Source organism: Marmota monax, unplaced genomic scaffold, assembly GCF_021218885.2.
Source record: "Marmota monax isolate L192 unplaced genomic scaffold, Marmota_monax_Labrador192_F-V1.1 WCK01_AAM20220418_F8-fsc00252, whole genome shotgun sequence".
Lineage (NCBI taxonomy): Eukaryota > Metazoa > Chordata > Mammalia > Rodentia > Sciuridae > Marmota > Marmota monax.
In genome coordinates this window covers 109,762-170,709 of record NW_026692478.1, presented here as the reverse complement: position 1 = coordinate 170,709, position 60,948 = coordinate 109,762, and the positions used below count along the sequence as shown (strand labels likewise).

The window sequence follows — 60,948 nt, the reverse complement described above, 5'->3', positions numbered from 1 at the left end:
ACTGAATGAGTGTATGGTTATGCAAAAATTCATTGATTTGTATATTTAAGATTTGTAAACTTTCCTCAATGTATGTTATACTTGAGTAATCATAATGATAAAAAGTCTCAGATAACCCCCTTTCTAAATCCTCAAAGAGAATTCTCCAAAACTCCTTAGCCCCCAAATATCTGGCACAATAAAATCCATGTTGTTGCACAAGGCCAGTAGTCACAGAACTCAGTGTATTCTGTGCACTGGGTGCCCCCTGGAGCACAAACAGATCCACATCTCACAGTGTAATTGGAATGGAATTTCTCAGCCTCTTATCTCAATCATCATGTGAGTAAGGGAAATCTGGTCCAATTAGTGGATTAGGAACAAGATAAAGTGAGATTGAAATTCCCATACAGACAAATAGAAATTCTCATGCAAGATCAGAGCTGGCTTCATAAGCAATTGTAAATTCCCTGAGGATGGAGGATCACCATCCTATTTATTATTTTATCTTTGAGACTTTTTCACTGTGACTTCAACAAATAGAGTAGAAAATCAGAATGAATAAATGGGTAGATGGATGGATGGATGGATGGATGGATGGAACTTTATGTCCTTCGTAAAACAAAGTTTAATCATTCCTAAATACATGCTTTCTTTGTGGCAAGTTCCTCCTTAGTGCTTCATGATTAGAACAAGCCTCCTTGATATCTTCCCCTCCGATTCTATTGTGTCTTTGATGAAATATAATTATTTCAATTTTCTCAGTGTTCTTCCTTGGTAAAATACATCCTGTTCTCGTAATTTGTGTCCTATGGTGAAATTTTCTAGTGATAAGAAATGACTTTCTCACATTTGCTTTTCATGGGAATTGGCAATTATAACAGAGTCAAGTTAGTTTAAAATACATAGAATATGTAGATATTGGGTTTTGTCATTGAAGTTTTAATGTAAAAATCAGACAATCATTTCAACTTAAGGACTGAGACTTTCTCGTTGAAAGTCAGTCACCCCAGCCTGAGATCAGGGCAAGTCAAGGTCCTTCCACCCAGGGAAGGGGTGTGAATTAACTATTTTTTCCCAGGCTGGTGGAGGCTCAGCCTAGTACTCTGATAAATTTTTGCTGGGTCTCTAAAGTTTGTTAGAACAGAAGTGTTTTTAAAGACAACTGTACCTCCGCTGAAATACTGCTGATGTCCTTAGGTTACAGGCTGAGGAAGGAAGGCCCATAGGTGCGTTCTCTTTGCCACTCCTTAAAACATTTAGGATATTCTTCCTTTTTTACCCTATCTCTATCCTTAACTGTCCAAAGAATTGAACTCCTTCTGTATGCTGGGTTAGAACCAGGATTTCTCAACCTTAGCACTATTGATATTTGGGCCAAATAATCCTTTTATTGTGGGGCTTCTGTAATGCTCTCTAGGATGTTTAGTAGCTTCCCTAGTGTCTCCTCCTGGATGCCAGTAGCACACTTTGTCCCAGTTGTGGCAACCAGAATGTCTCCAGACATTGACAAATATTCCCTGTTGAGAAGCACTGGGTTAGGTTGATGAGATAGATATGAGGGCCAACTCAAAGCCTAGGAACCCAGCTCCCACTTGTCTCTGTTTTATATGCTTCCCACACTGCAGTGTTGATAAGCCACAGGGCAGGGAGCAGTAAAACATGAACTCCATAACTCCATAATAGCCATTGGGTGGGGTGGAGGTAAAGGTCACCAGGTATAGGAAGAGAAGGTGACAAAATGAAAATTTTATGACAATATTTTAGCATCCAAGATATTTTCTGTCTGGAGGCAGATCACAAAGCACTCACATGGGATTGCAAAGTTGGTGAGATCAAGGAGTATGTTTAACAAAACCTTCTGAACCAAATCTAAGAGTTATGGCATCTCCTTTAGAAATCCCTCTAGTATAGAAATAAGGGAACCTGGGTTTCCCCAATTTTTCCATAATTCAATTCTTGGATTTCAAAGACTACCTAATGTTTCCAAATTCCTGAGTTGCCAAAGAACCATAGTGGGAACTAAAGCAGCAATGAGCAGGTACACACAGGCAAGGAAATGTTCCTTACTGTGTATCTACTACACGTGTCCTTGATCCATAACGGCACGCTCTCCACAGCTGCTTCATGACAGAATGACTGTGTGTTGACTGTTCATTTTGTATGATGCCAGATTCTTTCCCTTTCTCATAAAGGACCCTGCCTAGTTCCTTAGCTACAAAGGTGGGCACAGGACCCAGATTGGATTTATCAAAATTCCTAACCCTTGGCCACAGTCAATAGCAGCCAAAATTATTTTTGAATGTTTTTCAAAGTTGGGAGAGAGAAAATCTTCCCTTTCTGTTCAGGAAGAATACCTGACAAGAATAATTTAAAGGAATAAAAGTTTATCTTAGTTCACAGTTTTGGAGGTTTAGTCCATGGTTGCCGACTCCATTGCTCTGAGCCCAAGGTGAGGCAGAACATCATGGAGGAAGAAGGTGATGGAGAGAAGCTGCCTCATGGCACTAGGAAGCAGAGAGAGAAAGGGAAAGTGGCCGTAGGCACGATGAACCTTCCTAGTGCAGCCCCAGTGACCCAACTCCGCCAGCCAGGCCCCACCTGCACACAGTTACCATCCAGTTAATCTATCAAACTAAGATATACTGGTTTGCTTTCAGATCTCATAATCCAATTATTTCACCTCTGAATACTTCCACATTAATGCAGGAGGTTTTGGGGACACTTCGTATCCAAACCATAGCATCAAGCATAGGAACATTACAGGGTTTATGCTCTGGCAAACAAACCAATACAGAAACAAATAAAAATCTTTTGTGTCAGAACTACATACTGACAATGGCTACTCAGATAAGAAAGTATTCAGAGAGTTCTCAGCAGTTGCAAATGGAAAAAAGGGAACATTTTGAATTCCCCTATTATTATGCTTTATTGCTTCTTCAACCAAAGTCCATTTTCTGTAACATTCTGGGGAAAATTAGTATAATTTAAGAAGCATCCAAAAACTTACCCACACTTCCACTGTTTAAAACCTGATGGTGAATTTAGTTTATTTTGGTTCTTAGCTCAAGAAAGATTTCAGTTGTTTTAAGAAAAAAAAAACAAACAGCTCTGGGTAAGATGATTGTTCTCTAAGATGGAGTACTGAGTTAGTACATGAGGAATGTGTAGATATGGGAACTGGACAAAAGGAAAATTCAAGGTAGGAAAATGAAGACACAAAGAGTAGATGAAAGAAATCCCTTCACAGCTCAAGTCAGGAGATTTCCATTTCAAAGTGCATTTCTCTCTTGTCCCTCATTAAGTTCTTAATAAGGAGTTTTAAAAACTGAATCTGCACATATTTCCTTAATAATTTAGCTTGAAAATCCCATAGTCCAGGATGGCTACAATTTTAAAACGATTTTTTAAAGACAGGAAATAAAAAGTGTTGGTGAGGACATGGAAAAACTGGAACCCTTGTGCACTGCTGTTGGAAATGTAAAATGGGAAGTCTCTGTGGCAAACCTGTATAGCGTTCCTTTAAAAAAATTGAAAATAGAAATATCATATGATAAGGGCCAGCAATTCCATTTCTGGGTTTAGAAAATAATCAAAAGCAGGGACTCAAAGAGATATTTATACACTCGTGTTTATAGCAACATTACTCACAATATCCAAGTGTTTGTTGATGGGTGAATGAATAAACAAAATGTGGTCTCTCCTTAAACCTTATTGCAGATTGAACTATTGATCCCATCCCAGGCCTCTTGTTTAACCTTAAAAAGGAAGGAAATTCTCCAGACACATCCTAAACATGGATAAACCTTGAGAACAGTGTGCTAAATGAAATAAGACAGTCACAAAAACAAAAGCTGTGTATGATTACACTCACAGGACATACCCCGAGTACTCCAATCATGGAAAATAGAAAGGGTTTACCAGGTCTAGGGAAGGAGAAATAGGAAATTATTGTTTAATGGGTACAGAGTTTCAGTTTTGCAAGATGTGAAAAGAGATTTGGGGGTGGATGTTGGAGAAAGTTGAGTAACAGTGTAAATATACTTAATACCACTGAACTGCACATGTAAACAGGATTAGGGGGTGTGGATTTAATGTTTGTGTTTATTTTGCTACAAGTTTTTTTAAGAAAAACCCCATAGGCCACAGGACAGGTTCCTTTCCTGGAGTCCAGTGTCTCACCCTGCCAGATTCCCATGCGTCACCCTGGAATGCAGTGAGTAACACCTGGGACCTTATTGCAGATTGAACTATTGATTTCATCCCAGGCCTCCTGAATCAGAAATTCTGAGCCCAGGAATTAGTTTTAACAAACTGCTGTAGTTTAGATGTTGAATGTTCCCCAAAGGCTCAGGTGTTAAAGGCTTGACTGCCGCCCCCAGATAGTATCATTGGATGTGGAACTTTAAGGAGGTGGGGCCTAGTGAGAGGTGCTTAGGTGGTTGGGGAGCTGGGGGTTTGCCCTGTAGTGATATTATGGAACCCCAGACTCTTTCTCTTTTGATTTCTTCTTCTCTCTTTGCTCCCTGGCTCATGATGTAAGTAGTTTTGCTCTGCACTCCTGTCATGATGGGCTGTCTTACCACTGGCCCAAAGCTATGGGGCCAGACAGTCATGGACTGCAATCTCCAAAATTGTAAGCTGAAATAAATCTTTCCTTCTTATAAGTTGATTATCTCTAGTATTTTATCATAGTACCAGAAAGCAGACTAACATACAAGCTCACCAGGTGATTCTGATGCCTCTCAAGTCAGAAAATCATTGTCCTACGGTAATAGAAGTAGGACAATAGGCAGAAATATGTTTCAAGATTCAGTATATGTATTGAAGACAGAATATGGCATGGTACTGGATTGATGGCAAGGTGGGCAATGAGAGGAATCAATAGGTAGAGATTGAATAGATACGTGTTAAATAAGTGAATGTGTTTTTTAAATGTTCTCCTGATAGTTTTTTTTATTTTACTCTCAAGTCAGAAAAAAAAGGCAAAGCATCAAGTTGGAGAACAGGAAACAAATAGGCTAGAGTTGTTATATAATCTTTAGGAATCCAATGCAAGGTAGGTTTTAATGAAGTGTATACTTGAAAGACCAGCAAATAAATAGTAGGTAAATGGTGGAGTTATAGATTTGCTTCCCAACAGGACTAGTGAAGTCACACAGAAAACCCACACACATAAACAAATCCCCACACAGAGAATTTTGAGCATAACTCTTCTTGCTTTTGGTACAAATGTTATCAGGGAAATGATACATAGAATGTGATTGGAGACTGAGTGATTTCCTGGGAAGAGGATTTTCTGTTTGAAAATTGGGACTGTTCTAGGCAAAAATAGTTGGTCATCCTGTTATAACACAGACTTGCAGAATTTTCAAACCCAAATAGAGCTTATCTGTACTGTGGTTCACCACTGTGGTTGCAGATTAGGATTCCTAGAGGAACTTCTAAAATAATCCAATTTCTGGGCCTTACACAGCACCAATTAAGTCCACATATCTTGGTACAAGACTCAGACATCAACAGTTTTTAAAAGCTCCCCAAGGGATTCTAATGAGCAGCTGGGATTGAGAACAACCAATCTAATCCAGCTACTCTGCTGAATTAATGAGAAATCTGATATCACCAAAAGTTATTTGTCCAAGGTCATACAACTATCACGGGGTCAAAGTCTGGGCTTCTGACTCTTGGGACAGTGTTCTTTCCATAACATCTAATCCTTTCATAGACAATAATTACTAATTATTTACCTGCCACCCCCTGTCCAGTCCTATTAATCAGGGCAACTCACCCACACATCACGAGTCCAGCCATCAACAAAATGACCTTTGGGCTTCCAGCTATGTGTCCTCAATGTTGAAGTCCAGGGCATTTTCCCTTGCTCCCTCCTGACCCTCCTCCCTACCACCTTTTCTAAGTTCTCCTAATCTCCAAGCTAGTTTCTTAGGTTCAGCCCCCATTTCTTGCTCATGGCTCCCCTATGCTTCCATTTCCAGATTTGGCCTTATGGTTTGACCCCATCACTTTCTCACTTTAGTCTTGGACACCCAGGGAAGCCTATCTGGGGCCAGGAGGCCACCCTCTGCAGCAGCCTGTTTGGCCAGCACCACCATCAGAAGGGTTCAGACAAAGCTTCTTTAATCCCCTGGTTTATTTTGTTGAAAACACCAAATCTCAGGCCTGACAAACCTGCCCCTACCTGACCAGGAAAAATACTGAGGAATGATGGGGGTGATGACGACAGGAGCAAAGGACACTTGTGCTCTTCAAACAGAATGAAGCAAAAAGCCTCAGAAAAGAAATGGAAAGAACACAGGTTCAGAGTGAAAGGCAAACAGTGAGAAACCCTCTCTACCTTGGGTGGCCACGCTCCATCGCCCCATCGTCCTGAGGGCACTGAAGTCTTCCTACGACTGTAGCTGGAGGGCCTTCTACAGCCTAGGTCCTTGTGGCCAAGAGGGCACCCGCCTGGCCCCTTCCTTCTTTGTGGTGGTTTGATGTGGTTTGGCTGGGCTGTCAACCGCTGTTTTCTCCTGTGGTTTAACTTGGAAGCAGATGTCAGTTAGCGGTCAGTGGTCTGTAACCTGGCTTCTCTTCACAAGCACATGGGCCCCATTCCAGACCCACTAAGTCAGAATTCCTGGGAACAGATCCAGGAAAGTTTATTTCTCAAAGCTCCCCAGATAAGTGGGCAGCAGAGGTAGTCGTGGAAAACATTGCTGTCCATTATAGAGACTGTTTCCTGTTTGTACCCTTCTTCCCATGATACCCCCCAGGTTCCTGGGGCCTTGGCTGGGTGCTTCAGTTCTATGACTTGCTGGGCATCAACACATCCACCTTCATGATTTCTCCAGGCCTCAGAGCTGCAGCTCCTCTAGGTTCCCACAGGCTTAAGAGTTGTGTGGAGGAGGGTAAGGGGAGAGCCCTTTGACTCCTTCCACAGACAATCCATTATCTGTTGGTGGTTATGGGGGGGTCTTGATTTAATATCTGAGCACCATCTTGAATGTTAACTGCCATTTTATGAGATAAATTTGGCTTTCCTGTACTTCCTCTTCCCCAAACTCCCCCCACTCCCATTAGTGACCTACCCCATGGTACCATAACCCTAAGCCAATCCTAGAAGGACATGACCCCTTGACTCTGGAAAGCCCCATGGTGCCATTGATCTAAACCAATCCCATGCTATTCCCCGCCCGCCTAGCTCTGACACAAGCACCCCCTAGCCTATCCCCTAGCACCACAGCTACAATTCCAAACCCCTACCCGACAAAAGCTGAGCACCCAAACATCTCGGGTGCCTCTCTCCACTCTATAGAGAGATGGTCTTTATTTGTTTGGATCTCTACCTGGTCTCTGTCCTTCATTTCTCACTTGCCCATCTCTTGTTTTCTCACTTTCCTTTCAGTGGTATTTTTTTAAATTTAGGTAGGTTATTATATTTGTTATTTAAAAGTTAAGGAACAAGCTGGACATGGTATCATAGGCTTTTAATCCCAGGCTCTCAGGAAGCTGAGCAACTTAGCAAGACCCTGTCTCAAAAACCAAAAATTAAAATTAAGGAACAAATAATATGTGAATCAGACATACTTTTAAAATTGGTCAAATTCTGTTATGTGCAAGTATGACTATGCAGCATGGAACCCGATATTCTGTGTAATTATTATGCCTCCCCTCAAAAAAGGAGTGTATGTGAATCTGCAGTGTGATCTATAGTCCACCAGGGGGCACCCAAGTCCTATACCTCATAGTCTTTTTTTTTTTTCCCCCCAAGTCTTTGTAATGCCAAACCCAGGGAAAGAGCAAAACCTTTTTCCAGGAGACCTGGGCTTTCATGGTTTGCTTTCAAAAAAGAATTTGACACTTGTTTAAAAACCATAATGTTCCAAACTCCATAAACAATAAGAACAGTGATTATTGAAAGGTTGTCAGATTGTGAATAGTGCAGGGAAAGAAGTCAATAAGAGGAACCCAAGTTACCCAGAAGGGGTAGAACTTTGTGACCCTTTTCACAGACCAGATTCTGAAACTCTAGGAGATAAGGATAATTCCTTCTAACCATAAACTATTTAACAATGTCTGGTTAAGAATCCAATTAGAACCGGCCAGCATGGGTCAAAGTGACCTAGAGTTGTCATGGCAATGGGTACTTGAAAGTCTGATGTCATCTTGCTATGAGTCAAAAGCCAAGAGGTGGACTTAGGCAGGACTCTCTGGAAACTTCTCTGAAATTCTCAGTAAAACTGGAGTGCAGGAGAGGCACACTGTCCCTCTTTTCTCTGAGAGAACCCTCTCTCCCTTAATAGTGTCCCCTTTTCCTATCACTTCAATAAACTCATGCCTGTTATTCAGAGTGACATGTCTGAAATATTTCTGACTTGGTCACAAGAACTGGAGTTTGAAGGAGGAACTTTGTACTGCCTCAGTTTCTTGGAAGGCTCTAACCCTCTAACACTTGTAGCATCAGGACCATGCCCCACTGGCACACCCTGGGAAACTGCAGTAGTCTTCAGAAAGCTCAGAGAGGAAGGAGCTGATCACCACCAAGGCTTCTGGTCTTGGCAGAATGCTGGGCATCAGACTGGGCAAAGGGTAGCAGAACTGCTGATTTCAAAAGATCATGTTGGCTGGCCACTGTGGAGATACTGAGACCATGAAAGCCTTTCAGATTCTTTTGCCTCCCCAGGGGAAGTGATGGAGGCCTGTTGATGACTGAGATTGGATTTCTTGCCTCAGGAGAATGGCAAGTTCCTTTTATTTGATTTATCAAAAAGAAAGGTGATGCTTCCTGCATACCTGGTTGAGGGATGGCTAATATAATCCTAGTCAATTATAAATTCATAAAAGAATTGCAACACAATTCAGATGAATAGGAAAAATCAATGCATAATTCTTTCCTCTTTCCCTTTGTCCAAGGATATACTGAAACACCTGCATGTGACAGGCACTGGAGACACAGTGGAGACATCAGGAGGAAAGAACTCAGGCCTCCATTAGGAGCTCATGGTCTAGGGGGAAGGGCAGGCAGGGAAGAGTTTGGAGCAGGAGGGGCTGGCATACAAAGTGGTGGGGTCAGAAGAAGGACAGTAGATTCAGGTCTCCTGGTTCTTAGGCCAGAATTCTTTTCACTACATGATAATTCTATGATGCACCATCTGGATGCCCAAAAGTTGGCAATGGTACACTGCTCTATTTGGATCTTTAATGTCTCCCAAAGGTCCATGTGTTAAAGGTTTGCTCAGCAAGGTAGCGCTCTTGGAGGTGGTAGGAACTTTGAGAGGTGGGGCTTAATAGCAGGTGTTGGGAGCATGCGTTTGAAAGGGATAGTGGGACCCCTTCTTCTCTTTCTTTCTTTTGAGCCCTGGCCCTGAGGTCAGAGGGCTCTCTGAGACAGGAGTATGGAGAGGTAGAACCTAAGGAAAGCTGGGAGACTCAAGAGCTCAAGTCTCCCAGTTCCAAGGCAGGGCTTTTTTCGTATGGTTCCCTGCAGAGCACCTTCTGGATGTCTGGAAGCTGGCAATGACACACGACAAGACTGCACCCTCCCACCATGATGTATTGCCTCAACACAGGCCCAAAGCCATGGGACTAACTGATCAACAACTAGGGACTCCAAAATCATGAGTCAAAATAACCTTTTTTCTTTATAAGTTCATTATCTCAGCTATTTGTTTTAGTGACAGAAAGCTGACTAACATACATAATGGAGGTTTAATGAGACATCACAGAGAAATTTTAAAATTGGACTAAATCAGCCTCTCTAAATTGAATTCATGTGTGCCCTGGAGAATGTTGCCCTGGGAGTCTGTCCCCATTTGGGTAACTCTTTGCTGTCACCTGGCTGTCTTGTCTTTGTAGCCCTAACTTTACACTTGTCCATTCATTAGATTTGCATTTATTAAGGGCCCTCTAGGGGTGTACAGTACTGAACGAGATGACATCTGATCAACTGTGAAGAAGGTGAAACAAAGAAAGGATGGCATTATCAGTCTCATAAGTGAACACAAGTCCAAATTCCTACCATAGTTTCTTCTGTAGCTAGGATGAGATGGTCTGGTGGGTTGAGGGGAAACTCCGAGAATGTTCTAATGTTAAAATACAGCCTCCATTAGACAAGGGAGGCTGCCAGATATATCCATTATCTGTAAGCTCCAAGTCCAAAATGAAAAGACACTAGAGGAATAATAAGTATAGGAAACTTCTCACTAACTTGCATGTTATAAAGTTGCATTTTGGAGGTTATAAAATGCAGATTTTTTTTTTTTGCTTTTACACAGATCTTCCAACCATAAAAAAGAAAATCATGGAGCATCCCAAAGTTGCCTAGCTTGGTCCTTTTTCTATCACTCTGCATCTTTCTGCAAGAGAATAAATTAATAAGTCAGGAGTTAGGACCCAGAGATATGTTTTAGACTTACAGGACCTGACAGCTCACTGGAAATCAATGAAATGCACTTTAGGAAACATCACGCTAAAGCGATATGGTTGGAGACTATTTTAATCTCACTGCAGGTGGTTACTATCCCCTTGGGTTCTATCTTGACTTTGAACCACTGTGTTTTCTTTACAAAACCTCCTTTTGCAATGGAAATGCTCTGTGTTTAAGGAGGAAGAAATTATCTTTCCCAAACAGACATCATGATGCTAACAGATTTTGTGCCTGTACCTTTCATCCTCAGCATCACTCTCTCAGGTAAGCTCAAGTTAAACTAAATTAAACTGTGATTGTAGAATTATTTAAGCAAAGAAAGCAAAACTACAGTGTTGCTCGTGTTGAAATTGCAAACGGGCACACGTCTCTAGGATAATCTTTAGAATGTGGCTTGAATGGATAATTCTATGTAATCTGAATATTGCTAAATAAGTCACAACTATAAATTCCATAAGGTTTATGTTCTGGCTATTTATTGTATATTACTCCTTTTGAATCATTGTGAGCATGGTAGGAAGTATTAAAAGCAGGGCAAATATTACTGAATGCAGATGGCTACTCAGAGGATTGTTAAAATATTTGCCATAGAAATTTTTATATCAACATTTTTGTATCATATCAATTAGGAATTACTAGGTCTGTGTGTTGATATTTAATTTTGTCCAGTAGGTCCTGTAGACGTCTATAAATATTTTCATACCTTTGTGTACATGGGAATATTTGGTCTATTTGTATATCACAATTGAACAAAAAAATATCAAATGTTTCTCAACATGTGTGTATTACCATAACTGTTATTCATCTGAAAATAGAGGAATTTTTGATAAGGAAAGAGGACAAATAAAAGATAAGAGAGAAAGGCCAAAAGAGCAAAGAGAGAATAAAGGGAGAAATGTAGGAGAAAAGGAAAGAAGGAAAGACTGAAAAGCACAGGAGACAGTGGTCATTTTATGTAAACTTGAGAATAGAAAACTGTTCTCATGGAAATCAGAAACCATCTAAAGCCAAGAAGCCGAGGGTGAGAAAAGTGATGTTCCATTAGCAATCTGTATTTATTTCTCAGCACTAGTTTCACCACATTTCGTTATTGCAATGTTCGGATGGAGAATTGGAGGTAGTAGGATAAATTTGCCTAAGTTGAGAAATAAATCCTAGACTTAAAAGTCATAGGGCTATGAGGCACACCTGGACATTATCTTATCTTCAAGAAGTCTTAATCTGCCAATACTAAAAACATCAATCAACTTCTGTTTTCACGTATAATGAAGGTACAAGAGTCTGGTGTTTTTCTGCCTTAATTTATCAGAGCATTCATTTATTGGGGGAAAAAATTGATTCTGACCTTGCTTTTCCTGGAGAAATCATCTCACTGGTTAGCAAGGGTAATTAGCATAAACTCTCTAGGATCAACTCTATATCATCTTCTATGCACAATAAGAATTCCATAAAAATTTGGAATTGGAGGGAAACCTTGTTCTCCATGGAGAAAGTTTTAAGAGTTTGGGAATGAAACCTGACCTGTACTAGTCTCTCATAGATCTGTAATAAACCTAACACCCTGTAAGCATATCTCATATTTGTGACTATTTCTAGATCCTCTGGAGTCTATTTATAATTTTAGATGTGTATCATTTCTCTTAAAATACTTTTAACCTTACCACTCATTGTAAAGACACTATTTTAATCACACAAAACTACTTTTTTCAAGTTGTAGGGGAAAATCCTCAACTTTTCATATGTCTAGCTTTGGTAAAAAAAGAGTGACATCTCTTATGTTGCTGATTCATAGTTTGTGTGTTTGTGTCTGTTCCCAGAAAGCAGGAACTATATTTATTTATCCTCTCACCATTCTTATGACTGTTTATTCATCCAGTAAACATTCATTGGGCATCTACTATATCCTACGATAGTTCCAGGATGCAGGAATATAAGAAAGAATAAAAGAAAGTCATTCTAATAAGTTCACATGTCAGCAAGAATCCACTAAATATTTACTATTTGACTTCATCCTGAGGGCTCACTCCATGTATTGTCACAAGAGCCTGCCTGATTGATGGTATGCTTTTTTTTTTTTTTAAGAAGGTAATTATGGAAGGCAAAACCAAGATATACCAAGATGTATGTCAAAACAAAAATTATGTGTCTCTCAGTCAATCACACTTGCTGGGGTTTGAAATTCTTCAGTTATTTCTTTTCTTCTCTGACTGAAGAGAAACAATGATGTTAATTTCAATGAAACTACCATCATGGGAAGTTCCACCTAGTTCCTTTTCAGTTATTTATACTTTGGCGTGGGTGAGTTGGTCAAAATTTGGCCGACAGTGGATGTTGGTTTGGGGGTGATAAGAGGGCAGAGGACACTGAGAGCATGAAGAAAGGAAAGTTCACCAGGAATAAAGAGACCAGAAGCTCAAGCCTTAGGTTCCAAAGGAGAAGTTCTTTGTCTCAAGCTGGCATTGGTCGGCTCACTCCAATCCCTCATGATCCTACTCACTTGGCTTTAGAGAGTGAGTCCCCTCTAATCCCTCCATAGCTTTAGTTACCCCCCTGGATGCTCTTTCTGTTCTGATAAACAGCAGCCATAGTGAAGGGCTATTCCCCAATGAATGGCATATCTTAAACCATGGCTCTCTTTTGTATCTTCAAAGCAGCAAAAATCCAGGCATTAATGGACCACACTCTGGCTGTTGCATGGACACAAAGATCCTGAAAGTACAGGACAAATGAACTGCTGGCAATCATCCACTCCCCATTTTTATGGAGAGAGATCGATGCTTTGCTTAAGATTACATAGCTTGGAATCAGGACCAGAACTCGTGTCTCTAACTCTGGGTCTAGTGCCTCTCAATGTTAAATAAATATTTGTCAGATTCTTGATGTAACAAGTGACGAGCTTGGCAAGGAACTCAGCATTCAGAGCCAAGAGCAGCGTGCTCTCCTGAAGCCCTTTCCCAGCCTGCATTCCATGTGGAGGAAATAAATAGCATTAGGCAAAGTGCTTTCCATCTCTGTCCCCATTGATCGCATGCATTCTCTGGCCCTCTCTGGTCCTCCTTCTTCTTGCCCTCTGCCCATGGAGTCGCCTGTCTGGTCTCAAAGGAAATATTTTGGCCAAGAAAAATGAGGTAAAGATTAAGCAGGGAGGAGAGGAAGGAGAAGCGAAGAACAGGGATTGATAAGGGCAACAGAATTCTTCTTTACCAAAAGAGATGGTGAAAAGCTCTATTATGGAGCAAACAGCATCTACAGATGCTGCATTGGACCAAATGTGTATTAGGGAGGAGGGCGTGAAGGGGTGAAGAACAGGACTCAAAGCAAGGAAATGTGGGGAGACCATGGTTTAATTTGAAGCAGAAACACTCCCTCCTTGTAAGCACTGTATGTTCTTCTCCAAGGAAAGGAATCACAGTGTGGTGTCCCCAACAAAGAGGCTCCCAGGAAAAGTGCTCTGTGTCAGACATCAGCCACAGCACAAGGAGATTTGAGTAGGATTACAAAAAACCATCAACCAACGATGTTATTTGTGAGTTGGTTTTAGAATAGCACTCTTCCTGGTAGCTGGCTTTAAACAATAGTGGGTTGATTGGTTTCCTGCCATTATTACAAAATGCCTGAAATAATCAACTTGTAAAGATAAAATGTTTATTTTGGCTCAAATTTGGGAGGTTCCACTCCATGAGAGAGTGGCCCTGTTACTTGGGGCCCATGTTGGGACAGCACATGACAGAAGGAATGTGATGGGGGAAAGCCCCTTACATTATGAACCAGTGAACAAAAGGGAAGAGTAAGGGAACAGAATCTCATACCACTTCAAGGGCATGGCCCCAGTGACCTAGAACCTTCCATGTCTTAAAGGTTCTCCACTTCCCAATAATACCACCTTGAGAACCAAACCATTAACATATGAGCCTTTGGGGGGAAACTAAGAATCCAAACTATAGCAAACAGTAAAACATTTTGGAAAATAAAATGTTAATGACAAAACAAAAAATTGGCAATACATGTTCCTAGAATTAAACATGGAATATTCTTGAAAAAAATTCTTGAGGTAATTTTATGTGGTAGAGACCATAGTGGAGGTAACAGCCAGTTGTTCCCCTCAACGTTCAAAAAAATTATGGGCAGGTAGAAATATTATTGACCTTGTAGACAGAAGACCACACCTGCCCTCACTAGTGGGGTGACCTTGGGTAAGTCACTTTCCCTCTGAGTACCACCATATCTACACTTATAAAATGAGGGACTTGGATGATCTTAGAAGTCCTTTCCAGGTTGTCTTCACTTCTTTATCATTTTTCTTTTTCTTCCTCTTCACTGTCACTGAAATTGTGAAATCCAATCTTCCCAAATGGATACATCCCCGGGAAGGGCCACTCCTCTTCTAAGATCAGTTTTGGGTTCCTCAGTAGATCACTGAGATACATTTTAGAACATTGGTCTTATCCAATTAATTTAAAAGATGAGTCAATTTGTGAAAATTTCATCAACACGACTTGTCAAGAATCCATTTAATCCTTAAAACAATAATTTTCCTGGAAATCCTGAGCACATCTGTGATTTTACATTCCCTGGAGAAGTGAACCAGGATCACTGCCTCCTCCCCCCATGTCACAGAACACATCCTTTCTGACCTTAGTTGATTCGTTGTTTGTTCATGAAACATCATCAAATATTTGTTGAGGCCCTGGTTTCAGAATCAACTGTGAGAAGCCCTTGCCCTTTCTCATAATATTCTATTTTACAAGAAAGACAAACATAAACACGTCTAGGCCTACCTTCTATATCTACTGCAGCTATTTTTGAAAAGGTTCAGAAACTTTGAAGATACTAGGGATAAAGCATTAAAAACTTTGACAGTGTGTGGGGGTGATCTGTTGTTTGGGTCAGAATAGATATTTCTTAGCTATTAACGGATTTGGTATATTTGGATAGGAAGTGTTCCTCCCAAAGCTCTTGTGTTAATTCAGGAATGTTTGAAGGTGAAATGATTAGATTTTGAGAGCTCTAACCTTATTAGTCCATCCTAGTTTGAATGCTCCAGGTGGTAACTGTGGGCAGATAGGGCATGGCTGGAGGAGGTGAATCTCTGGGACATACCCTGGGAGGGTTCTTCTTCCCTACAGCCCTTCCCCTCCTCTCCGTCTGTATGTCCTGGCCACCATGAGGCAGCTGCTTTCCTCCACTGCACCCTTCAGCTGTGATGTTCTGCCTCACCCTAGGCTCAGGGGAATGGAGTTGACCCATCATGGACTGAACCTTAGAACCATAAACCTGATTAAACTTCCCCTCCTTTAAGTTGCTCTTGTCAGGTATTTTGGTTACAGTAATGAAAATATGACTAGCACATCAGCCTAGGCTTCCATAAAAGAATACCATTAACTAGCTAGCTAAATAGTAGGCATTTATTTATTTATTTATTTATTCCAGAACTGTAATTCTGGAAGTTGGGAGTTCATGGCCAAGATGCCAGCAAGTTCAGTTTCTGGTGAAGACCTTTTTTTGGTTTGATAGCTGACTTCTTGCTAGGTCTCACAAGGCCTTTCCTCTGTACCACCTTAGAGGTCCTTTCTCCAACTAACGTCACATCAGGGACTTCAGCATATGATTTTTGGGGGACACAAATATTTAGTCACTAACAGTCAGTACAGGTTTATGTGCTTCAGATAGAAGCCTCACCATCTGACATGGAGAAGAGCAGAACCACTCATTTTCCTTCAGATCCTGGTTAAAAAAAAAAAAAAGCAGGACTCAAAAGTTTTCATCCAGGGTATAGCTGTGGGATGGCAAATATGGGGGATGTCAAGATCATGATTTTAGATTTTCCCTCCCAACATGCAACTCCATGACTGTGCAATTTTCCTGCCAAGAAGGGAAGTTCTTGGGCCCTTGCTCATCTCCAATCCCCCAAATTCAGGGCTTAGGGTTGTCTTAACTGAGAAACCTGTGGTATATGATTATTCAGTAGTTCTCAGCGTCTCTGGAGTTTCTCCATCCATTATAAGAGGATGTCCTTAGAAAATTGTACTAATTGGGCTAAACTGGGATGCAGGGACTCCCAAGGAAATCTAGTATTTAGGGACCCCAGGAACCACTCAAGTGGTGCCTGAGGCAGGGCAGCAGTCAGATGCACATGCACACTTACCAAATAGGGAATTGTTTTTCTCACATACCAGGGAATAGGGAGATAAGAAATCCTAGACTATTAGAGATGAAGCTTCTGTCTGACTTTCTAATCTGCCATCCTGCACGTGTAGCTTTAGTTAAGCTTGCAATATACTTGGATATCAACTCTCTAGGCATCATGTCTCATTTCCTGAGAGGAAGAAAGAGGGGCACATCAAGTTGAATCCATCCTCTTTAACAATCTTCCCTGTAAACCCCACCTTATAGCTTCCATTTGTGTCTTAATTGGCCACATGTGATTCATAGGCCATTCCTACCTGTAAGGGATGCTGGGAGATGAACATTTTAAGTGGCACCATGCAACCCTGATTAAATTCAGCATCTGTTACCAAGGGAAAAGGGAGATGGCTGCTGGACAGAGAACTAGAGTGTCCCCTGAAGTTCACGTGTTGGAAAATTAATTCCCAATGTGGCAGAGTATTAGGAGACGGAGGCTAATGGGGGGCATTTGGGTCATGAGGCACCTTCAAGCATGAATTAATGCCATTATCAAGGGAGTAAATTCCTTACAAAAGAACACGTTTGGTCACGTCTTGTTCCCTCTCTTTCTCTCTCATTGTCTTTCCATTCTTGGATGATGCAGCCTGAAGACTCTTGTCAAATGGTAGCCCTTTGATCTTAGGCTTTCCAGCTTTCAGAACCATTAACCTATAAATTTCTGTCCATTATAAATGACCCAGTCTCTGGAAGTCTGTTATAGCAATACAAAAAGACTAAGATGAGTGTTTTCCAAAAGATATTCTCTACCTTCAAGCAAGTGGGCTCCCTGCTGCAGGGTAAAGCTCAGATAAGGAAGACAGCTATGTCCTCTCTGCTTCTCTCTTCTCCTGAGCAATTCAACTCTAGCCCTGACTCCCCAAATACCACCCAGCAAAACTGAAGCCAAGAAGCTAACTGCATTGTTCAAGTATTTGTTCATTCAATAACAGTTTTCTCAGCAACTACTATGTGCCCAGCAATTGTTCTATGAGCTGGGAAAAGAGTGGTGTGGAAAAGAAGTCCCTAACATTCTGCAACTGATATTATGTATTGTGACAGATAAAAATCCAAGTAAACGAGCAGCAGAATTATGTGCTCTAATGGAAGATAAAATGCCATCAGGGGAGAAAATGGAGAGGGATTATTGGACAGCATAACCTGGAAGGACCTCTGTAAGGAGATGATTTGAGCAAAGACTAGACAAAGTGAAAGAAGGACCACGAGGCTCTCTAGGGAAGAGCCTTCCCAGAGCCCAGGCATCCAGGCTTGTTCTGAAAAGAGGACATAGGTCTGGGGGACTAGGGAGCAGGGATGAGGGCAGAGTGGGAGAAGATAGGGAGTACCTAGGCAGGGCCACAGCATGTGGGAGACCATGGTAAGGTAAACAGGGACATGGACAATAGGCCTCAGTGAACTTCCCTTATCTACAACTGTTCCCCTCCCCGCCCTCCTGCCCTGCCCTAAATGATCCTGCCACCAAAATTCCTATGACCTGGCCCTGCCCCCCAAAAGGGTTCTCCAAAAGTAACTATTTCCTCCATGACCTGGCTCTGCTAAGGCCTTATAAAACCCAGACCCTCAAGGTAGCCTGCTGCCATTTTCCCCCCGAAGATGTGCCCCTCTGGTCCATTGAGGTCTGCCTCCATTTTCTTTATTTTATTTTATATTTTTGTAGTTGTAGATGGACAGCATGCCTCTTTTCTTCCTTCCTTCCTTCCTTCCTTCCTTCCTTCCTTCCTTCCTTCCTTTCTTTTTTGTGGTGCTGAGGATCAAACCCAGTGCCTCACACTTGTTAGGCAAGTGCTTTGCCACTGAGCTACAGCCCAGTCCCTCCCTTTTCTTTTTGTATTTTCTTTCACGTGATTTCAGTAGGGACTTGCGATATTTCTCCTGCATTTGATGAGAAACTATTTACCAGAGAATGAACTCTTCGGTTTTTTAAAAGCTCACTCTAGCTGCTGTGAAAAATGAACTATCAAGAGAGAGAACACAGAAACAATTAGGAAACAGCCCAGAAGATTTGTGAATAGGGCGGTGCCACTGAAGATAACAGGAAATAATAAGAGTTGGAATCTATTTTGAAGGACGTTAAAACTGAATGTGGGGAAGAAGAAAGCAAGAGGTGCCAAGGGTCATGTCAAGAATTTCTGCCTGAGCAAGTGAACACCTCTTCCCTCAGAAAGCTTCTGGGAATTTCCATTTCTCCCCTCTCCTTACAAGTTCCAGGAAGATTTTAGGGCTTTCAGTGATTGATGTGCTGGCAGCTGCCCAACTGTGCTGCTCCTTAATGTAGCCCTGGTTACTATTAACAGTCCAAGTATGGAAGTTTGAGGAGGGTTAACTTTTTAAATATAAGCATAGCTCTCCTGTTTGCATTTTAATATGCTTTCCTGAGTGAAAGAGAAAGGGGCTGGGGACAGCTCATCCATCTTATCTCTGCCTGTGGAGCAATCTTTGGCTGCACCTAGAACTGTTACTGTCTTAGCAACGTGCTTGTGGAAGACTCGTGCACCTAGGGATTGTGTGCTCTTTTGCTTTTCATCCAACTGACAATCTGGATTTTTCTTGGGTAGATCTTGTGGGGAGCTGGGGCATGTCTTATATTGCTATCCTCACCCATCATCTGTGTCTCTCACTGGGAAAAAGTGACTTTCTTTGGTAAAGCATATGGTACAGAATGAGTTGCTTTAGGATATTAACAGGTGTTGAATAGACAACGAGGCTATATTTACAAAACAACAATCAGATACAGCCTTGTTTTCAATTTGGTGGAACAGCATTGAAAAGAAACCAAACTCATCTCTATACTGCATTCCCAAGACATCCCTTTACTTGAGAGTTCCAATCTGAAATCAGGATGTTTTTTAGGCTCTCACATAGTTGGGAGCTGAGAAAAGCATGAGAACCTGGTTGCTAATCAAGGAGGGATTTCATAATGGAGGACTTCCTGAGGAAAAAAAGCAAGAAAACAGGGAGAGAGCCAAGGCAAAGTGTCCAATGAAAATATGCAAGTGCATGGAGAAAGGCCCCCACAGTCTTGCTTCACTGGTTCATTGATTCCTTGTATATTAAATGAGCACCTGCTGTGGGCCAGGCACTGTTCTAGATGCTGGGTAAATGAATATGTGGAACCTGTGCCAGTCTTCATGGAGCTCCAGGGGAAGACACTGACAACATACATAAACATATGATAACATACACATGTTCATCTACAACATACACACAATGACAACATACATACAGTAGATTTTGTTTAAGCATATGAAAGAAAAAAAACAAGCTGTCCACCCTATTAGGGGAAAATCTGTTAGCAAGAACATCTCTGGGTAAAGTACAAGTTCTGGTTTCAGTTGTGTGTATTTGGAGGGAGGTGGGGGTGGACACAGGGAAATGGGTTAAGAAAAGCCTCTCTTGTTTAAGTGGCCTCTGTGGAATCAGGCTGCTTAGAAAGGACAGGTGAAGGTTCAGGTTAGACCAGCCATTCTGCCCCTGAGGTTAATTCAGTTTCCCTCATGATTCTTCCAGCCGCTGCAGGATTCAGTTCAATAGCTGAAAATGAAGATGCCCTCCTCAGACATTTATTCCAAGGTTATCAGAAATGGGTTCGCCCTGTCTTAAATTCTAATGACACCATAAAAGTATACTTTGGATTGAAAATATCTCAGCTTGTAGACGTGGTGAGTAATCCTTGGCACTAATCTAAACAAACAAACAAAAAATGCATTCCTTATAACCTGTTTTTTGAGTCTAAGACTCTTTTCTTTCCCTTGTCTGACATTTCAACTTTAAAAATAATTTATGAAGAAAAGAAAATCTGCCCCCATGGAGCCAGTGAAATGACCCGAAGAAAGAATGTGAAGTCGTCATAGAGTGAATTTTCACTGTGACACTATTACTGTGGGACTTTAAGGCTGAGAGGTGGATGTGGTTGCTAGCTCAGGCCTTGCTCCTAGCAGCGTGGGAAGCTGGACACAAAGGAAGGCAAAACCCAAGGATGATTCAGTGTGACCACAGCTCCTCTCTTTGTGCTCTGGGATGGCAGGGTGCTTGTACCTGCAGGGAGACAGGGCAGTGGTGACTCTACATGGAACAAGGACCATCTCTCTCCCTGGGAAACCCCTTATCTTTCCCTCCACTCTCTGCTCATTTCCCTGTTGAACTCATACTTCTGCCATGATTATGTTCTAGAAAAATCAATGAGCTTAAAACCCAAATGCAGCAGAATCATCCTGATCTGGTTCCCAAAGACTCAAAATAATCCTCCCATGTGGCACAAGTTCCCCCCTCCCCTATCTCACCCACTACAGCTGGCCTCATTCTTTCTAGAAAATCATGCAGAGTTCATCTTCAGTCAAGCTAATACCTCCTTCTATTTTGTACCATTAATATGCCTTCTGTATGTGCAATTTTATATAAGCATTGCCACAATAAACTGCTAATTGTTTTAATAATTATTTTTCGTCTCAAGCAAAATATGCCTAATAGGTTAAGATCCCATGTCATTTAACTGTTCTTAAGTTGAGACTCATGAATACCTCCAAGGTAAGACTCAGGGAGTTCTTTCTTCCTCTTTTTAAATTATTTTTTTGTTCTTGTTTTTTTTATAGTTTTATACATTATAGTTACACATAATAGTGGGATTCATTATGGCATATTCATACATGTACATGATATAATTTGGTTACTCACAGAAAGTTCTTTCTAATGAAAAGACAAACATATAAATTTCCTTCCATTTAAATTTATAGAATCTTTTTAATTGTCCTTTTTTTAGGATGAAAAGAATCAACTGATGACAACAAACGTGTGGCTTAAACAGGTAAATCCAATTCGAGGAGTGTGTCTGCCAATCTAGTCGCTGAAATTCTTTTGTATTTAGACAACCTTCCATCTTAAAAATATTCATTTTAAAAAGCATATTAAGTTCCTCAGGGAGAGATTTGGGAATGGTTGAGAAAGGTCTATTCTCTTTGTTTTCTTCTGTGAGCATTGGTGAGTGGCCCTGCATCTCCTAGGAAGACGTCTTTCTCTGGTGTGGCTTCTGGAAGCAAAACTGTTCCATGGGGTTTGGGCAGGTGGGAGAGTGACTCTGACAGTGAGACTCGGACCTTGGTCCCTGGAGAAAAAGAAAAAAGAGACACCAAGATGCAACTTTCCCCCAATCAGGGTAACTGCTACTGGATGAGAAAAGAAGTGGTGTTAAATTCACCTGTCTTCTCTGGTCCTCCATGGGAAGAATGTACTTCTAATCCCTTATTGTTCCCTAGAAAGAACTGACCACGAAAAGAGGAAATAATAGAAGGCTGCCCATCATAAATTTCTGAAAAAGTGAAGCCCCAAACAAAATACCCAATACATGTTTTCCCAATAAAACTGAAGATGTATTTTGAATAGTTTTCCATTTTCTTCTTGAGTGATAATTCAACCATCACCTGTTTCCTAAAACCAGAGAATTCTGTTCAGAGGCGTTTGTTCTGGAACTGTCAGAATTACCTTTCAAAACCCAATCTTGCATGTTATGTGAAAGGAGAAGATATTGACATTTGTTTGATAATAGCTGATAACTTTAGTTTAATTGCTTATTTTTTTATTTTTGTTTTGTTCACAAATATTTTTTAATGAACATCCAGATGTTGCCTAATCCATCCAGAGGTTTTAAATATTCCACATGGGGATATCTTAAATATCTGACTTAATTGTAACATACATAAGTAATACTTTTCATTTGCTTATATTGAAATAAATTAGTTACCTATTCAAGATTTGTAGATATTGTTCAGTTCTTCCTGCTAATGGCTTATAAGGAAAAATGTATAAAAGAAATTGAAGAGAAGATTACCTAAGTTTTATTTTTCCCACTCCCAAAACATTAATCAGACTTAGAGAATTAATATGCTTATTACCACTTTCTCTTCCTCATTTCTTAATTGATAGATACATGAGCAAATTGTGAAATGAATCTGCATATTATTTTATTTGCAAATAAAAATAAATATCCATGAGAAAATACTAAGCTGGGAATGTATATGTATAAATACAATTTAAACAAACATATCTTGTTATATACCTATCTTATTTCTCTGTGAATTATCTCACTTTTGCAGTTTAGAAGCTGCAGAATTTAGAATTATTTGGAGTTGATAAAGACCAATAAGAAGTTCTATATTTGAGCTTGCAGGAGAGAGAGAAAACCGACACTTTTAAAATATAGTGTACATTTTAAAGTGTAAAGGCTTAGGAAGTTAACAGAAAAAGAAGGCATTTGACCTCAGCCTACATGTGATTTTTACACCTTTTTTTTTTCTTAAAGCTATGAGGGTAAAGAAAGATGAAGGATAAAAAAACGGCATAGAACACTGGCCATAGAGCTGAGTAGCAAAGCACTCGCCTAACATATGAGAGGCCCTGGGGTTCAATCCCCTGTACCACAAATAATAATAACAATAAAACAAAATTGATGTTTAAACAAACTGCTATCATTGGTGTTTTTTGCAGATTTCCATTCTGGCGCAGCTAATAATAATAACTAAGATTTACTGAGTGATTAAGTTCTCAAGCACTATGCTGAGTGTGTCACGGGAATGATCTCATTTAATTCCCTCAGCTACTTTGTGGTTTTATTACTCTCCCTACTCTCTATTATTTTCCTACTAAGCATTAGGAATTTGAATAGACTTGTCCCAGGTCACACACTGCTCAGTGAAGTCTGGCTTTTATAAAGGAATCATTCCCTTATCTTAGACTGAATGGAACAGACGGAGGTGTCCTGTCTTCCTCTCAGTGCCGTTCCTGTATTCTCCTTTCTTAATCCTGGTCTTCAAGACTTTTGATCCTTCAACCTCCAGGACATCTATCTAATGGATCTGGTATAGAAGGATATTTAGGAGAAAATATTCATTCCATCTTCCATTTGTTCAAGAGTATTTAAGAGTATATAGTATAATCTTCACTAAGTACTTGGCACTTTGCTAACTCACTCCCAAGACAAATGCTGCCTTCAAGGAGAAAAAACATTAGTATGCGAAAATATTTAATTAATAATAATGACATCTATAATATGATAAATACCAAAAAGAAGTACATATAAGGTTTTTTTATATGTACTTGTTGCAATACAAATACATATAATGTATATGTCTGTGGCAATACAAAAATGACAGTGAGACAGGGAGAAAGCCAAGGAAAATTCCAAGAGGAAAAGATGCTTAATTTGGGTCTTACAGGACAAACAGAAGTTCTACAAACCTAAAAGGTAGAGAAGTTATGAACCCCATATAGTATGCCCAGTAACAGGACTTTCCAAAACTACTACACCCAAGCCAACCTACTGGAAACTCTTTTCATTGATCCCAGAGTACCTCAGTCAAAATTAAGACCTAAGGGCTCAGTTTCTCCTCTTTCCTCATTTCCTTCCCACATATTGACCAATGCTTGCTTGATTTCTTTTCGGTACTGGGGATTGAGCCCAGGGACGCTTAACCACTGAGGCACATCCTCAGTCTCCTCCCCCTTTTTTATATTTTATGGAGACACAGGGTCTCGTTGAGTTGCTTAAGGCCTCGCTAAATTGGTGAGGCTGGCTTTGAACTCATGATCCTTCTGCCTCAGCCTCCTGAGCCACTAGGATTACAGGCATGTGCCACTGTGCCCGGCCTGACCAATGCTTTCTAATTCATAGCCACAGAGAATAAAATTCTACATATGTGAAACAAAGCATGTTCCATTGTAGCATACAAAACTGACATGCTTGGGGCTTTTTTGTTTGTTTGTTTGTTGTTTCTGTACCTAATCCTCTCATCTGATTCTCTGTTTTCGTAATTCTTCTATGGTATATATTTAAACATTCCTTTTCTATCTTCTCAGCCAAAGGTGTTTATAAAGCACAAATATAGTGACATCCAGAGAAAGCCTATTTTTATTTTATTGATTTTATTTGGCAAACTTGTTTGTCTTGCTTCTTTGTACTTCCAGAGAGTAACAAAAACCCTATAAACCATAAATATATTATTAATATTGACTACATGAGAAAGGTCTTAGTGCCCTAGCACCCTCAGATTCTATACCACCATGTTCAAGGTTAGGAAAACAGCACTGTAAGCATCTTAAAGGAAATGGAAGAAATCACTTTTTGTTTTAGTCAGCTTCTTCACTGCTGTGACTAAAGAACCCAACCAAAACAATTGGAGAGTAGGAAAAGTTTATTTGGAGGCTTACAGTTTCAAAGGTCTCAATCCATTCCTTGGGGCTCAAGGTGAGGTAGGACTTCATGGCAGAAGAGTGTGGCAGAGGAAAACAGCTCACTTGGTGATCAGGAAACAGGGAGAGACTCCACTCTCCAGATACGAATATATATCCCATTACCCTGTCCCCAAGTCTCACCTCCTCCAGCCACACCTTACCACTCCAGTTACCACTCAGTTAATCCCTACCAGGGGATTAATTCACTGATTGGGTTAAGACTCTTACAACCCAATCATTTCTCCTCTGAGCCTCCTTGCATTGTCTCACCTGTGAGCTTTTGGGGGACACCTCACATCTAAACCATAACACCTTTTTTTCTAATGACACAATGTCACAAGGGTAGAACCCTTTGACCTCCACATTATCATGAATAATCACTATGACAGTGAATGTCAGTGAGCTTTCACTGAGAGCCTACTATGTGCTGAGTGGTATGTGCTATACTTGAATACAAGTAGCAGCATAGTAGGTGCATTCACATCAACATCACCACAAATATGAGGAATGCATCCTACTACAACCCTACGTAACAGTCACTATGTTCCTAAACTGGGGGCCAAATTGAGCTGGGACAGCACTGTAGTCCTCGGATGCCAGTTACTGTGACATCATTGCAAAGAATTTGAGTGAAACACAAAGTCATAAGCAAAAGTTTAATAGAGAAAGTGAGAAGCGAAGGTAATGTACAGCATAGGAACTGCACACCCACCTTGAAGAAAGGAGCGTGTGGTGCTCACAGGCTGGAGTTTTTAAGGAAACTGAGTCCTTTGTTCCAGCCTCGATTTCCCTGTCCCCCCTTATTTAGTTTATTACCCTTTGGATAGCTTTCAGCAAGCTTTCTTTGTGAGGGTCTCAATATTCTGGTAGACAGGATGGTTGTGGCATAGTTTACATAATAAGGGAAGGTTCCAGTAACTTGGTTGCAAGAGATAATGATGACATTTTCTGAAAAAAAAAATAGTGCCCCCTGAGGGGTTATAATTAGCTGTAGCTGGTGTGTGGGGGAATGTTTCGATATACCAGAAACCACTTCTCAGATGCTCATCTGTTTCAGTTAAGGTCACCAGGATTTTAAGTAATAATTCCCTCCAGGGTTTATAATTCTCTACAGTTTGTGGAAGATTAGACATTCAGATCTCATTCCCAAATGCTTGCCCAGTTACATAAAGTTCCCCACTGTTTCTGTTTTATGATTCCTGAATTTTTCTTGGTGCATAGGCCTGATATCTATCCTTCATCATCCTTTCCCTCTACCCACTTATTCGTGGCCAACTAATCTACCTAACAACCAGGTGATAAGAATCTTTCAGCATCATTATAATCTATGGGACCACTGTCACATATATAGTCTGTCATTGACCAAAATGTGGTATGTGACCCATGACTTAATTTGCTTATTTTTACCTTTTAGTCTTAGTATTACAGGAAGAATCATTTGAGGAATTTATTTACAGTAAAAACATCTTATGATTTCAACTTAAATAAAAAAAATTGGTTTTGCATTGTGGTAATAGGCATTTATGAGTGATATTCTAGGTAACATATGTCAAAAAAGACAATTTTAAGAGAATATGGACTTGATATGAGTTTGAAATTGCACTTTTCCAAGTTAAGAAACCTAGACTTGGAATATTTTTCCTTTTTTAAAAAAATTTCTTAGTCATGGATTAACTTTTGATATTTTCTCTGATATAGCCTGTCTTCTTTGTTTCCTGCAAAACGACAGCTCTCAAACCAGGAACGTCTGCAACATTGAGCTGATGTTTGTGAAGGGCTTTGAGAGTCTTAGTTAGAACATGCTACACAAACATGGGATATTATTTCTAATCTTTTAGTATAAAAAGAGAGGGACAGGAGGTTAATCTCCAGTTGCAGTCAGGGCTTTAGAGAAATGACCAGAAATATCCCACAGCTCCTAAGAGCACAAGATAGAGGATTTGGATTTTGAATCCTCAGCTGGCTGCTGGCTACAGCACTCCCTGTAATGTGTACTGTTTTCCACCCACAATCATCCTGGGGTTTGGGACCCAGCCCATGGTAAGTGCTCAATCTGGTAGAAACTGGTTGCCTCCCACCCCCATGGGCATCTCAGGAATGAACTCTGATTCCTCAGGGCTGGTTATGAAAGGTCACCAAGGTTGTGAGGAATATCTCCCTCAACCCTGCAATACAGCATAAAGGGTAAAGATTAGTGATTTGTCTAAATTGTATAAATAGCAAAGGTTAATCCAGATGTGCAACTCAGAGTTTTAAATTCTAATTCAGTGTGCTTCCTGTTTTAAGTATACCAAAGTAAGTAGCATTAACCAAAGTCCCACCTAGCCCCCTTTTCTATATGGTTAGGAATGCAGCCTGATTGCACTATAGATCTCTTCATATCCCCAAGGATTCAGACACATCCCTCATTCATCACTCATTCCTCTATATCAGCTTTCACATAGGCTATTCCACCTACAGCCAATCTTCTGCCTGCCCCACACCACCACCTAGTGCTCTGACTGCTTCTCACCTTTCATATCTCAGCTGAAATGTCACCTCATCAGAATTACTTGCCCTATCTACTCCTTTGTTCTGTACCATGCGCCCAATCCATCTGCTCCATAACAACAAGGTGTGGGTATTATGTGTTAGTTTGCTTTTTTATTTTCTGAATCAGACCCTGGCCAGGAGTACATTACAGCAGGTGCAAGCACAGTGCTCAGTGCTGGGGAAGCTTTACATATTTGTTAAATAAATGAATTCCTCGAAAACCATGAATCCCATCCACATTATCCCTGGCCACAGCTGCTAATCCTACTGTTGGAAGTCAGGTAAGCAAGATGAATCTTTCTGGCTTAGAAATCTCTCCCCCTGGGGTCTGCCCCAGTTCCCTTAGAACAATTTGTAGAATTGGTATTTGTTTGCTGCAGTTTGCAACAAAGCAGAAACCTTAGAATTTTTGCCATTCTCTCTCCTGCTTTTCAGGGAAGAGCTGGGTGTAGGTAAAAACCCATTGTGTCTGTAGAAGGAAGCAAAGTGGATCTGAGAACAAGACAATTTCATTTCCAGCAATCTTTATGCCCCAAACAGAGGACTGTAGGTTGGTCTCATTAGCTGTGTTCAGTCATGTTATTTTTTTTAAAGCTGGGCCTAGAGTATAAAAGCACAGCTCTGGCCAAACTCCCCAAGCTTAGCTGTCTCTGGTGTTCTTGGCTGTGTGCTGCAGCTTGATAACCACTCAGCTTCTTCCTAGGATCAACTGAGAACATCTTACTTGCAAGTGAAAGGCAACCTAATCCAAATTAGCATCAGCATATAGAAAGTTTACTGGCTCTTCCACTTCCATTCTGTTCACCCAATGCTGCTGAGTTGAGAGTGGGACAAGGTGGTTCCCTACAATGAAAGGGGTCTTCTAAAAATGCAGTAATAAGAAAATAAACAACCCAAGTAAAAAATATGCAAAAGATTTGACATTTCACCAAATAAGATGCATGAACAGTAAATAAGGAAATTGCATTTTAAAAACTACTAAGAGGGCTGGGGATGTGGCTCAGTGGTAGAGGTAGAGCACTCGCCTCATACATGTGAGGCACTGGATTCGATCCTCAGCATCACATAAAAATAAATAAGTAAAATAAAGGTAAAATAAATAAATAAAAACTACTAAGAGATACCATTCACATCTATTTAAATATGGAGAAACTTAACAATGTGATTATAGCAAGTGCTGAAGAAGATGAAAACAACTGGAACTTCCATACATGGCTAGTGGGAATGAAAAATAATTCCTCCATCTGGAAAGCTGGCTGTATGGTGTAAAATTAAGCAGATAGTTACTCTATTGTTAAGTAGATAGTTAATCTATTGTTACAGAGCTGGGGACTTCTGAGAAACTGAGGCAGCATGAAGATTCCCCCCTTCAAACACTAATTCTTTTTTTGGGGGGTGGGGAGGTTACTGAAGAGTGAACTCAGGGGCACTGAGCCACATCCCCAGCCCTATTTTGTATTTTAGTTAGAGACATTGAATTGCTTAGCACCTGACTTTTGAACTCACAACCCTCCTGCCTTAGCCTCCTGAGCTGCTGGGATTATAGGCATGCACCATCAAACCCTAATTCTTGAGATCAAGTCAGAAAGATTTCAGACACGTCACTCAGAGTCACAGGAATGAGTTTATTGAAGCAATAGGAAAAGGGAAAGAGGTCCCTCTTAAGGGAGAGTGTGGGTCCTCTCAGAGAGGAGAGGGCCAGTGTGTCTCTCCTGCACTCCAGTTTTATTGGGGATCCCAGAGAAGTTTTCCAGAGATCCCACCTAGGTCCATCTCCAGACTTTTGACTGACAGCAAGATGACATCAGACTTTCGAGTACCCACTGCCATCACAACTTTAGGTCACTTTGTCCCGTGCTGACCACTTCTAATTGAATACTAACCATACATTCCTCTGATTTTATGGTTAGAAGGAATTATCCTTATTTTCCTGAGTTTTGAAATCTGGTCTATGAAAAGGGTCACAAAATCTTCCTGCCTCACTGTAACTTGGGTTCCTTATATCAATATTATTTTGGGCCTGCATTTCTCTGCAGGTAACAGATAGTTTGCTGAGGAATGTGACATAGGCTGTTCACTTAGGCCAAGCAGGGCAACCGGTAAATTGTTTCTTAGAAAAAAAGCATATGGGGGTCAGCACAATGGGCCCTTTTTATAGAATTATTTCCGTAACCTCGTGTTCTCACCATTCTCATCTGTCTGTCCCCTCACACTATGACCCAGCCATCCTATCCTATTGACCCAAGAGAAATAAGAATTTATTTAACCCCCCAAATATATTAAACATTAACAATGGCTTTATTTACAATCATCAAAACCTTGAAAGAATCCACATATCCTATTGGTGAAGGGATAAAGTGTGGTACATTCATACAACGCAATACTGCTCACTCATAAAAATGAAGAAACCACTGCCAAGACGGCATAGAGGACTCCAAATGCACTGCTAAATAGAGGTCAGGATCGACAAGCTGCATGATTTCATTTGTAGGACATGTTGGAAAAGGTAAAATTATAGAGACAGGAAAATCAACAACTGCCAGGTAAATAGAGAAGCCTTAGAGCACCAAGTGCCTACGTAAATACTTTAAATTGTCAACCTATGTAAGAGTGATAAAAGGTTTTTTTTTTCTTATGCTTTAGATTTTAGCTTTTAAAAGGCCTCTTAGATCAAATTTTGTTTAAGATAGTGTTTCATCTGGAATTTACAGGCATCATGCATATTTCAGTATTTTACCTCCTAGTGGAGTCATCCATCTGCCAGCTCTTGACTTTTTAATGGCAAAGTTGGCATCAAAGGGCTCAAGGAAGCATCACGCTGGGCACACCCTTCTAACTCTTGGAAATGTCAGTTAACATTATTCTACATGGTTACTCAGCTATCCTCATGAGAGACAATGGAATGGAAGAATTTAATTTTCAGGTCAGATTTCATAAGAGTCTGGATCCAAAATTTTAACATAAAGTTCACTTCTGCTGTAACTGGGTCATCCATATATCATCCTCATTTGTGCCCTTCCCCTTCCTCCACCTCCTCCTTCTTCTTTGTATAACAAAATAATTTGTATTTCAGCACAAAAATACTCCAGGCATAACTACATTAGAAGGCACAATGAAGTACCAAAATGCTTGCAACTTCTAAAAAGGATGTTTTCATTTACAGACGTGAGACAGGCAAATATTTTTTTTCCACATCAGAAGAAATCAAAGTTTAGAATTTATGGGGATATCAAAATAAAAACTAGAGTATTCAGTATTTATAAGAGACATGCAAAAATACTTAACATACATCATACTCATGACTTTCATAATGCAGTCAATTAATAGTTAAGTTTTTTTGATCTGGTTCCAACAGCCCTATAAAACATGCTAAATAATTTCCTCTGTATGAAGAGAAAAATGTAAGCATATGGAGGATAACAATATTAGGCATATAAATTTAAACCATAATTAGGAGTTGCAAAATAAACTCAGATTTAACCATGCTAGGAATTGAACACAGAGCCTGATACATGTTATGCTGTGCTCTACCAATGAGCTACACCCCCAGCTCTCTGGATATTTCATATTAAAATAATATGTGGATGTTAATCCAAGACTCTTGAGTGATGTTCACTCGTGTACTTATGATCGAGAGATGAAAATCTCACTGGATCAGCCCTCCCAAAATAAACTGAATTAGATATATCATTGCTTTTCTTTTGTTTGTTTCTTAAGAGAAAATAGACTGAAAAGATACTTTAGGAATAATGGCATTTGTTGTTAAACCTCTTCATTGTGAAATCAACAAGGAGACAAGATGTAGGCCTAGGAGAGATCAGTTGTATTCCAGATTTCCAGGTAGGGTTATAAGGTCTAACCTGGTGAATTCCCATTCTTAACAAAATAATGGATTGGCAAATTAACAGAAACTTAAATATCCTAATGTTTAACATGAATTTTCAGAATAAAATTACAATATACTCATTTCCTGCAGGAATGGACAGACCACAAATTACGCTGGAATCCTGATGAATATGGTGGAATTCATTCAATCAAAGTTCCATCAGAATCTCTCTGGCTTCCCGACATAGTTCTCTTTGAAAAGTAAGTATTACAGAAGAAGGTCACATTAGATATATTAACACTGGTATAGAAAAGTCTGGGGCAAAAACATAAGCAACAAATGCAAAAGAGAAGAAGAAAAAGAAAAGCCTGGGGCAGAATAATTAAGAGAAATTCACGGCTTCACAAAATAATTGTTTCTTTTTAAAACAGTGTTTAACATTGTAGTAGGAAAGTAATAAAAGTAAAGTAATACTGTGTTGGAGGGGAAAAAACTCAAACTCAAAGGTGTTCAACTAACTTAAAAACTAATTAACTAGTAGGAATATAATAATGGTAACTAATAAACAAACTAAAGAACTAATAAGTGCTCAACTAACTAACGTGAATCTACTTTTATGACAGTGCAGATGGACGTTTTGAAGGCTCCCTCATGACCAAGGTCATAGTAAAATCTAATGGAACCGTCATTTGGACCCCTCCCGCCAGTTATAAAAGTTCATGCACCATGGATGTTACATTTTTCCCATTTGACCGGCAGAATTGTTCAATGAAATTTGGATCCTGGACTTATGATGGTACCATGGTTGACCTTATTTTGATAAATGAAAATGTTGACAGAAAAGACTTCTTTGATAATGGAGAATGGGAAATACTAAATGCAAGAGGAATGAAGGGAAACAGAAGAGATGGTTTATATTCCTATCCATTCATTACTTATTCTTTTGTCCTGAGACGCCTGCCTTTATTTTACACTCTTTTTCTGATAATCCCCTGCCTGGGTCTGTCTTTTCTAACAGTTCTTGTGTTCTATTTACCTTCCGATGAAGGTGAAAAACTTTCATTATCAACATCTGTTCTGGTTTCTCTGACAGTTTTTCTTTTAGTAATTGAAGAAATAATTCCATCTTCTTCAAAAGTCATTCCACTCATTGGAGAGTACCTTTTGTTCATTATGATTTTCGTTACCCTGTCCATTATTGTTACTGTTTTTGTAATTAATGTTCACCACAGATCTTCTTCGACTTACCATCCCATGGCCCCTTGGGTGAAGAGGCTATTTCTGCAAAAACTTCCTAAATTACTCTGCATGAAGGACCATGTGGATCGCTACTCTTTCCCAGATAAAGATGAGAGTAAACCAGTAGTAAAAGGTAAAGCCCTGGAAAAAAAGAAACAGAAGCAGCTTAGCAATGGAGAAAAAGTTCTGGTTGCTTTTCTGGAAAAAGCTGCAGAGTCCATTAGATACATTTCAAGACATGTGAAGAAAGAACATTTTATCAGCCAGGTGAGTAAACTGTAGTTACAATAATGCTGCCTTTGAGTTGTGCAAAAGACTACTATTTCAACATTTATTTGTAACAAAATACTGTCATTGTTTTAAATGTGACATTATTATTTATCATCTTTACATGCACAACATTTAAAACAAACCCTGACTTACAATAGGGATCTTAGTAGACTAAGCATGATTCCTTATAATTCCTCAATTCTATTTTAAATAATTAAATCATGCTTTTTCAATTGGATATCCTGGTGTCTGGTCATTTCTCTCTCATTTTTCATGGGATGTTAGATGTTTTCATATATAGTATTTAAGGGGGGGGGAGCCAGAAAGAATAAAATTTAAAATTAACATAAAATTTAGTAATTAGCTATTTTGTTGAGGGAAGAGTATCTTGTTATTTAGTTTACAGATTTAAAAGAAAAAGTATAAAACAATGTGGTGACAAATACTTCTAGTCCCAGCTACTCAAGAGGCTGAGGCAGGGTGACTACTTGAGCCCAGGAGTTGGAGACCAGTCCGGGTGACACAGTGAGACTCTACCTCAAAAAAAAAAAAAAAGTGGATTTCAAACTCAAAACCATGCTAGACTCAGATCCTACACCCATGCTGTATGACTCAACTGTAGCTTCTGTTTTCTAAAACCTACCTTAAAGAGTATGATGAAGAATAAATGAAAGAAAGTGTAAATTATGCAATGTGTGCTCAGCATATGTGCTTAAACAAGTCCCATCTTTATATCAATTTATAGGGTTCAATTATTGTATTCTAAAATTGGTGAAAATTAATGCCAAGAGCCAGCACCATAAATAAGCTTACAGAAGAACTTTTTTTTGGAAATATTCTTCTATATTTTATCTTGCCCACACAGACCTTTCCTTCACTGCTTGTCACGTTTTTCATCTACTTGAAATTTATTTTTAAATGATGGAAAAATTACTGCTGCTACAAAACAAGCATTTTTGGCTATTAAGTAGGAGTTTTGTGTGCCTTTTCTTTATATCTTTAAAAAATACTATTGCAAAGATTTAAATAGTTTTTTTAAAATTATAAAAATAACATGTTTTCTTGTATTATTTCATTGACTAGACTGCTCATTCCTTTGGTTTGGAGCTCTGTACCTTCCTGTATCCCAATTATCTCACTCCAGTAAGATTGGCAGCCATTAGGAAGTCAAACAACAACAAGTGCTGGCGAGGATGTGGGGAAAAGGGTACACTTGTTCATTGCTGGTGGGACTGCAGATTGGTGCAGCCAATTTGGAAAGCAGTATGGAGATTTCTTGGAAAGCTGGGAATGGAGCCACCATTTGACCCAGCTATTCCCCTTCTTGGTCTATTCCCTAAAGACCTAAAAAGAGCATGCTACAGGGACACTGCTACATCGATGTTCATAGCAGCACAGTTCACAATAGCAAGACTGTGGAACCAACCCAGATGCCCTTCAATAGACGAATGGATAAAAAAAATGTGGCATTTATACACAATGGAGTATTACTCTGCATTAAAAAATGACAAAATCATAGAATTTGCAGGGAAATGGATGGCATTAGAGCAGATTATGCTAAGTGAAGCTAGCCAATCCCTAAAAAACAAATGCCAAATGTCTTCTTTGATATAAGGAAAGTAACTAAGATCAGAGTAGGGACAAAGAGCAGGAGAAGAAGATTAACATTTAACAGGGATGAGAGGTGGGAGGGAAAGGGAGAGAGAAGGGAAATTGCATGGAAATGGAAGGAGACCCTCAGGGTTATACAGTGGAGGGGGTAGAGAGAGAGGAGGGGAGGGGAGGGGAGAGGTGGGGAAGGGGGAGGGTGGAGGATGGGAAAGGCAGCGGAGCACAACAGACACTAGTATGGCAATATGTAAATCAATGGATGTGTAACTGATGTGAGTCTGCAATCTGTGTATGGGGGGAAGGTGGGAGTTCATAACCCACTTGAATCAAAGTGTGGAATATGATATGTCAAGAAATTTGTAATGTTTTGAACAACCAACAATAAAAAATAAAAAAAAATAAAAATAACATGTGATTACTATTGGGAATTTGGAAAATTCAGAATAATGTAGACAAGAGGAGTAAAATTGTAATACGGAGCTTGGAGTTGGATAGATTCTTTGTCTTAAAATTCAAAGAATGAGATTCCACGGATAGCAACGGGCAAAAGCAAAGTATAAGAATGTATTAAAGCTAAGGGAAGCTAAGCTCCTGTGACTGGAAGGGGACCCCAGAGGGTTGCTAGTGAATGGCTACTGTCTAGGGATTTATATGGATCTAGAGGTTTAAGGAAGTCAGCTCCTGGCCCAATCCTGGATAAGGCACTCAGTGTCCACAAGGTATTCATGCAGGCTTCAGACTGATCAAAGTATTGATCAGGCATTTTCCTTCTTTGAAGAGGCTGTGCACTCCAGGTCATGTTCATACTGATTTAAAAATAGCCTTTTTGCAAGTTTCTCAGCAAAAACCTGCAGCTGTTTGTGCTCTGCTCCACAGAAAGTTGCCCCGGGGCCCATTTCCCTATTTGCCTAGCCTTATCTTTTCCTCCTGACTTCAAAATCATTAATGATCCCAGCACTTTTATAAGGTTGACTTTTTAAATATTTTAATGTATCTTCTTTGAGTGCATTTCCCCCAAGGTCTTGTTTCTTAACCTCTGTAAGCTTGGAATACATTTCAGTTCAATGCCAGTAGCTTCCTGCAGTAGCAATCTGTGTTCTGCCTCCCCTCTCATATGGCAGGCCGGCTTCCTGTTCTATTCCATTTTTACAGAATCCCATATACACTTGCTCCTCAACTAACAATGGGGTTGCATTTCAATAAACTCATCATAAGTTGAAAATATCCTAAGTCGTAAATGCATTGAATCTAACTAACCTATCAGACGTCATAGCTCACCAACATAGCACCCTGTAGAATGTTTGTCCCCCTACCAAACTGCCAACCTGACCGTGGAGCTGACTAGGGGCTGCAGCTGATGTTAGCCTGTAAGGAATAATAATAAAGAGAGACACAGACAGGGTGCAGAGGCAGGGAAGGTGGCAGAGTATCTCCTCGTCCAAGTGGCCATGTTTATTTATACCAATAGGTTACATTAGTTCATTAGTATTATAACCACATTATTGTTTAGAGTATCAGTAAGGTTGCTTATTCTGCAGTTACATTTCACAGTTAACATATGTAATGTTAGGAGTTTTGTGGAGCTCTCAAGAAGGTCCGTTGTCTGAAGTTATTGTTAGGCAGGCAGCTCCAGGAACACCAGAGCTTAGTGAAACATTGTAGTTATCAAGCAAGCAAGTCCTTTACTCCCAGGAGCTATGTGCCTGCAATCAAGGTCAAGGCTTGATGAGGCTCTGACACAGAGGCATCTCAGGGCATTGCCATACAGCTAGACATTGCACATATATTAGCTATGTTATTAGATCCTAAGAGAGATTACCAGGCCTTATAAGGGTGGGAAACAGTGTGCATGTTACCCCCGGGAGTTTTCTCACCAGGGGAACGCTTCTCTGTACATTTTCACCATCAGAATCCCTACATTAGCCAGAACCAAGATTGAGGATGGCACTGCATATCCTTAGCCCCAGGAAAGATGCAAATTCAAAATCTGAAGTACAATTTTTACTAAATGAGTATCTTTGTAGCATCATTATAAGTTGAGAATTTGCTGTTGAACCATGGTAAATCAGGGACCAGTAGAAAGGGAACATTTATTTCCCCTTAAAATATGGGAACCCACTCTTCCCTTTCAGACTTACTATTCTTGCTGCTTGATCCTGCTGTGACCTCTCTCAGTTAAGCCTAGTGTTTATTCCACCCCAATTTCCCTTTCTAGCTACATAAGCTCTTCATTTCCTCTCTCCCTTAAGAATGCCTGTCTTCCCCTGGTCGTTTCTCTGTGGCAGTGTCTGTCATTCTGGACCTGTGGCAGCAGATATATTAGCTTTTCATTTGTGGAAAAAGTAATGTTTATAAATACATAAATAATTCTATTGTTTTTATTTTACTTTTTAAATATTGATGAGAGTATTTCTGTATATTCAGCTTACAAGCTGTTTTCTTTGGGCACAATTAGTAAAATCACTGGATAGAATTTGAGCCTATTATCATGTGCAATGTGTTAGGTGAATTTGAAAACTTAAGTGCTATAAATCTGAATATTACTCTTTTTAAATTACTTAAAGAATTCAGAATAGTTGCCCAGCATCTTGAATGAGAGGTATCTTTTTCTCTTTTGCAGGTAGTTCAAGATTGGAAATTTGTAGCTCAAGTTCTGGACCGAATCTTCCTGTGGCTCTTTCTAATAGTGTCAGTTACAGGCTCGGTTCTTATTTTCACACCTGCTTTGAAGATGTGGCTACATAGCTACCATTAGGAACAAGTCTCCAGAACCATTTAGAAGACATAGTATAAAGACAAAAATCACACCTTAGAACTGATACGTGGCTAGTATGTGCATAGAATCCACATGCACTTGCTTATCCTAAGAGCCACAGTTGTATAGTCTTTACAGATATTAAGCATCATTGATGAGAGAAACTTGAGTAAATGTGGGTTTGCCCAAGTTATTTGGTGACCACTGAAGTGAGTTGGTTTTACAGAATTCAAGAAGGCCTCCAAGTCATGCCATTTGTGAGGGCAATCCCTGGAGCTCCTGCATCTATTCATCTTCCTGTGGTCTGGTCTGAGTTGCAAACTGGGCCTTGAGGTGCTTCTCTAGAAATGTGGATGAATAAATATCAACAATGGTTTGGGAAATTATTCTGGTCCAACCACACCTGGTACAGCACACTTATTATTACACAGATTCTAAGATGCGACTGGTCAACTAATGTTCCTCATAATGTGGCTTTCATTGAAAGATTACCTTGATTGAATAATGTAGACCTCTAAGGCAGGTATTATTTGTGATTTATTCATAGCCTTATAAAGCTTTTCCTAAAGGTGAAAGTAGAAGCCTGCTGTCAGTTGTGACTTGCTTTAAAATCATATCAAAATAATTTACAATAGAAACAAAGTCATCTACTACCAGAAGTGTATCCATTAATACTCATTTATCATTTCCTAGGAAAGTAAAGTTCTGAATATTCTCTGATAATGGTTTTTGGTGTCTCCTCATTTAAAGGAATCTATTCCACCAGAGTCCTCTGTGTTTCCCAGTCTGTTTCCATGTGTGTCCCTGTCCCGAGGCTGTGCTTTATCCCCTACCTCCACCATTAAAACTCTGAGGAAATGTCTATTCAGATTGGTTTTTGCCATCACTGCCATCAAATCCTTCTGAACTTTAGCTTAAAGCAATTTTCTCATTACCCATTTATAAATCCAAATTCCACCAAGCATGGTGCCTCATGCCTATAATCCCAAGGATTTGGGAAGCTGAGACCAGAGGATTGCAAGTTCCAGGTCAGCCTCAGCAACTTAGTGAAACCCTAGGAAACTTTGCAAGATCCTGCCTCAAAATAAAAAATAAAAAGGACTAGGGATGTAGCTTAGTGGTAAAACATCTGTGGGCTCAATCTCCAATAGCAATAAATAAATTCAAATCCTTTTCTGGAGTATTTAGGCATGCATAGCTCTTCTTCTTCTTCTTCTTTCTTTCTTCTTCTTCTTCTTCGGATTGAACCCAGGGGTGCTTAACCACTGAGCCACATCCCCATCCCCTTTTTGTACTTTATTTAGAGACAGGGTGTCACTGAATTGTATAGTGCCTCACTAAATTGCTGAGGCTGGCTTTGAACTCTTGATCCTCCTCCCTCAGTCTCTAAAGCCAATGGGATTAAAGGTGTGTGCCACCATGCCTGGCGTACCATGCATGGCTTTTGTAAATAGCTTGTAGCCTGAACTTTTAAAAAAACCAACCTAGCCAGGCTTGATGGTGCACTGTTGTAATGCAAGCAGCTTGGGAGGCTGAGGCAGGAGGATCAAAGGAGGATCAGAAGTTCAAAGATAGCCTCAGCAACTTAGTGAGATCCTGTCTCAAAAGAAAAAGGGCTGGGAATGTTGCTCAGTGATTAGGTGCCCCAGAGTCCAATTCCTGGTAGAAAACAAAACAAAACAAAAATAATTTAAGGGTTTGACCCATTGTTATCATTGATGTGTTTAGTTACTCATGCAATTTTTAATTTTTTTTTAGTTGTAGATGAACACAATAGCTTTATTTATTTTTTCATTTTGATGTGGTGCTGAGGATCGAACCCAGTGCCTCACACATGTGAGGCAAGTGCTCTACTCTTGAGCTACAACCCTAGCCCCTACTCATGCAATTTTTGTTCTCTGTAATATTTTTTCCTAAACTAAGTTTTCTCTTAAATTCTCAGTATTAATTGAGTTTATCTGTTCTTTCTTTTCCTTTAGTGGTTGAAGATTATATGTTCACTTTTATTAATTTATTAATAAACATTTCAAAATCTTCCTGTCAATGCTGAGAATCACTGTCAATAGTTATCACTTTCTAAACAAAACAAGACCCTTAGCATCTTTACCTACCCCCTTTCTTTATCACCTTCCATGTTTTATTAAAATCATCCAGAATTTTAGCTCTAGATTATTTTTATATTATGTGTCACCCTTCTTAAGAATACTTTATTGACAATATAGCTTGTCTACAAACACATTATAAATACTTTTATATCTTTGTTCACCATTTTTTGTCCTATTTACCTCTTTCTCTGATTTCAGAGGAACATGTCTTCAAGTAACTTTTATTTTTTTGAGACAAGGTCTTGCTATGTTGCCCAGGCTAGTTTTGAACCCCTGAGTTCAAGTGATCCTCCTGTTTCAGCCTCTTGAGTAGCTGGGGATACAATTATACACCACTACATCCAGCTCCAAGTAATTATTTTAGAAAGTTTTTTAATGTGACAACATTTCTGAGTCCTTATATTTCTGAAATTGTAACTTCTGCACGGAATTCTAGTTCAAAATTATTTTCCTTTAGAACTTTGAAGACATTATTTTGTAATAGTCCATATAAACAATGAGAGACATAGTGAGGTAGACTCTTTTATTTCGTATGTGTTCCTATTTTTTTCCTTCCTAAAACTTTTATGTTTTTTTTCTTTATCTTTGGACTTTAGAAACGTCACCTCTATAGAGTTAAATACAGGACTCTCTCTCCCTCCTTCTCTCTCTCTCTCTCTCTCTCTGGCATGGCACTTGATGTCTGATATTTTTCTTCAAATCATGCAAATTTTCTTTTCTTATTTCTTTTATTATTTTCTGTCTTCCATTCGCTCTCTCTTTTCTTTTTGAGATTTCTAATAGAGAGATCTTGGTATTCCTTGATTTGTCCTCCATGCTTATTAGCTTATTAACTTTTCCCTCACACTTTTTTTTTCCCTCATACTTTTTAATCCTTTAACTCTTTACATTGTCAGATTGAGATGACAGCCAACAAACTTGAGTTTCAAGTCATGGTCTATTCTGCTACTCAGCCCATTTCCTGAGATGGGGTTCTTGTCTGCTTCTTTGTGGATCAATCATGCATTTGATTTTTAAGAACTCTGATTCTTTATGGATGTCATACTCTGTAGAATATTTGGGGAACTACTAATTATAATTACTGAGAAGTCTTTTGTTGTGTATATACATTTTTCCTCCGGAATTAATTCTTCTGTTGACTTTTGATACTTTTTGTGTTCATTTTACTCTAATATTTGATGATTTTTAATAGTGAAAACTGTAACTATAGAAAATCTGGCTTCTATAATAGTATGGGGAAGCTTTTCTTTTCTTTCTGTGTCCAACCAGCCAGTTTTCTAGGGTTTGTGAGTGGCTTATCTTCTGCTTTGGGGGTTAACCTTTCCTTGATAATAGCCATAAGTAATCTTGGCCACTGCCTGATTCTTCTAATCCAGTGCCCGCTCTTCTCTCTCATGTGTCAGAATGACCACATTAGTGGGGATGGACAAAAAACATTATGAAAATACAGAAGTGTTGTAGCTGTCCCTTGGTCTTTCCCTGCCTTAGTAATTCCATTTCATTTTCAAGACTCTTCTTCCTATAATCTTAGCATTATTTGGGGCATTTGCTAAAAAAATTCTTTGGCAGCTCCCTCTTTGCTTTATGGAGCACAAAATCCACTGCTTTATCAGATTTTACCATAAATCTCTCCTCATCTGCCCTATACATTTCAGACATTCCCTGACTGTCTGGTCTGTGAAGGTATCTTAGCCCACTTTCCATGGCTCTTTCGAACCTTATAACAGTCATTTTATTTTATGTTTCTTATGAAATAGTAATAGAATTTGAAGAACAAAAACACAAACAAAACCAAAGCAAAGCATGAAAGCCCTCACACATATCATCAGCCACACGTCTTGCACTAGAATTCTTTTCTAGATTCTAATTCCTATTAATGTAGGACAGAAGAAGCTGGATATCTGGAGAATTTTCAGGAAGCTCATTTATTGGCTGTAGGGTCCAGAGGGCCTATTGCCTAAAAATTTCTCTGGACCTTGAATCTGGAATTCCATTCTTGGGACTTTGTACCCAATGGGAGGAGGGATTTGAAGGTTTACATGACAATGTTTTCTGTCCCATTTTTTAGATTAGTCAGAGGTTTTACAAGTTTTACCACAAAAGAAGAAGTAACATCATCATGTCTGCAGCCAAACTTAGGTTTTGCAAGACAGAGCAATTTAGTCCTCACAAAAAATTAGGAAGTCCTAACCCACATTGCATTTTTTTTCCAGAAATTTTTGCAAATATTCTGTTAATGCGAACAATTATGGTGAGGGTCTCTGAAGAAGCTTAATTAAGATTCTTTGGTGGAGGAGGGAATGCCACTACATTACAGACTTGTCCAGTTAAAAATGGCAACCAAAAACCACCAAAGATGCATTGTACCCTGAGAATTGTGGAACTGACTGCTTTAAGAACTCTGGATCATTTTAACTGTGCAGACTGATGAATGCTGGACACAGATGGGGACTGAAAAATGACTGTTGGAAACAGACTTTCTAATTTATTGTTGGGGGGAGAGAAATATGGGCACAGCTTGTAATTCATGATCCACAAATGTTGGTAGACTTGGCAGGAGGGTGTGTCCATTTTAGTGGAATTTTTTTTTTTTTTTTTTTTTTTTTTTTTTTGCATCTTGCTATTTAGTCTCCTGAACATTTGCAGTATTCTCCTAAATGTTTTTGGTTCTAGTCAGATCTCCATTTTGTTCATACTAAACTTATTTTCATACCAGATCTTTTCTACCCCATGCCCTTGCTCTTTCCTCCTGGAAATTGTTCCTTTAATTACCCTCCCTCTCTTGTATGGCGCTCTTTTCTAGACCTACAAAATGCTCAGATATGCTTTATTCTTAGAACAAATATATATATATATATATATATATATATATATATATATATATATATATAAAACAGAAATAACAGAATTTTAAAAAATAGCCTGGACTTTTCAAGAGATTCATGCCATTCGAACCATCCTCAAAAGCAATTATAGATTCCAAAAAAAGAACTCACATTTATATGTCTTTGAAGGTTATATTTAAAACACAGTATTTAGCATGATCAATGTATTATGTTTTCAATTTATACCAAATTTTGAACCGTATTTTTGTGTATTACATACAAACATTATGGAACACTGGGCTCTTCATATGATCCACATATTATTCATTACTCTTCTGCACGTTTTGCTGGATTTTTTTTAAGAGGAGGCAACATAGTAAACAAAAATCAGGGCTTTAGGACTCTTAGGTTCTAGGCCAGTCATGAGCTATCTGTGTGAGCCATGGGGCTTCAGACTAGTTATTTGTCCAATATGAGTTTCAGTTTCTTGGTCAGTAATAAAAGGTTATGCTCTATGACCTGTGAAGCACTTCTCTGCTCTAAAAGTCTCTACTTTGGAGATTTATACTGAAGCTTTCACCATTTTAAACCACACACACTCTTCTAATTGCAACTTTGTTCCTTTGGGATAAAATAAGCTGCTTTGTCACTACCTTAGGACAGGATTTGCAGGAATGCATTTTGATGAAAATCAAGAATTCTGTCCTTACAGCCTTGATGGGTTTGTGCATTCAAAGGTCAAGTAATTATTGTCCCTTTTATTTAAAATATTATTGGGTGTAGCTCAATGGTGGTGCACTTATCTGGCATATGGGAGGCCTTGGATTCATTCCCTAGCACCAGACACACACACACACACACACACACAATCCATTTATCAATATCAAATCAATCAACAATTTTTAAAAAGTTATTGACTTTAATTCATTAGTTTGCTAAGTAAAATACACTATTCAATTAGATAAATGTGTTTAGGTATGGATTCAGCATTAAATTGACAAATAGCAGCATGAAACACTTTCTACAGCAACCCTCTTTCTGATCACAGATCATCAGATGCAGAGATCAAACATTTAGATGTATGCATGCAGCTTAAGCCCCATTACAGCTGAGGGGGGAAGATAATTATAGTCTCAAACATGGAAAAGGATAAATATGTATATATTATAATAACCCTAGGAGAGTAAATATAAAAGGTAACATTAAAGCATAGAAATTTTAATTTCAAATACTTACAGCAAGGAAAATCTGTGGGCAAAATTTGACAACTGATCCCAAGTAGATGCTTCTATATTAATCTCTACCACACATGTGAGCATGCAGGACACACATGCATAGGCACACACAGGGACACAAGAGAGCTTCCTAAATTCTCATCCTTCAGATCGCTGTTCACCTCACCCCACCCCTACCTCCTTGTGAAGCCTTTACAAAACACATGGCCCACACTGAGTGTTTCTGGAAGCTTGTGAACTTTTCAGTCTATACTGTATGGTTAGAACATGATGATTCTTTAATATTTTATGAAGTGAACCTTTATTTCCTTAGCTATGCCAGCATGTCCTCCATTATATTGCTAACATGTCATTAGATTTAAGATGAGCACATAATCAAGGCTTAATTAATATTTGTTAATTAAAACAGTACCAGAATCTTTGAATTGGATTGTCTAAAATAGAGACAAATTTGTGCTCTTGTTCAGCCCCTCCCAACATTTCTAGCTGTGTATATATTTTAGTATGCACTTTAGAAAAACATTTTCTTATATTAAAAAAATATTTCAACTAGGTGCAGTGGTACATACTATAATCTCAGCAACTAGGAGGGTGAAGCAAGAGGATCTCAAATTTGAGGTCAGTCTCTTCAACTCAGCAAGACCCTGTCTTAAAATAAAACATGAACAGGGCTGGGGATATAGCAGGGTGGGGAAACACCCCTGGGTTCAGTCCCTAATACTTCAAAAAAAGAAAGAAAAAGATTAAAATAACAATATAGTTAATAAAATCAATAATTCTACATTTAAGTTTCCCTGTCTAAAAAAAATCTTGATTTTAGAGTTAACTGGTCTAAAATAGGATTCAAGTACTGGGGAATGATACTGGCCAAATCATATCATTAAATTGTGTGCATATATGAGTGTGTAACAACAAATCCCATCATTGTATACAACTATAATGCACAAATAAAAAATATGGAAAGAATAAAATAAGATTCAAGTCAGAACAACATTGTCCTGCCTCTTAACTCTGTTTTGATCACTTATTTGGTACTGGCTTGTTGAAAAGAGTGGATCTCAAGAATGTCTTGCTTTGGGGATTTCTCTACTTGCTTGCCTCTGGTGTCATTTAGCTTGTTCCTCTGTCTCCTATCTTTCCTGTAATCTGAAAGAGACACTTATAACCCAAACTATAATTCCAAACTATAATTCTGGTTCAATAATTTTGGCAAGAATACATCAGAGATAATAATGTGGAGTTTGTATTGTACCTTATTCTATCTGATTATTGCATACATTAGTGATAAGATTAATTACTGGATTAAAGAAATGATAGTCTGGTCTTTCTGCTATAAAATTTTGTACACAGCCTGTGGTCATGGCACACAGCTACATTATAAAGACTCTTACCTATGTTCTCGTTCACTTTAAAGATGGTGTCTAATGAGCCACAATGAAACACTATGATTTCCCAAGAGTCATTATTTCTATTCTATGCTGGGTTGGATCTTTTTTAAAAATATTTTTTAGTTGTAGATGGACACAATACCTTTATTTATTTATCTTTATGTGGTGCTGAGGATCGAACCCAGGGCTTTACACTTGCTAGGCAAGCGCTCTCCCACTGTGCCACAACCCCAGCCCATGGGTCGGATCTTTTGATTGTGTTAAAATTCTTTCTCTGAAGCACTTCCTATTATGTGTTAAAACAAATTCATTCAATTATCAGCCAGGATAACTATGGTTTCTGTTTAACCTGGCGTGTATTTCTTCTTTGTATTAAGACTTTCTTTTCAGTTTGTCAATAAGGTAATTATGAAAACAAAAGTGATATAACATGTTTGACTCATGAACACAATCTTAGCTTTGGGAAAACTAGAAAAGAGCAGCAATCTATCCACTGATGTAGATTTCCATAGCTCTGGGCAGGTTTAACCACTGGCGGGAAGTCAGAACAGCCTGTCTTAGAACTAGACTTGCCCACCAGAATGTACAAAGATGGCCTGAGCCCTGGCAACCAGAGGAGTTCCAGTGAGGCCAGAAGGTTGCAGAATTCAAGGGGAAATAATAGAAGAATTAACAATTGCTCAGAAAACCTTCTAAAAACAGCCTCATGAAAAAGGTGCTATAATCATGTCTGATTTATAGATGAAGGTCCTCTTCATCTGTAAAATTCTCCCCTCAGGGTGACAAAGGAGTGGGGAGGGATCCATCCTTTTTTACTCTAGCAGGATAGATAATACTTCCACCAGAAAGTGCTCAGTGAAGGTGTAGTAGTTGCATGTGGGACCTTAAGCCAGGTCCATTGTTTCATAGGGGAGTCTTGGGGTTATTTCAAAGGAAAGTTCTACATTGGCTTATCCACACAATACAGGGTGATTTTTATTGTTAGCCCCCAGGAAGGCCCTGAGTGACAATAGCATCCCTACTCATTGCAATAGCCAAAAAATGCCCTTTTAGACATTTCCAAACACCAACTAGAAAGTGTATATGTACGTGTAGGCTGCTATAACAAAAATATCATAGACTAGATGACTTATAAACAACAGAAATTTATTTCTCATAGATTTGGAAGTTCAAGATCAAGTGACTATCGGCTCTGGTGTTTGGTCAGGGTTCAGTCACTTTCTGATTCTTAGATGGTCATCTTCTCCCTGCATTCTCACAGGGGGTAAGAAAGCTCTCCAGAGTCTCTTTTATAAGGGCAGTAATCCATTCATGACCTAATTTCCTCCCTAAGGTCCCACCTCCTAATTACACATTATTGGAAGTTACAATTTTAACACAAGTGTGAGGACAGAAACAATCTATAGCAGCTGAGTACTACAGAAGCATTGAGATAGTAATTCCAAAGTCAAAGAGGGAAGAAATGGGTATGTATCACATGTGGTATCCATTACTACCGCTTTGTCCTCTCATGACACACAAGAGGTGCACCTTAAACCCTGGAGAAGGTTGGGGCTGTTGAGGACATCCCAAATAGATGTTCTCTGGTCCCTTGGGGCTGGAAAGGGAAGACGATGAGCACTCTCAATTGAGTTCTTATTTTCTTCTGGTTCCATCTCATGAGCAATGGTTTAAAAGTCAAGAAGGTATGTTATACTGTTGAATTTGTTGCTCTTTAGCTATGTGATCGTGAGCAAGCCAACTTACCTCTTGAGAGTAAAGAATTAAAAAAGAGTTGGGTTCACCCCTGTAATCCCAGCAACTCAGGAGCCTGAGGCAGAAGGATTGTGAGTTCAAAGCCAGCCTCAGTAGATAAGTGAGGTGCTAAGCAGCTCAGTGAGACCCTGTCTCTAAGTAAAATATACAAAAGGCTCAGTGGTTAAGCATCCCTGGGTTCATTCTCTGGTACAAAAAAAAAAAAAAAAGAATTGGGTTAAATAATCTGCAAGTTGTGTTAAATGTCTAAAGGTCATTGATTTTATAGTTTAAGTACATAGACACTTCCTGATGTGTGCACATTGGTATGTAAACACGTTCGTTCACAGATGCATACACATGAATGTTGATGTTGAAATCATAAAAGAATTTTATTTTTTATTTTATTATTTTTTTTTAATTTTAAGTTGAAATTAGACACAATACCTTTATTTTATTTATTTATTTTATGTGGTGCTGAGGACTGGACTCAGTGCCTCCCATGTGCTAGGCTAGCGCTGTACCACTGAGCCACAACCGCAGCCCCATAAAAGAATTTTAAATCAATTATAAAAGGTAAAAATTTCAACTAACAAAAATATCTTTAATGTTTTACCCCTTTCACATCCCTTTACAAATTTTCAATTTAATCTTTCATTTATTCTTCTAAACAAATGCCTTAACTCCCCTTTTCTCACATATTATTTCATTTCTTTTTTAAATGTGTTCCTGGTTTGTTTATTCTGGGAGTTCCAAGCAACTTCTGACCTGGGCTGGAAAACCCAGGTATATTCAAGCATTAGAGTGTTCAGGTATTAAGAAGTCAGGATGGAGTTTTCTTGCTCATGGCTGGAAGCAAATTCTTCCCACTTTCCTACAATGCAATTCTTAAAATTCTTTTCTTTTCTTTCTTTTTTTTTTTTTTTTTTTGCGGTTAGGGGATTGAACCCAGGGCCTTGTACATGCAAGGCAAGCACTCTACCAACTGAGCTATATCCCCAGCCCAAAATTCTTGTCTTTATATCTGATAGGGAATTAATCTACTGACTATATAAAAACACCCATACAATTTAACAACACAATTAAAGAGAAACCCCAAACAATCCAATTAAAAAATGGATAAAGGACTTGAATAGACATTTTTTCAAAGCAGATATATATAAATAAGCACATGAAATAGCAAATAAGCACATGAAAAGATGCTCAGTATCACTAATCATTAGTGAAATGCAGATAAAAACCACAATGAGATGTTACCCCATTTCCATCAGGATGGCTACTACAAAAAATAAATTTAAAATTAAAAAAAAAGTATTGGGCTCAGGATATGGCTCAAGTGGTAGCGCGCATGCCTGGCATGCGTGAGGCACTGGGTTCGATCCTCAGCACCACATAAAAATAAAATGAAGATATTGTGTCCATCTAAAACTAAAAAATAAATATTAAAAAAGTATTGACAAAAGATACACAAAAATTGGAAGCCTGTGAACTGTTGGAGGGAATATAAAATGGTGCAGCTATGGTAAAAATTAGTATGATGTTTCCTCAAAAAGTTGAAAATAGAATAACCATGTAATCTAGTAATTTCACTTTGTAGTTTGTACCCCAAAGAATTGAAAACAGGGACTTGAAGAGATATTTCTAAGCCCATGTACATAGCAATATTATTCACAATAGCCAAAAGGTAGACGCAGTTCAAGCATCCACCGATGGATTCATAAAGTGTGGTATGTGCATGTAACAAAATATGATTCATCCTGAAAAAGACATCCTGACACATGCCACACCATAAATGGGTCAGCCTGGAAGATGTTATGCTAATGGATAAGCCTGTCACAAACAGATAAATAATCCATGTTTCCACTTATAAGAATTACCTAGAGTAGTGAAATCCATAGAAATGAAAAGTAGATGGTGGTTGCCAATAACTGGGGGCAAAACAATAACAACAGGGAGTTATTGTTTGATAGGTACAGAGTTTGGATTTACAAGACACAAGTGTCCTAGAGACAGATAGTGGCGATAGTTGCAAAACAGTGGGTATAAATTTAATACCACTGGACTATATTCTTAAAATTGGTTAAAATGATAAATTATATTGTGAGAGTTTTACTACAATTTAAACGTTTTTAGAAAAATTAAATGGTGATTTGACTTAATGGTAAAAAAAAATAAAGTACTGAGTAACCAACTCTGTCGAGATAGCGGTCAATAAGATTTATAGGAGGCCATTGGTTTGTACTGAGCTTCTGCTTAAGGTCCAACAGGTCAAACCAAAATGGAGTCACTTGTGCTAAAGTTCCACATCGCTGAACTGAAACTGAGGTGCTTACTTGACATTTCATGAAATCAGGACAGTGAGAAATAATAATCGAATCCCCAAACAGGCCAGTGTTAGCCCTCACAATAGGGAAGCCCCTTCGCTTTATACTTTACAAGAAAAGTAACTTTGAAATGATCAATCTGCTTTTTTTTTTCCTTCTCTATTTCTGATTTCCTCAGTCTTTTTCTATCTATAAAATTAGCCTCCTCTGCTTGGCTAATTCTATTCTATTCTATTTTGTGAAATGAGGTGTTGCCTGATTCTAGAATTTCAAACAAAAACCAATTAAGATATTTAAATATTTAAACTGAATTGGTTGTAATTCTGTATTTTGACTACAGGAAGACAAAATATAGGTATAAGTGCACAGATGGAGAGAGTAAAAATAATTTAAAATAGAGTAATTCTGATTCAAAACCTCTGCCTGGCATACTACATGGTACCTCTAGTAAAATCATTCTAGTGTGTAGTAAAATCATTCTACTTTTAGAATCTGTTGGGTATCAACCCAACAGAGAGTATGCTGTCACAAAAATGATACCTCAAGACTGTGTAATATCATGAATGAAAAGTTTATAATATTATTTGAGGAAGTGACATTGAAAGGTAAAATTGAAATATAAAATTATCTATGCATATGGACAAAGAATAGAAGGGAAAAAGCCAGATGACATTTGTTCCTCTGTTAGAGTAGATGTATTATTTTCTGCTTTAAAACAGACCTTTAAAATTTCTATAATAATATTTATACAACAAATAATCCAAGTGGAATAAAACAGAATTTGCAAGGTTCTACCTGTAAGAAAAGGAATTGCTCCAAAAAGTATAAGAAAATAAAGTTATTTCTTCTGTAAGAAATTATAATCTTATATATAATTTCTTACAGAAGAAATAACTTTATTTTTAACCTCTGCACAATGGACAAATGGAAAGTGTTGATGAGAAAAGACTAGAAAAACACCTTTTTTATTTGACACACAACAGGAGTTGTTCCAGGTTTTTCCAATCAACCACATCAGGTCCCCCCTGTTTTGATTGCTCTGGTGATATTTGCCAATATCTGATCCTGCACATCTTTGTATATCTGACTTTTCTGAAATAGCTGCAGGGTCTTGGGGGAAAGGAGCCTCTTTCTTTTACCCTTGCAATGCCTAGCTCAGAGCTGGGCAGGTCAACACTGCTGTGGCTTGGATCTGGAATGTCCTTCAAAGGCTCATGTTAAAGACTTGGTCCTCAGCATTATTTGGAGATTATGGAATTTTAGGAGGTGGGGCCCAGTGGGAGAAAGTTAGGCCACTGGGGGCATACCCCTGAAGAAAATTTGGGGACCTCAGCCTTTCTCTTTCTCTTTGCTTTGCAGCTGCCATGAGGTAAGCAGGCCTCCTCCACAAGATGCTTCCACCATGATGTAGCGTCTCATAGGCCCAGAGGCAACAGGGCCAGGTGACCATGTACTAAAACCTCTGAAACCATGAGCCAAAATAAATTTTTCCTCCGTTTAAGCTGATTATCTCAGGTACTTTGTCACACAACAGAAAGCTTACTAAACCAAATGTTAATTAAACAGAGTCTGCTAAGATAAACTCTTATCTATTGCCTTTAACCAATTTGTGTGTCAAATAATGATGAAGCGTGTGAACTATATTACATGGACATGCACAAGAAAGCAAGGATGTGAGAGTTCACAAGTGTTGCAAATGTCAACAAGGTCAAAGGGTCAGTATTTCACATCTCATGTGTCATTACACTAATTAACAGCATAAACTGTGGAGAAAAAACAGAATCTCTTTTCAGTGTGGCTTTATGTTTACTACATGGTTTGACCACATGTCATTCATGTCCCTGGAAAACCAATGTGTATAGAAAAGAGAAGCTGAGATCCAACATGGCGGCGGGTGCAGAGAGATCAAGTCTCTGACCTCTTCAGCTGCGCAGGCATAGGGAGTCGTAAATCGTCTAAATGCTGTTTGCTCAGGATCACTTGGCAATGCTGAACTGACGTGGATCTGGGGTGAACAGTCTGGGCCTCTCAGAACACACACCGAGCCCGGATCGGCTGAATTCAAGCTCCCGTTCGCCTGCTTCTCACAGACAAACTGCTGTGACTCAGCACTAAATGATCCCGCTGAAACAACTGGTCGGCCCTTCTGCACCTATGGAGGTAAATGCCAGCCGAGCCTTCATAGGCAGTGGCCACAGGATTGAAACGGGGCTTGGGAGAGCCAGTCAGGACCCACCCGTTGCATTGGTCACCCGGCAAAGGGAAACGAACTGTCGCCATTTGCATGGGATACCACCATGGCAGAGAACTGACGTCACCAGAATGCGGCGGAGAAGATAACTCCATTGAAACTGGTGGCAACAGGTGTGTAACCCCCTAGCCTTCCCTCTCCACACAGCGGGGAAACCTTAAGGGCCCCTCCCAGCTCTCCCGTGAGCGCAATAGCCAATAGCCAGACCGAAGGAATCAGGAGTGGCGTGGGACCCGTGGCGGGGAACTCCCGGCTACCGCTCCCACCAGTGCTGACAACTGAGGTCTCTTGCACCAGCTACCAGGGGCGTGGCTACTGGAGGGCAAGCAAATTTCGCTGAGCGTTCTCAGCCCCAAGCTCTACAAACTTAGGGTCTAAGGGAATGGCAACAGGGAGAGTGTGCCCAGTCGTTCATGAAAACAGGGCTCCCGGGAGCAGCAGACCTCGCGTGTAGCCAGTATTGTGGTGAGCGTCACCAGTGAGCGGGGCCTGGCTTGAGGAAAAGTGGGGAAGTGACTAGACACAAGAGAAGGCCCTAGGCACTCAGGATTGGAGACCTGCCCAGTCTGGGAGGAGGAGCTGCTGCACAGTGATTGGTTCCCGCGTATCGAGAGGAGAAGCTTGGCCCAGTGGGCACAGCTCCACCTACTGGAAGAGAAGTTAATCAAACTCTAAGACTGCATTTATTAATTTTTTTTTAATTTGGGTTTTTTTTTTTAATTTTCATTTTTTTGTTGTTTTTAAAATTTCTTTTTTTTTAAATTTAAATTTTTATTTTTATTATTATTATTATTTTTTTTCTTTTCTATTTTTTTTCTTTTGTCTTTTCATTTCTTTTCAATTTTCTTATTCCCCCTTCCTTGAAGTCTACCTGCTTACTCTCATTTTCTTTAGTGACTTCTTCCCTTCCCTTCTAATACCTTTCCTCCCAAGCATCAAATAAATTTATAGGAGTAACCAGTAACTCAGCAGTCAAACAGAACAAGAAGTAACATGAGCAGCATGAAAAAGCAAGGAAGAAAAGGAGTACAAACAATGCAGGACAGCCTAAATATTCAGGAGGACCTAGAGTCAGCAGAAAAATGGTCATATAAAGAACTCAAGGAATACCTTAGACAGATGGAATGGAACCTTAAAGAGGATATGAGACAGCAAATTCAAACAGTGAAAGAACACATTGAAATTGAATTACATAAACAGATAAAAGAAGAAGTTAAGCATCTTTATCCAGGAGATAGAGATTATAAAAAAAATCAAACAATAATTCTAGAAATGAAGGAAACTATAAACCAAATTAAAAACTCAAATGAGAGTATCACTAACAGAGTGGAGCAAGTAGAAGCCAGAACGTCAGATAATGAAGACAAAATATATCATCTTGAAAAGAGTCTAGCCAATTCAGAAAGGTTGGTAAAAAATCACGAGAAAAACATCCAAGAGATATGGGATAACATAAAAAAAACAAACTTAAGAGTCATCGGGATAGAGGAAGGTATAGAGATTCAAACCAAGGGAATGAGTAACCTGCTGAATGAAATAATTACAGAAAACTTTCCAGAAATAAAAAAGGAAACGGATATACAAATTGTAGATGCATACAGGACACCGAGCATACAAAATCACAGTAGACCAATGCCAAGACACATTGTTATGAAGATATCCAATATACAGAACAAAGAGAAAATATTAAAAGCTACAAGAGAAAGGAGGCAGATTACATCCAGGGGTAAACCAATAAGGTTAACAACGAATTTTTCATCACAGACGCTGAAAGCGAGAAGATCCTGGAACAACGTATTTCAAACACTGAAAGACAATGGATGCCAACCAATAATTCTGTATCCAGCAAAATTAAGCTTCAGGTACGACAACGAAATAAAAATCTTTCATGATAAACAAAAGTTAAAAGAATTTACAGCCAGAAAACCAGCATTGCAAAGCATCTTGAGCAAAACACTACATGAGGAAGAAATGAAAAACAATATCCAAAACCATCAGTGGGAAGTGCCTCAGTAAAGACAGAGGGCGGGGGGAAAGCTAATCATGGAGAAACAAACTAAATTAAAAAAAAGATAAATAATCAAACATGGCTGGAAGTACAAACCATATGTCAATAGTAACTCTAAACGTTAATGGCTTAAACTCTCCAATAAAGCGACATAGGCTGGTAACATGGATTAAAAAAACAAATCCAACAATATGCTGCCTCCAGGAGACACATCTGATTGGAAAAGACATACACAGGCTGAAGGTGAAAGGTTGGGAAAAAATATACCACGCACACAGTCCTCGTAAGCAAGCAGGGGTGGCCATCCTCATATCGAATAAAATCGACTTCAAGACTAAGTTAATCAAAAGGGATAAGGAAGGACATTATATACTGTTAAAAGGAACCATTCACCAACAAGACATAACAATTATCAATATTTATGCACCAAATAATGGTGCTGCGACGTTCATAAAACAAATTCTCCTCAAGTTCAAGAATCAAATAGACCACAACACAATAATTATGGGTGACTTCAACACACCTCTCTCACCATTGGACAGATCCTCAAAACAAAAGTTGAATAAAGAAATTATAGAACTCAATATCACAATCAATAACCTAGACTTAACAGACATATACAGAATATATCAACCATCATCAAGTGGATATACTTTTTTCTCAGCAGCACATGGATCCTTCTCAAAAATAGACCATATATTATGCCATAGGGCAACCCTCAGTAAATATAAAGGGGTGGAGACAATACCATGCATTTTATCTGATCATAATGGAATGAAACTGGAAATCAATGATAAAAGAAGGAAGGAAAAATCCTACATCACATGGAAAATGAACAATATGTTACTGAATGATCAATGGGTTACAGAAGACATAAAGGAGGAAATCAAAAAATTCTTAGAGATAAATGAAAATACAGACACAACATATTGGAATCTATGGGACACAATGAAAGCAGTTTTAAGAGGGAAATTCATCGCCTGGAGGTCATTCCTCAAAAAAAGAAAAAACCAACAAATAAATGAGCTCACACTTCATCTCCAAGCCCTAGAAAAGGAAGAGCAAAACAACAGCAAATGTAGCAGAAGGCAAGAAATAATTAAAATCAGAGCGGAAATCAACAAAATTGAAACAAAAGAAACTATTGAAAAAATTAACAAAACTAAAAGTTGGTTCTTTGAAAAAATAAATAAGATTGACAGCCAGTAAGATTGGCAGCCATTCTGAAGTCAAACAACAACAAGTGCTGGCGAGGATGTGGGGAAAAGGGTACTCTTGTACATTGCTGGTGGGACTGCAAATTGGTGTGGCCAATTTGGAAAGCAGTATGGAGATTCCTGGGAAAACTGGGAATGGAACCACCATTTGACCCAGATATTGCCCTTCTCGGACTATTCCCTGAAGACCTTAAAAGAGCGTACTACAGAGAAACTGCCACATCGATGTTCATAGCAGCACAATTCACAATTGCTAGACTGTGGAACCAACCCAGATGCCCTTCAATAGATGAATGGATTAAAAAAATGTGGCATTTATACACCATGGAGTATTACGCAGCACTTAAAAATGACAAAAATCATGGAATTTGCAGGGAAATGGATGGCACTAGAGCAGATTATGCTAAGTGAAGCTAGCCAATCCCTAAAAAACAAATGCCAAATGTCTTCTCTGATATAATGAGAGCAACTAAGAACAAAGCAGGGAGGAAGAGCAGGAGGAAAAGATTAACATTAAACAGAGACATGAGGTGGGAGGGAAAGGGAGAGAAAAGGGAAATTGCATGGAAATGGAAGGAGACCCTCATTGTTATACAAAATTACATATAAGAGGTTGTGAGGGGAATGGGAAAATAAACAAGGAGAGAAATGAATTACAGTAGATGGGGTAGAGAGAGAAGATGGGAGGGGAGGGGAGGGGGGATAGTTGAGGATAGGAAATGTAGCAGAATACAACAGTCACTAATATGGCATTATGTAAAAATGTGGATGTGTAACCGATGTGATTCTGCAATCTGTATTTGGGGTAAAAATGGGAGTTCATAACCCACTTGAATCTAATGTATGAAATATGATATGTCAAGAGCTCTGTAATGTTTTGAACAACCAATAATAAAAAAAAAAAAGAAAAGAGAAGCTGACCTGACACTGTTAGTTTATGGGTGCTGCCAGTTGTGAGCTTTAGTGTGTAATAAAACATCTTAATGTACTCCCCTGTGCTACATTTCAACTCCTAAATTTGCAATATATTCCTCTTTTTTCCAGGTAGTCTTCAGTTTCAATAGATGGGGAACTTGGCCTTTCCTGTGGTAAGGAATACAGAACAAATATAGAGTCTGTGAGTTTCTAAGAGAAAAGACATGTTAAAATTTTTCTGTGTTCACAAATAGCGGCTGTAGAAATAGCCCCATGGTTCCAAACACACAGACAATTATAAATATCCAAAGAAATATTCTGTCTACCACCATGGCCACATATTTCCAGTCATCTTCTACCTGAAATACAAACAAAAAGTCAAAGCTATTTTTAAAAATAAAAACCATAAGGAAGCATGTTCTGTTTCATAAGTTTTTTTTTTTTTTTTAGATACTGGGGATTGAACTAGCTCAGAGGCACTCAGCCACTGAGCCAGTTCACCAGCCCCATTATGTATTTTTTATTTAGATATAGGGTCTCACCAATAGCACCTCACCATTGCTGAGGCTGGCTTTGAACTCATGATCCTCCTGCTTCAGCCTCCCAAGCTGCTGGGATTATAGGCGTATGCCATCACGCCCGGCTCCATAACGTTTTCTTTTTCAAAGATTTCCCCAGTACTTTTAAAAACAAATGTTGGTGGCATTTTGGTTAACCCATGCCTTCTAAGTAGTACCTATAAGAAATTTTGTTTTGAGGGCTGGGGTTGTGGCTCAGTGGTCTAGTGCCCCTGAGTTCAATCCCTGGTTACCACCCCTCAACCCCCAAAAAATGAAAGAAATTTTGTTTTGTCTGAAGAGGGTGGATGTGTCTCCATGGGTACCTCATGGAGCTGGCTATAGAGCATGCAGAAGACCTGGTGGGTCAGGAATCCCTAGGTCACAAAAGATTTTTCCCGACTACAGGGAACACTCCCAAGAAGCAGCTGTTAGATAGCTCAACTCTTGTCATTGGCACCACTGACCCCATGGTAAGCCTGGGGAGTGGATGTGAAGCATGCAGTTGGGGGGGAATGGAAGCCATGAGGTACTGTTGAGGACCCTCTGAGCAGGAAGAACAGCTTTTCAAACTGCAAAGTCTCTGCAGCTGTGTCTTGAGAGCCCTTCCTGATGGCAATTAAGTCAACAGGAACTCTGTCTCCTAGACTTTACAAAGTGCCACCCCAAAGGTGAGTTTTTCCAGACTTTTTACCCTAGATAGCAGGCATTCCTAGTATCTGCCCCCTCACCCACGGGGTGCACATTAGCTCTCACAATATCCTTTCACTAAGAGATATGGATGCCAGCATCTGTCATGTAAAATAAACCCAGGCGCCTGCACAAGATTTCAGCTGCCCTTAGCTCGTCATCCTTATGGAGCGGAAAACTGGCATGATTTCCTTGATCTCTCTCCTTGGAGAATGAGGGAAGGCTGTGTGCTTCTATAGTTAGACTCTGGTCACCAGAAGCAGAATATGTGGATACTAAAAATATCCCCAAAGCTCATTCAATCCATCTCAAGTAGAACAAGCAGGACTGGAGTTGCTGAACACTGGAGCTCATATACCTTCTCCCACTACTTGGAGGCTGCAAAGCTCTGCGGTCAATTCTTCCCCTCCAGGGCAGCTTTTCCCTTTCCACCCTTCAATTTGTCAACATTTCTTGTGAAAGGGTTCTTGGTTTAATTAACCAAGGTTGCCCTGAACATGCATTTTAACCAGATTGAGATTTGAGGTTTACCTCAGTTGGTGGAGATTTGCTCTGACCCCTAGGTCAGTCCATCAGTAACTGCATAATAACAAAGCTGCCCTACTCTCTTACAAACACAACTCACACTGAGGATCTAAGTCTTTAAATGAGAGGAGATGTGTATTTACCTCCTTTGTTTCATTGTGGCTCTTCATATTTTCTGCTATGAATTGAACACTATCAATCACATCTTCAACTTCAGGAGAGTGCTCCAAATTCTCTGTTGCCCATTGTGAAGGCTGATGACTTAATCTTCTCTTGCTGGTATCTGCCCCACTTGACTTATGACAGTGGCAGCATTCCTTCAGAAGTTTAGGTTCTCTGCGATTAGCAAACCTGACCTTGACAGGCTTACCTGAAAGAACTTCGGGATTTTGCTTGGAATTTTTTTCCTTCATCTTGTCCAGAGGCCGCCTCATCATCAAGATCTGTGGGAACAGCTGGAGGAAAATTGTCTTCACCCATTTGGGCATGGTGTGTGTTGTAGGGGTGCGATAGTGTATGTTTAACACAAACACGGTCACCACAATGGATAGTGTGACAAAGATCATGGTGAACAGCAGATACTCACCCACCAGTGGGATCACAAGAGAGGTGGACGGGATGGTTTCTGTAATGACCAGCAAAAACACAGTCAGGGAAAGCAGAACTGAGATGCAAAGTGTCACTTTTTCACCACAGTCTGAAGGAAGGTAAAAGACCAACACAGTCAGAAATGAAATAAAGAGACAGGGGATGATCAGATTAATGGTGTAAAACATTGGCAATCTCCGAATGTAGAAGGAATAGGTTATGTCTGTGTATATCTCTTCACAACAGTTGTATTTTATGTCATGCTTGTAGCCAGAGGCATCAACAATTTCCCATTCACTGTTTTCCCAAAAGTCATTCATGTCTACTTTAGAGCCAATGATTAGAAGATCAATTTCAGCTTTATCGTATGTCCAGGAACCAAACTTCAGGGAACAATTTTGATGATCAAAAGGGAAGAAGGTGATATCCATAGGACAGGAACTCTTAAAAATAGCTGGTGGGGTCCAGGTGATCATGCCGTCGTATTTAAGAAGGGCTTTTGTCTTGCCTTCGATTTGGAAATCACCAACAGCACTGTAAAATAAATCAAACACATCAATACGACTCCCTGTGGATTGGCATGTGCCAAAAGTAACTTGGGAAAGAGACCGTGACTGTCAGACACCCATACTTGTTATAGAGAACAATGTCAGGCTTCCAAATCTTATCCGCCGGAACACGAATAGTCTCAATGCCATCATATTCCATTGGATCCCAGCGCAACTTATAATCATTCCAGATCTGAAATGAATAAGAATAATTTTAAAATTTTTAAATAACTATCTTCCTTATGTTGGATCAACAGATTTTTAAAAAAAAATAAATTCTTATTTTAAGACTGCAGGGTTTCTAGCAAAAGCCAGTAAATTATATACATGGGGAATAGGGGGTTAAATAGTTGAGTTGTTTTGGGGGGCAATATTTAACTAGATAATTTTATATTAATTGTTAGTTAGCTGGTTGAGGTTATAGGCTTGACTTCCATGTCCCATGAACTATAGTCAAACTGTAGTAGTAACCCATTTCTAATATTAAAACTGTGTGTGATGATGAGTTTGTTTCCAAATCTGTGTAAAGTTATCAAGTTTTTTTAAGTGAGGAGACAATATAACTGATAGAGTCAGCTGGTGGGAATCTCGACTACTGACCTCTCCAGGCCTGGGGCAGCAGAGATCAAGGAGTGAGCAAGCATCAGAATCTGAAGCCCAAGTTAAAAATAGGAGATTAGAAAGCAGAAAACAGAAAGTCTCTATGTCGGAGAGACATTTGTCACTAGGTTTCTGCACCTGTAAAACCTACATCAAGTCAGCTGTAAGGTATGTCTATCACAAGATGGGCATGGAAAAAGGTCATGCCAGTGGGTTCTATCCATCTGATATTGAGTGGACATGTGAGGACCACAGTTCAAAGAGAGAGAGACATACGTGACGTAGCCACAAATTGGTTTCCATGATCTGGTTTACTTCATCCTGGGAAAAAGAAATCATATTTTTAGCTTCACATGTACTTGCTAATAGAGGTAGATCTTATAGCAAGAATCACAACTAAAGAGAGATGAATCTGAGTGACTCTTGCTAATGAAGGAAAGCAAGAAGACTGAAAAAGCAATATTTAAAAAAGCATTTATTGGGCTGGGATTGTGGCTTAGCAGTAGAGTGCTCGCCTAGCACGTGCAAGGCCCTGGGTTCGATCCTCAGCACCACATAAAAATAAATAAAATAAAGGTATTGTGTCCAATTACAACTAAAAAAATAAATATCAAAAACAAACAACAACAACAAAATTTATTTAGCATGCAGCCAGAAATGCAATATTTCCACATCTGGCCCCGATGCTGTGGACTTTAAAGGAAATGTGGCTTTAATCGGTCTAAGCTGATTTAGGTCTCACCTCCTCTCTGAAGTCTTTGTGCTCACCATAACCCATAAAGGTTTCTGACTCCATTAAAGGAAAAAAAGAAGAGGAGAGAGAGTCTTGGAAAAGAGGGAGAGAAAGTATTGCAGAGGATACAGATACCCAAACCCAGGTCCTTGCTTTCCCCTCAGCATCTACCAAAAACATCAGCCTCATGGAGTTTCCCAGCTGGAATCTGCTACCCACCCACTACATATTCCCTTTCCCTACCCAAGCCACCCCTTCAATCACTCATGAAACAAATTTTTATTGAGTAACTATTATGTGCTATGTAAATACTGGGAATAGAGAAGTAACATGGGAAAATGTCCTATCTTCATGTGTCTTAGCTGGTAGTTGGGGAAATATAAAATTTACACACACACACACAATATAATATGACATAAAGATAAGTCCTATGAATAGATAACTCTCATAGAGTAGTCCATGTGCAGGTACACACACACATAAAACACACATACATCTATTTTATACAAGATGGCCAAAGAAGCCTTCTCTGAGGAAGTAATGTCTAAGCAGATTCTTAAATGAGGCTATTTGGAGGAAAAGCATTCCAGGCCAATATCCCCAGTATAATAAGTTCCTAAGTGGCTACCAACTCTCAGTGTGAAAGTTACCAAAGATTCATCTAGAACCTTGGGTAGTTTTACATCACAATAGTCCAAGGGCTGTCGACAGTGGCCAGCAGTTGATTCCCAAGACTTGCTCAGCCAACCCAGCTTCCCAAGGCACCCAAGAACCCTCTAGACTAAATGAACTCCACTGAGGCTCAGGGCGCTGTGCTGAGGCTCAGACACCATTCTGCCCTGGTTCCCCGGGCCACTCTGCAGTTTTGTACTCTTTCATTTCATGCTCTCTACTGCCTTTCCTAGAGAGGCAAGCTTCCTCCTTCAAATGGGTTGTCAAGCCATGATAAGTCCAAAGGTTTAAAAAGATCAGCAAAAACAGTTACATTCATGGTTTCCTATTGATCCCAGAAAACATAGAACTAGCAGGCGGTGGCCAGCATTGTTTTACAGTTACCCAAGCCTAAAGTCAATGCATTATGATCATACAGGGGTCACTTTGCAATCTGCATAGGTTAGCAGGAGTCATGTCAATAAATCCATGAGATGTCAGTCAAGAAAAGACAAGTTCTGCAGTCTCAGTTTCAGGAAGTTCTTAGAGGTAACTGGAATAAACTTCAACCATCTTTCAAAGCCTGCTTCCTCTCTGAACTAGTGTTCTACACTGTGTCCTGGGAGCTAAAATCAGTTGATAATACCCTTCTAGCAGTAGCCCTTTCTCCCCTGCTACACTTCCTCAGTATGGAGCTGGTGTGTGGAGGTAAGGACACCCTCAGAGGTGTCAACCGATTTGGATCAGGAGCTCGTCTAGAAAGCCAAGGTGTCCATCCAGTTCCAGGCCACACCAATGAACATGTGCCCTGTAATCAGACAGCCCCCCTGGAGGAGGCCAGAGACCCACGATACCACCTCACATCGTTGGGACCATCTTCCATTTCTTTCTGAGGAAATTGAATTAGGTGACGCTCCAGCTGTATTGCAAGTTTTGAGTCACAATTTCCAATATACTGGATCCACAGCAATAGACTCAGAGACATGGATCCACAAGGCCAAGCAGGCTACTAA

General features: G+C 39.4%; 2 protein-coding genes across 2 annotated transcripts in view; one reads left to right on the top strand and one right to left on the bottom strand.

The window, feature by feature from the left end:
• The first annotated feature begins 20,091 nt into the window (after positions 1-20,091).
• Chrnb3 (cholinergic receptor nicotinic beta 3 subunit) lies at positions 20,092-37,744 on the top strand. The gene is made up of 5 exons (XM_046443070.2): positions 20,092-20,247; positions 21,345-21,389; positions 31,317-31,426; positions 31,790-32,672; positions 36,907-37,744. Exons 2-5 carry the CDS (start codon positions 21,363-21,365, stop codon positions 37,039-37,041), a joined length of 1,155 nt encoding a protein of 384 aa, XP_046299026.2. The 5' UTR covers positions 20,092-20,247; positions 21,345-21,362; the 3' UTR covers positions 37,042-37,744.
• A 17,526-nt stretch (positions 37,745-55,270) lies between these two features.
• Positions 55,271-60,948, bottom strand: part of Chrna6 (cholinergic receptor nicotinic alpha 6 subunit) — a 9,325-nt gene continuing 3,647 nt past the window's right edge. The window contains exons 3-6 of the mRNA XM_046443073.1: positions 58,828-58,872; positions 58,035-58,144; positions 56,959-57,937; positions 55,271-55,402 (exon numbers count right to left, since the gene is read on the bottom strand). Coding sequence (XP_046299029.1) covers positions 55,271-55,402; positions 56,959-57,937; positions 58,035-58,144; positions 58,828-58,872 — 1,266 coding nt within the window. The remainder of the gene's footprint in view (positions 55,403-56,958; positions 57,938-58,034; positions 58,145-58,827; positions 58,873-60,948) is intronic.

What these genes read in the sequence shown, in the direction of transcription:
- Chrnb3 (XM_046443070.2), top strand. Translation starts at nt 21,363, where the DNA reads ATGACAACAAACGTGTGGCTTAAACAG. An exon ending in GACATAGTTCTCTTTGAAAA is followed by an intron (nt 31,427 to 31,789) that starts GTAAGTATTACA and finishes CTTTTATGACAG; the next exon opens with TGCAGATGGACGTTTTGAAG. An exon ending in AAGAACATTTTATCAGCCAG is followed by an intron (nt 32,673 to 36,906) that starts GTGAGTAAACTG and finishes TCTCTTTTGCAG; the next exon opens with GTAGTTCAAGATTGGAAATT.